At 36.6% G+C, this 72089-nt stretch overlaps 4 protein-coding genes across 7 annotated transcripts; all 4 read right to left on the bottom strand.

Annotated features, from left to right (window-relative positions):
* Positions 1 to 5880: 5880 nt before the first annotated feature.
* LOC132915313 (dynein beta chain, ciliary-like) lies at positions 5881 to 11488 on the bottom strand. The gene is made up of 4 exons (XM_060975116.1): positions 11428 to 11488; positions 10369 to 10774; positions 6744 to 7060; positions 5881 to 5989 (listed from the first exon to the last, which is right to left on the bottom strand). Exons 2-4 carry the CDS (start codon positions 10561 to 10563, stop codon positions 5881 to 5883), a joined length of 621 nt encoding a protein of 206 aa, XP_060831099.1. The 5' UTR covers positions 10564 to 10774; positions 11428 to 11488.
* Positions 11489 to 22583: 11095 nt separating this feature from the next.
* Positions 22584 to 24998, bottom strand: LOC132915267 (dynein beta chain, ciliary-like). 2 transcript variants are annotated; one of them, XR_009659813.1, is made up of 2 exons: positions 23168 to 23322; positions 22584 to 23072 (listed from the first exon to the last, which is right to left on the bottom strand). XR_009659813.1 is itself a non-coding variant. In XM_060975089.1 (2 exons), the coding sequence occupies exons 1-2, from the start codon at positions 24958 to 24960 to the stop codon at positions 22876 to 22878; spliced, it is 384 nt and encodes a 127-aa protein (XP_060831072.1). In that variant the 5' UTR covers positions 24961 to 24998; the 3' UTR covers positions 22584 to 22875. The 2 variants fall into 2 exon arrangements, 1 of the variants encoding a protein (XP_060831072.1); XM_060975089.1 differs by lacking the exon at positions 23168 to 23322 and adding an exon at positions 24774 to 24998.
* Positions 24999 to 27531: 2533 nt separating this feature from the next.
* LOC132915249 (dynein beta chain, ciliary-like) lies at positions 27532 to 37116 on the bottom strand. Of its 3 annotated transcripts, none has more exons than XM_060975053.1 (5): positions 36921 to 37116; positions 34440 to 34676; positions 29862 to 30083; positions 28884 to 29135; positions 27532 to 27791 (listed from the first exon to the last, which is right to left on the bottom strand). In XM_060975053.1, exons 1-5 carry the CDS (start codon positions 37071 to 37073, stop codon positions 27573 to 27575), a joined length of 1083 nt encoding a protein of 360 aa, XP_060831036.1. In that variant the 5' UTR covers positions 37074 to 37116; the 3' UTR covers positions 27532 to 27572. The 3 variants fall into 3 exon arrangements, with proteins under 3 accessions (XP_060831036.1, XP_060831038.1, XP_060831037.1); XM_060975055.1 differs by lacking the exon at positions 36921 to 37116 and adding an exon at positions 35538 to 35933 and having other exon boundaries at positions 27534 to 27791; XM_060975054.1 differs by lacking the exon at positions 27532 to 27791 and adding an exon at positions 28493 to 28807 and having other exon boundaries at positions 36921 to 37114.
* Positions 37117 to 37766: 650 nt separating this feature from the next.
* On the bottom strand, positions 37767 to 40271 carry LOC132915314 (dynein axonemal heavy chain 17-like). Its single transcript, XM_060975117.1, has 4 exons — positions 40252 to 40271; positions 39500 to 39719; positions 38062 to 38223; positions 37767 to 37934 (listed from the first exon to the last, which is right to left on the bottom strand). Exons 1-4 carry the CDS (start codon positions 40269 to 40271, stop codon positions 37767 to 37769), a joined length of 570 nt encoding a protein of 189 aa, XP_060831100.1.
* Positions 40272 to 72089: the final 31818 nt, after the last annotated feature.

Consider the following 72089-nt stretch of genomic DNA (forward strand, 5'->3'; position numbering starts at 1 on the left):
AGTAAAATAATTTGTACTAGATGCATTAAATAAATACTCTTAGTTTGAATACTCTTCGAATAAAACATTTTTTGCTTCTTACACGTTAAAATACTAAAAAATTGAGTATCATCTTTTTACACAAGTTTTATACGTACATACTACAATGAAACTTGTATAATATTTAAAAAAATGCAAATATGCTGTTCAAGGCCATTGAATAGGTAAGGATTTATGACACTGCTGAGCGAGACCTAAGAATCTAGGCCCGAAAACTCTTCGAGAGTCAACAGTGTCATAAACTACTCGGTAAAAGAAGCAAACTGTTATCCTTCACCCCCATCTTGAGCGATCAACAGCGGGGCAGTGAGGTGTATTCTTTCTAGTCCTTTTTTTATATGGGTTTTGCTCGTTTCAGCAGCCAGGTGGTTTAGATGTGTTGCCACTTTTTTCTTGTATTTTTTTTGCATATCTACCAATTTCTTCACTTAACTATTGGTATTTTTAGGTCTTTGCCGTATATCTTCGTTTCTGACATACTATGGGGCGCTGACTATTGTTCCGAGTATCGTCGATTGTAGCGGTTCTAATTTATTTATGTGACTCATTGCTGTTGTCCCCAATTGGGGTTAGGTTGGTCCGTATGTCCAAATTGGTTTTATTATCGTTTTGCATATTTTTAATTTATTTTCTATGCTAAGTTTAGAATTTCGACTAGTTAACCAGTACATTTGTCTCCTTTTTATCCGTATTTTGTCTATAATTGATTTAGTATGTTGCTTCCATGTAAGTAGTGAGTCTAAGTTGAATCTTAGTATTTAACTTGCTTTATTTGTGTAATGTGCGTGCTATTCAATTGGATATGAGGCGAATAGGCCGTGATAGTTGTAGTTGCTGGCTGTAGATGTCGTTGTATTTACTTTATTTATTTAATACTGCTGTATTTTCTTTTAATTTATCTATCGAGGAAGAAAAATATCGGACTACGGGCGCCGGGGATTCGAACCCGGATCCTGAACGTTCGTAACCAAAGGCGTTAACCACTGCTTTTTTTTGGTGTTTATTTAGCCAAGATAGTTTTTTTATACATTGATTGTAATTCATTTAAACTATGAATTAGCATAAGGTGTGTTAGGCATAGGTACCGATATGCGACGGTACGACGTAGCCATGCTATATTATGTGTCGTGGTTTTTACAGTTTTTTGTGTTTCTTTTTATTCTTGTTTTTGGATTTAAGCCGCCGGGGAGCGGAGCTTTCGTGTATTCTTGTTTGTGTTGTATTTTTTGTCCTGAAACTTGGCCGCAAAACAGGACGCTTCGGTAGTCTACTTTTACGTGCGCTGTGGGATTTTTGGGAGGGGGAGGGGGATGTTAAATTGGTTTATTTACAATGTTTACAGTATTTACAAAGTTACAGTATTTACATATTTACAGTATTTACACCTAGGTTACACGGTGGCAGGATTGGTTTTTGTCGAATTGGTGGTTTTCACTCATATTTTATTATGGGTTTTCTAATCCACCAATATTTTTTTGTGTTTTTTCTGTGTTTGTCTTTAGTGTCTTTTAGGGGGAGGGCCATGTTGTACCTCCACCTGGTGTCTGTGGTCTGTCCGTTTAAGTTTTCCTCGTAGAGTATAGTTTTGATGCCTATTTTTCTTTTTATGTTGTAAATTATCGGGATATTATTTTGGTGTTGGAGGTAGTTTTTTTCGTCTAAGTATAGGAACGATTCTGGGGGATGTAGCCTGTTGTCAGTGTGTTTTTGTAATATAGGTCACTTGGGAATAAGCCGCTGAAGATTAAGCTGTTTTCTTTTATTTTTGACGCTTGTGCGAAGTGGTTTCTTGCTAGTTTTAGGATGTGACAGTCTATGCGGTGAATGTTGGCTAGGTCGTAAATGTTTTGGTTTTTCCTGTATTTTTTGTATCCGCTGTGTTCGGATCTGTAGGCATTCAGGCAAGCTCTGATGCATTTTCTTTCGAAAACGCGAATTTTCTCCATTAGCGGGGCTGGTATGTTGTACCAGATTGGGCAGCCTTAGGATATAATTGGTCTGATTAGGGCTTGGTAGCATAGAATTTTTACATCGCTCTTGAGATGTTTGAAGTAGAATAGTCTTTTTGCTCTCCAGAATGCTTTATTGGCCTTGGAGAGTTGGATTTCGACGTGTTGTTTGTAGTTTAGTTTGTCATCTATATTTATACCTAGATACTTTACGCAGTTTTTGTGCGGTATGATTGCCCCTTCGGTTGCTTTTTCCTTTAATTGGAAATTTTTGCAGTGTTTTCTTTTTGCTGGAACGATATCACTAGATTTGGGTTTGAACAGTATGCTTTCGCATTTGTTTGCGTTGATTTTTAGTTTCCATGTGTGGTAGTAATCGTTGATTTTGTCAAAATGTTCTTGGAGATCTGTTTTTATTGTTTTAGTTTTGCGGCCTGTTACGTAGATGATTAGGTCATCTGCGAAGGCTATGGAGCGTTTATGGGTAGATTTATTCATGTCGAACAGATTTAATACGTCACTGTTGTAAATGTTGAAGAGTAGCGGGGAATTTACAGTTCCTTGTTGGAGTCCATTTTTTATGGCGAATTTTGTGTTTGATGTATGAGAACCTTCGGTCATTATGAATGTTCTGTTTGTGATCATGTCCCAGACTATTTTGATTAAGCGTCTCGGGAAGTTTTTTTTTATTAATTTGTAAATGAGGCCTGGGATTCAGACTGTGTCGAAGGCTTTTTCGAGATCTATTAAGCAGGCGGCTACTCGCTGTTTTGCGTTTATTGCCCAGCAGATGTCCGACGTGAGTTTGTTTGTCGCGTGTAATGTGGAGTGTTTATGTAGAAAGCCAAATTGGTTTTCTGGGATTATGTCATTTTTTATGCAGAAGGAAGTTTGGGGGTTGTTGATAACTGCTTCGAATACTTTACTTATGTTAGGGAGGAGACTTATAAGTCGTAGGTTTGCGGGTGTTGAGCCGTCTTTATTCTTTTTTGTGATGGCAATTAGTTTGGCTTTTTTCCACTTTCTGGGGAAATATGCGTTGTTTAGAGCATTGCTGAATAGTACTGTGTAGTACCATTTTATTTTGTTCGGTAGGCGCTTAAGTAAGATGTTTGGAATGCCGTCGAAGCCGGAGGATTTTTTATTATTTAGCTTGGAGAAGATTTTGTTTAGTTGGTTGTAGTTCGTAAAATAGTTTATTTCTGGTTCTGGTTGTTTGGGGTTATCTGAGGTGTTTTTATTTGAGAATGTGCAGACTGTTTTATTTAGCGTTATGTCTTGTTTTATTTCGTTTTTGCGTTTGTTCATTTCGGCGATGATGATTCTGTTTAATTGTTCTCGGCCCATGTGCTCGTTTTGTGTGTGTGTTTTGAAGAAGTGGGTGCCGATGATGTATAATTTTTCTGTTGTTGTAGTTATTATGAAGTTATCCTCGGTATCTTTGTTGGTGTTGTGTATCGCTATACCTGCTTCTTGGATGAGGGGAGCTTTCTCTGGGGGCAATTTGAGAGGTGGGATGGGGTTTTGTTCTTTTGGTCTGAAGATTTGATTCATCTGTGGGAACACGTTGACTGAGTCGTTTTTGGAGATGTTTTTTTTATTTTGTTTGTCCAGTAGTGGTTTATAGCGTTAACCACTGCGTTATCGTTGTCCGGTACTAGTTGATGTCGAGTGGCGGTATTTGTTGTCGAGTGCCTCCACAGATATTAGGTGCTTTTCGTTTTCGTATATATTGTAAGTATGGTTAAATTGACTGGGGTTTGCTTTTATTTGTGTATCTTGCAGTCATTTTTCTATATTTCTAATATGCTCTGGTAATAATATGATTGCTGTTCCTGAATTGAAAACTGTAATTGCATTGGATTTGATAGGGAACAGAGTTGACATAGCGCAAGCCATCTGATGTGCGCTGTATTTGGCAGCAAATGTGGAGTGTAACGCGCATCGAATCGTTTACATATCCCCAATAGCAGCGGAGATACGTTCGATTGAATATTTAACCTTGAATAATGATAACTGCAATTGCCTAGGATTTGACAGAGAACAGTATATATAGTATCACCGTATAGCTTATTACGTTATATAGTATTACATTATAACGTATTACAGTATATAGTATTACGTTATATAGTATTAGTAAGTGTGCCTGACTAGTACATCCGTGTCTTCCGCGAATGTCAGTATTTTGCTGTTGATAGTTGTTGGTATGTCGGCCGCGTATAGTGTGTATAATATTGGTTCTAAGACCAAGGAGTTCCTTGCGGTACCCCTGCCTTGATGTCTTTTGCTTCAGAATATACATCCTCTACTTTTAGTAGTAAAGTTCTGTTGCTTAGGTGTGACTTGAGTAAGTGGTAGATTTGTTCCGGGAAGTGTTTTCTGATTGTTTGTAAAAGGCTTTCATGGTTCGCTTTGTCCAATGCTTTCTCAATGCCTATGAAGGAGGCTGTATAGTATTGTTTGTTTTCTATTGCTAGTAAAAGTTCGTTGACGAGCCTCTGCATTTGCTCTATCATTTTTCTTTCGCTATTGTTGGTGTTAGGCGATCGTATATTAGTTTCGCTAATATTTTGGAAAACATAAGAAGTAGTGATATTGGTCTGTTAGATGCAGTTTAGTGTAGGTCTTTGCCTGGCTTAGGTAACATTATGATCTGTGCTAGTTTCCATAGATTAGGAAAGTATTGGATTCTTAAAATTGCATCGAATATTATTGTGATTGCTCTAGGGGAAAGGGTTTTCAAGATTTTACCATTGATTAGGTCGATTCCTGGTGCTTTATTGTCTTTTGTTTTCTCGATTATGATTCTAATATCTTGTGCTGTTAGGTTAGATATGTTAGGTTAGGTTAGGTATGTTAGGTTAGGTTAGGTATGTCAAGCTAGGTCAGGTATGTTAGATTAGGTTAGGTATGTTAGGTTAGGTTAGGCATGTTAGGCTAGGTCAGGTATGTTAGGTTAGGTTAGGTATGTTAGGTTAGATTGGGTATGTTAGGTTAGGTTAGGTTAGGCTTGTCAGTTGGAGTATTAATATTTTGCGCATTTTCGTCTGAATGACATTTTGTTTTGCTGTTGTTAGTATTATATGGAGTAAATGTGTTACAAATGTGGTTGCTGAATTCTGCAGCTTGCTCTTCGTTGCTTCTAGCCCATGTGCTGCCTGCTTTTCTGATTTCTGGGATTAGTTTTATTCTTCTTCTTGCTTCTTTATTTTGTTCCTCGCTTTCCATAGAGAGTAGTTGGCTCTCTCGTGCGCAGAGAGTGTTTCTATGAATTTTAAGAATTCGTTATTATTATGATCTTTTATTTTACTTCTTATTTCCTTTGCGAGTTTGTTTAGATGTTTTTCGTCTTCGTGTGTTTTACGTTTTCGAAAAAATTGTATGCATACACTTGAAACGACAATCGATTGGATTAGCACTTAGGTACCCTATGCGAGCCATATTACATTTTACATATTACATATTACATTTTTTAGCGTTACAATTTATAATTGGATTTAAGTCTCTGTAGAGCGGTGCTTTTTATTGTTTTTTCTTCCTATCTCTGTCCTAAAAATCTGGTTGCAAAGACAGGGAAGTTCAGTAGTCTGCTTTTGGTTTCGGTGGGTCTGTAGGATTTTGGGAAGGGGCGAGAATGGACGGACGGGGCGGGGGAGAGGGGGTGTCCTGTAGAATTATTTACAATATTTACAATGTTTCTATATTTACACTATTGACACGATGGGAGATATGAGCGTTGCCGCTTTGTGGTTCTTTCTCTTGTTATTTTTATTATGGTTTCGGTATCCACCAATATTTTTTTATGTCTTTTCTGTGATTGTCTTCTGTATCTTTTTGGGGAAGGGCCATGTTGTATCTCCACCTAGAGTCTACAGTCTGTCCTTTTAAGTTTTCATCGCAGAGTATTTCTTTTAATCCCTATTTTTCTTTTTAAGTGATAGATTATTGGGATATTATTTTGGTGACGAAAAAAAGTGCACTCAGCGCGGTATGAGCTTTGGCTAAAATAACCAGTTTTCTTATCAGTCTTAGATGTCCAAAAAACTAGAATATTTAAAGAAATATAAGAGTGTGCAAAAATGAGAATGATATAATGTATAGTAATGGTCGCGTAATACTAAAACATTGCAATTTCTTGATACTTAGATTATTTGATACTTAGATTATTTTCTTTTTTAAAAGCTGAATTGATTTTTTAGGATTACGTTTATTTTTTATAGGATGTTATTTATGACTATTTCGAATACTTTGCTTATGTTGGGTAGGATACTTAGAGGTCGCAGGTTTGAGGGTGAGTAGCAATCTTTATTTATTTTTTTTTTTTCTTTGATGGCTGTTAATTTAGCTTTTTTCCATTTTCTGGAGAAATACAGATGGTTGGCAATCTGCGACGCTCACCTTCGCAGTCAAGAGGCTATTTTAGAAGACTATAATCGTACACGATCTGGACAATGGTTGGATGTTAATGAAACTCTTAAACAAATGCTGAAACCGTTAATACGGCCGAAACAGGTTATGATGATTGTATGGTGTACATAGATAGCAATTGATGCATTCATTTGCCTGGTTTTAAAGAATGTGTTTGATGATAATAGCTTGTAATGGCTCAATAAAATGGACAGTAGAATAAAAAACGACAACGCAGAAATTCTGTAGGAATAACATGATTTAAGTAAGATATAATTGAGAAAATAAATTCCTAGGATTTGTAATGTAACATGAAGTATTAAATGAGTTAATATAACAGGAACATACCTAATCGCGTAAGTCATACGATCTAGTCGAAGACACCTCATGATGCATAATCTTTGCAGAGCGGTTTTATTTTTCCAATCTTGTGGGAAACTTTCTCGTTCCGGCGTATCTGATTCTACAAACTTCTTCCACCGTTTCGCAGCGCCTTCTATGTCTTTTTCTAAATTTTGGAAATCCTCCATTTGGCTCAAATATTTAATCCCTCCCCAATCGACGTCTGTTAAGAAGTCTACAGGGCTGGTTAACTCGGGAATATACGGAAATCTTAATAGGAAGTCAAGTTCTGATTGTGATATTTCTTTTGCTTCCATAAAAATCTGAAACGAATAGAATTATTCGATGTAACGCTAGTTGCAATAAAAATGCGAGTGTTGCAAGCTAGCCTCATATGATTTAGGTTATCCAAGGAAGATTTCTTTTGATAAACATTGCACTTCTGTGCAAAATTTTTGTAATTAATATACTACGTTATTTATCGCTATTTTAGCGTTTTTTTTCTTTTAATTATGCAATTATACCAATTATAATTATCACATCTAATAAAGTAGGGTAAAATAGTATACATATAACTGATAATGCAATAAATAAAAAAATCATATTAGCACCTATCCTATGGCACCAATCTGTTGTCAAGTGCAGGCTAACTGTCCAGAAGATACGATTTTTTGCCAATTAGGTAATTAAAAAACAAATACTTGGTGGAACAAAGACCCAATTGATGTGATAAAACAATAGATTCATGCGAAGATAAAAATTTAATGGAAGCATTTGGTAGAGAAATATGTAATTCGTTGAAAAGGTATTTCGATGAAATCAATAAATTAATAAATAAATTGATAAAATGATAAAAACAATACGTAATTTTTAATATTCACTAAAGTTTATTTAATTTAGATTCCATCAAATATATACTTTTGACGTATATATATATATATATATGTCGGGTTGACGTTAGGGGCGTATAATGAATCTTCACCAGTGTTGTTCATGGTTGTCGCACAGATATTTATTACACAAGTATGGCTGATACAAGATTGACAAACGGACGCGGTAGCTGGACGCTAATGACAATGGCCCTAAGTTCGATATAGCGAATCCACGGTCAACGGGATGACGAATATACTTTGCTTCAAAGTCTAAGTCGTACTCAACTTACTACTCGTGATACTAGGAACGCTTGATTGACTCTTAGCTAATCAGATTGCCAGAAAAGAATGACTTTCCGTCGCGACGACGCTGCAGAGGAAAACTATGACGGGGTGTGCCTAAGGGCACGAGATCATCGGATTCGTCAAAGAAAGCCTCCACTCGGAGGGTGAGGGAAATAGGCGCTGCTGTTAATTGGTCAATTTCTATGTTGGCGGTTAGAAAAGGATGCTAGCCGCCCTAGAGAGAGAGTTCCTAGCAGGCAACGTCGTACGTGACCAAATCAGGCTTTCCCATAACTTCCCGCAATAGGTGACAGATTTACAGGCTGATAGAATAAAGACTGTTTGTCAATCTGAAGGACTTTAGTTAACTAGGTCCTAAGATTTGTAACGGTTCCTCAGGCTATCTGAACATAAACTGTAAACGATGCATCGGCATCTGGCGATCATCTGGCCCAAAGAATGGGGTCTGTGTGTGGCGAGCTGCGGGGCTGTTGGAAAGTCTTATTATCAAGTGTTTGTACTGCCAATTCTTTAAAGGAAAGCTATGTTACTTTATATCTCTGTTAGGTGGAACGTTCATCCCGTGACCGTGGCTACGCTCGGCGACCGGTTGTCGCCTCGAGCCTAAACTCATTGTCTCAAGTTACGAATGACTGTGTCTGGGTTATTTCGTAAATGCTACAGTATTGAGGCTTTTCCAAATAATTCCAACGGGGGGGCCCGGTGTCCTTTCATCTCCGACATATATATATATATATATATATAATTTTCATATTATTAGTAATAATATAATTAAATTATAAATTTATTTATAATTTCAAAATAAATATATAACAAACAGTTATAATTTTACTAATACAATTTAAATAGTTTTTATTCAAATAATACAATAATAATATGCTGATTTTGGTGAAGCATGGAAAGAAAATGTAGAAATTGATAAAAAGACTTGACAGGTATCTAAGTGAAAAAAGTATGAGTCTGAATATGGATAAAAGCAAAATAATTAGATTTAAGATAGAAGGAGGAAGGATGACGAAGAAACAAGATAGGGGAAGTAAGAAAATTTATTTACTTATGGTGATAAACAGGATGATGACCAATGGAAGTCAAGGAGTACACATAGGGGAAAGAGTGAAAAAGCAGGTAATAGTTAAGAGATCAGTATACTGGATAGTAGAGGGAGTATTTGAAAAAGAATGAAAGAGGAGATTATGATTATTCAACAAGTTGGTGCGAGTAGTGTCAGCGTATATAGCAGAAATTTGGAATTAGAAAGAAAAAAGGAAGATGGTGGTAAGAGCTTCAGAGGGATCTAGTGAGAATACAAGCAGGGAACGCAAGTTGAAACTATGAACAGAAGTTAAGACAGGGAAAAGGTGGTAAGCTTGCAAGAGATGTTTTTTTTTTTTTAGTTTGTTTTGGTTTTTTACAATTTGTCCTGAAGGACATTTGGTAAAGTGTTATATCTTATTGGTAAAAAAAAAAAATAAAATAAACATAAATATAGCATGTGGGTGGCTACCCCCAGCGAGGTGCCATCTTCGTGTTTGCTAGGTTATATCTTTTATAACAAGAGAATGTTGGAAAGAGAGCAGGAGAAACGTTGGAGGAGCCAAAATAAGAGGAGGTTGAAAGAAGGAAAGGGAGGAGTTTATGATGACAAGAGGAATCGAGAGCCATATGTTGGTACTAGGAGAAGAGGAAGAGGCAGAAAGTTACAAGAAAATAGAAGAACTAATAGAGAAACCCAAAAAAGAGATATGACAAAGGAGAAAGGAATCAGGATATAACAAATGATATAGATGGTTAAAAGCAGAGGGTGTTCCAACGTATTTGGAACCTGGCTGAAGTTAAAGAAGAAACAAAAAGATTGGCTAGATTTAGATTAGGCAATGAAATGAAGAAAAGAAGATAATTAGAAGAAATAAACATGGGAACATCTTTGGGAGATGTGTGACAGGAGCACGGAGGAAGAGGAAGATAACAGATCAACATGGATAGATTTTAGGAGAAGAAAGTGTAGGGAGAAACATAGTTGCAGCATAAAAAAGGAAAAGGGGAGGAACAAAGAGATAAGAAGAGACTGAACAATATTAATTAGTGGTTAATCTGTTGTGTTAATGCCAAGTTGTATAAGTTTATTTAAATTAGAATGTATAGTAGAATAGTAATGTGTGATAGCTATATAGTTATCAGTTAATAGTTTAAGTTAATAACTTTAGATCCAGGCTATAGAAATAGGTATTAATGGATGTTCAGTAGTTAGTATTAAGGATATGTCGTAATGTAGCTAATGGAAGATGGTTGTTTTATACAAATCACTAACAGGAAGCGTATAAGTAATACAGTAATTACTAGGTATAAGATAGGAATAGTGACAAAACCAAGAAAAAGAAATCCCTTGGATCAAGCATCGGGGGGGGGTCCCCCACAGATTGAAAACAGATTGATTTAAATTATAAAATAATTACCTGAATGGTCATTTGACAGAGGAAGGTCAATTTATCGCCTTCAAATAATCCTCTGCTTGTATAAATGAAAACTAGATAAGTGATGCTATCCATTAAAAGAGCTACGCGCTTAGCCAAATCCTCCGAAGCTACTGCAAATCTAATTGCGTTTAGAAAGACAACGCTGAAAGCTTTCAAAGAAAACTGATAGAGCATATTGATCTTGTTCAAATCGTTTAAAACGAAATATAAGAGGCTGGCTCGAGCCGCAACAGGACGATAAATTTCTCGAGCCTCGTCTATCTTTACAGCAGTCACTCTAGCTTCAGCTACTTTTATTTCTATTTCCGCAGCAGTTTTTTTCGTGGTTTCGAGATTGATCACGAGATCGACGTCGCTTAAAATGTCTGGCCCAGCAGTCGATAACCTTTGAAAAGAAACACAATATTATGTCGTGATATTTACATATTGTAGACAGACACCATAACTGGCATAAGACAAATATTGAAAGTTAAGATATAACAGTTAACATTTTTAATTAAAAGATTTTGATTACGAATAAAATATTATAAATATTAAATATTAGTTAATAGTTTTCCGTAATCACAACAATTAAAAATTGATATTTTTAATCACTTTATTTTTTGAGATTTCTTCAAGATCTATTAATAACTGGCTAGCATTTAAATAAAAATTAAATTTTAATGACTTTTTTCCACAAAATGTTTAAAATACTTTTAGTTCACTTTGGATCTCTGGTTATAACATTATTATTAAAATCTATAAAGTATGTAATTTTAAGTGTAACGCGTAGAGAGAATAGTTTTAATAGAAAATGATATAGAGAATATCCTAAAAGGGTTGGACATTAAATCTGGTACTTGAAAACTTCATCATACTGATACATTAGACAAAATATTAGTAAATTGATAGCGATAAAATATTGAAATATATCAAATACTATTACTATTACTGATAACCATTAATTAATCAATCGAATAGTGTCCGGGATTTTGGGTGATCCTCAGTTTATGACACGGACAGCGCACCTACTCTTTTTGAGAAGTTGGAAATTCTCACCTCGCTAGTTGTAGGATTTACAATGCGGACCCCGTCAAGAGGCTAATTGGCATCCTAAGTGTATTAAACATTAACACCAGACGAGATACGCCCACGGCAGTTCGATAGTTATAGGATTGGATAGAAATAGATTCCCACCTCAGAGGAAACATAGACAGAAGAGTAGATCCTGGACGGAGTTAGAATATAAGCACCAGGCGCTTCAAGAGACGATAGTCTTCATTAGTCGTCAAGTAATCATCAAGCAAGACACATAACACAGACCGAACCATTTATACTCACCCCCTGCTTAAATTATCCAATCGCAACTTACGCGGATCCACCATGATCATTTCAAGCGGTACTTAATACTATGATGATGGAAAGTTGGCAACCTCTATTCGATATATGTGAGGCGACTTAGAAAAAGAATATGTCGCATTTAAAGAAACCCGTAACGAAGTAGTTTGGGCTTATATCTCGGGCTTATAATGAGGGTTGGCTAACTTCGTTTGTAAAATTAGCCGGAAACGAGGGTCATAATCTACTTCTTCGTTCCCTTTTGACTGCCGAAGAGTGCAGACGTGCCGGGTGCCCGGAGAGGTCTCTCCTTCGAAACCGAATGTGGAGAGAAAGTGTTCCCGAAATTGCGAAAAGCGGGGAAAACGAGGAAATGCAACGAGTGCCACCGCTCAGGATATCAAACAACGACGAAACATACGCCGTACACAAAAACATGGAAATCCAAGAATCTACAGAAACCGAAATGGATATTACTCGAATGAGCGACGATACAAACGCCAACAACGAAATGACACAACAAGACGGAAGCTGGAAGGTCGTAACTCCCAGCGAAAGAAGAAAACTAACAACAAACGTAAACACCAGGAGAACTGCAGAAACAGAAAGTAAGCAGTGGCTCCAGGAAATTCCCCTACAAAACTCCTTCAGCGCACTGCCACAAGAGAAAGAATCAGACACAACGGAAAAACCAACACACAACACGAAACCACCACCAATTTATATAGACGCACAGGTAATAGACCCCCTCCTCGAACTACTAAACAACACGGCAGGCAAAGAAAATTACAACATAAAGCAACTAAAATTAGACCAAATAAAAGTGCAAACGAACACCCCAGATACCTATAGAAAAGTGGTAAAGCTACTAAAGGAAAAAAACGCCGGATACCACACGTACCAATTGAAATCGGATAAAAGCTACAAGGTAGTAATCAGAGGATTACACCCAAGAACAAACACAAGCAATATATGCGACGAACTAGCCAAAATCGGACACCAGGTAAGAGCAATAAACAACATAACGAGATTTGATACCAAACAACCACTACCGCTGTTCCTAATAGAACTAGAACCGAACAAAAACAACAAGGAAATCTATGACATTAAACAAATCTTAAACACAATAATCACAGTTGAACCACCCAGACAAAAAAAAGACATACCTCAATGCATGCGGTGCCAACAATATGGGCACACAAAAAATTACTGCAACAGAAACCCGGTGTGCGTCAAATGCGCAGAAAAGCACCTGACAACTTACTGCCCATATACGGGAAAAATAAACGAGGTAAAGTGCTACAACTGCAACGGAAACCACCCAGCCAGCTACAAAGGCTGCCCAGCCAGAAAAATACTCCAACGTAAATTGTTTCCGCCGCTTAGAAGCAGGACATATAACTACCACCACACACAACAAGACAGGGCAGAAGCTGAGACACCAATAAAAGTACAGTACGTAACGAACAACAACCACAACAATATCAACACCACTGGCAGTCGAAGCTACGCGCAAGCAACCAAGGAAGTAACACCCGTAGCCAACCAAAACCACAACAATAACACCAACGACGCTACAGAAATAAAAGAACTATTAAAACAATCCATCAAAAGCACCGACATGTTAACAAGAACGATAAGCGAACTAAACGAAGCATTCAAACAGCAATCATTACAAATCACAGCTATGATACAACTGATAAAAACCATGCTAAGCAAAAAGTAAAAACGGACATACTAAAAATAGCTGCCTGGAACTCTAACGGCCTACAACAAAGGGCCATTGAAACCAAAGCATTCCTATACCACAACAACATAGACATACTACTCGTATCAGAGACGCATTTCACAACAAAAAGCTACACAAAAATACCGCACTATACCATATACGATACCAAGCACCCCTCAGGAAAAGCACACGGAGGAACCGCAGTGATAATAAGAAACGACATTAAACACCACCTACACAGCCAAGTTAGTAAAGAACACATACAAGCAACTACCGTTACCGTACAAACTAGCAGCAACCGTCTACAGCTGTCAGCAGTATATGCACCACCGCGACACAAAATTACAGCACAAATGTGGGAAGAATACTTCCAACAACTAGGCGACAAGTTTATCGCAGCATGAGACTACAACTCAAAGCACACAACATGGGGATCAAGAGTCACTACACCTCGAGGCAGAACCCTGGAAAAACACATCAGGAAAAACAATCTCAATATATTATCCACAGGAAGACCGACATACTGGCCGACAGACCTGAGCAAAATCCCTGACCTACTCGACTTTGCAGTCACAAAGGGATTAAACGGAAATAAAATAAACATAGCATCCAGCCTCGAGCTTAGCTCCGACCATACACCCATAATAATAACATACAGAAACAAGCCAATACTCTACAACAACTCAGAGACGCTATGCAACAAATCCACTAATTGGCAAACCTTCAAAGAAATAATTGAAAGCAAAATCAACTGCAATATCCCACTGAAAACGCCCCAACACATCGAACAAGCTGTAACAACACTTACAAAAACTATACAAGAGGCAGCACGGGCAACCACAAAACCAGCAACTACCACTAGACAAACAAAACAAATCCCATCAGACATCCTCGAAAAAATTAGAGATAAAAGAAAAGCGAAAGCAAAATGGCAAAAACATAGAACAAAAGAAAACAAAAAACACCTAAACAAACTCGCAAAGGAAATAAAAAACGAAATAAAAGAGCACAACAACAACGAATTCACAAAGTTCATAGAGTCACTATCTGCACACGAGAACTACAACTACTCACTATGGAAAGCCACAAAAAAAATAAAGAAGGCGATAAAACCAGCCCCAGCAATCAGAAAAGCAGACAACACATGGGCAAGAAGCAACGAAGAGCAAGCCGAAGAATTTTCCATCCACCTATGCAACACATTTACACCACACAACATCAATAACAGCAACCACAATAGCCATACGGACGACGATGCGATAGCCACTAGCACTGCAATCGACAAGCAATACACCATACCCAAAACAACAGCACAAGAAATAAGAAACATAATAGAAAAAACAAAAAATAACAAAGCACCAGGAATCGATCTAATCAATGGCAAAACATTGAAAAACCTCCCTCCAAAAGCGATACGGCTAATCACAATAATATTCAATGCAATACTAAGAATACAATATTATCCCACATTATGGAAACAGGCACAAATCATAATGTTACCCAAACCAGGCAAAGACCCACATGAAGCAACATCCTACAGACCAATATCACTACTCCCCGTGCTCTCCAAAATACTAGAAAAAGTAATATACGCCCGACTAAAACCAATAATAGAGAAGGAAAAACTAATACCAGACCATCAATTTGGATTCAGAAATAAACACTCCACCATAGAACAAATGCACAGGCTTGTCAACGAAATAATACACACAATAGAAAACAAACAATATTGTACAGCCCTATTCATGGGCATAGAGAAAGCTTTCGACAAAATAAACCACGAAAGCCTAATACAAACAATCAAGAAACAATTCCCGGAAAAAATATACCAAATAATAAAATCATACATAAGCAACAGAACCTTCACAGTAAAAATCAAGGACGCACACTCCGAAGCAAAAGACATCAAAGCAGGTGTTCCACAAGGAAGCGTCCTAGGACCCATACTATACACACTATACACGGCCAACATTCCAACAACTACCAATAGCAAAATACTGACATTCGCGGACGACACAGCCGTGCTAGTCAGGCACACTAACCCTGTAACAGCAGCCACAATACTACAAGAGCACATCACAAAAATAGAAAAGTGGCTACAGGACAAACAAATCAAAGTTAACCCTAACAAATGCAACCACATCACATTCACATTGAGAAAACAGATAACACCAAACATCTTCCTGAACGGCACGCAAATAACACAAACAAGGCAAGTCAAATACCTTGGACTTCACATAGATACACACTTCACATGGAAACAGCACATCAAATCAATAATAGACAAGATACAGATAGCAAGGAGACAAATGCACTGGCTAACAAGCCGAAAATCCAAACTAAGCACAGAAAACAAACTGAAAATATACAAAATAATCATAAAGCCAATCTGGACATACGGAATTCCACTATGGGGAACAGCAGCAGTGAGCCACATAAACAAAATAGAAACAATCCAAGCCAAAATCCTTAGAACAATGGTAAACGCACCGTGGTACGTTAGAAACGAGGACATAAGGAAAGACCTCGGAATACCAACGGTCAAGGAGGAGATTACCAGATTCGCAACAAGATACAGAACAAGAATAGAAACGCACCCGAACCAGCTGGCAGTTGAAACGTGCAACACAACAAACATCGCAAGAAGACTAAAAAGGAAACACCGAATAGACCTCATAAAAGATATAACTTAGAAAAAAAAACGAAGCTGGTACCCCGCTGGGGGTAACCGCCCACATGCTATATTACTTTTTATTTATATTTTTTTTCTTCGCCAACAAGATATAACACTTTACTAAATGTCCGCAAGGACAAATTGTAAAATAACCAAAATAAAAAAAAAAAAAAAAAAAATAATAATCTACTTCTTTGTCCCAAATTTTTATCGCCCTTTATAGTAATAAAAAAGTATTTATAAAATATAATAGTTATAGTACATAATATAGTATATAATATAATATATATAGTATTATAGTAATATAGTGTATAGTATATAATAGTTATAGCGATTACATATTACAGTAATTATAAAATAAAATAAAGAAAATAAATAGAACAATTAAAAAAAAAGATAAATGCAAATAAGTGTTCCAAATATAAAGTTATATATGCATCTATTACAAATAATTTAAATTTTGTTACTATTTCTAATTCATATTAATATATACTGCGTAATATCTCAAAGTTGGTATTAAATAGTCTCTGATTATTATCATAAAACCATTACACATATTCAATCGATTTCTCAACATTGGTATAAATCTAAGATGCATTTTATTGTTAGTTACATTTTACATCCTATATATATAAACAAATAATCATGCTTTCTAATTGTTAATTCAAACAATAAAACAGATAATTAAATTAAAAATTTTAGCGGCCCATGGCCGTAAAAAAGCCCGTAGAAAGGTCCAGGATTTAAGTGCATGTGCTGACCACTTAGCCTGTGAAACGAAGTCCGAGGCCAGAACGTCTTAAAAGAAAAAACGCTGACCAGGGCGTCGTGAAAGAATAAACCCTAGGACATACAAAAAAAGCGTAAGGCTCTTCGACAAGAAAAAATCGTTTCCCTACCCTGAAAGAAAACTTTCTCTTTCGGGGACCACGGTAACCTATATAAAGGGAAACGAGGGAAAACTCGGGACGCGCATTACTAAGATTGTCAAGTCTCATCATAATAAAAACATGTTGTTCAATCAATCTGTGGAGTATTTCTTTGGCACTCTACACGTCTTACCACCTCAAACTAAATGCTCGATTGTTGTAATATCCGATAAAACTGCTGTTTAGAGGACTTACCATCAACAACCTTTACATATGTTATCAAGGTCACTCTTCTGAGTGATCTTCAAAAAGTTTTAGCCGCCGATCTTGCCGCTCATCTGTGAAAATTTTTGCAAACGGGGCAAACATTTTGAGTCAATAATTTTGCTTCACATGAGTTAAGGTTAAAGATAGTATTAGAGTTAGGCTGTCGTTACGCCGAGGAGGTTCTGGGTCCTCTGACTTGCACAATGGACCAGGGCATAGCGTTGAGAGGGGAGATCCCACTCAATGCCCAAACTAGACCTGAGGAATGAGTTGATTTCAAATTTCCTCACATATAAAAAAAAAAAACATAGTATTAGAATTAGGTTAGGATTAGCAAGCAAAATCTAACCCATAGTTAGTCGTTAGACGAATATAAATGATTACATTAACTTACACATTAATATATAATTGTTCTAGAGAAAACTTCGAACTCATAATTTCGAAAAATGCGTTTGCGCTAAGTTGTTTCTGTTTTATTCGCCTCAGTCATATCGTTTTGTTTCGAAACTGTATGAGGTTAGGTATATAAAAATCTTCGTTTTCCGCCAGGATTACGATCGTTTCTCGCTTCGAACAGAGTGCATGTTACTCGAGACCATCCCCTCCGCAACATATCCGAAATTCAATAAAATTGGAGTTGTGATTCCTATTTGTGTATAATTACTGAAAAGATAGTTGCTGACATCTTTGACCCAGTAATGGACAATGTCAAATTTTCTATCATTACAACGGGCCATGTTTGTTGTTCAACAATATATTTCTTTGGACTTTATCAGACAAATGAATAGTTAAATGTGACTTATTTTAAATAAATTTAAATATGATTATATTAAATTTTTTAACGAATAACGAGCGACAGCTAGAACTTTTTAATGGTTACTCAGGACGATGACCTTGATAGTATATATGTATGAAAGTCAGAATCATTAAAGGTGGATCTCCTAAAGAGCAATTTTATCTAATATGAATTTATGTTACAATAATAATATATATAAGTAAGTACCTTCCTTTTTTTATTAGATCTCTCTTTATAACCGGATCTAAAATGGGGTCGATGGCTTCCATGATATTTTCAATTAAAACAATTCCTCCGTTCGCAATGGAAATTTCAATTAAGTATAAATAATTCGGTTGAGTAAGCCTCAGCACTTGTAAATCTTCGCCATATCGATTTTTTATCCATTTTAATCCCTGTAATTGTGGATCTATCATTAGAGGCCATCTTGTTGAATTCATTAAAATTGTTGCATTTTCCGAGGACATTTTGTCTGTTGGTAAACCTTAACAAACGATCAATATTTTGTTATAATGATTTATTATTAAAGTTAAATATGAAAGCACAATTAATTTTTAGATTTTAAACTTTTATGATGATTCGATCGTTATTAATAGTATATTGCGCTTTACGCGGTATAATGTTAATGTGCTGCATCAATCGATGTAGTTTTGTACTTTGTACATAAAAACTGTAATTAAAAATTATATTGTATATTATTAAATTATAAAATGTTATATTATCCGCGCATCTTAAAAACACATTAGTTTAAAAATCATTACAATTCGAGATTTATTAAATTATTTTGCTGTTGTTTACACTACAACAAATATTTAAATGATTCTCCATAGGTATGAATAGTCTGTGGGTTTTTATTCCAATTCATATTTTTGAGAATATAAATCAAAAGAAGGAATCTCGATAGAAAATTATTTTACCTATCACGTAACATTATAGAAGGCATTGTACTTTGGATGTTTTATATATTTCTTCATATTATGTGTATTGGAGCTAGAAGTGTGCTCCAATTAGTAGCTGTTAATAATAGATGGAAAACTGTAATCATAGATATATTTCTAATAGGACATGCGCGGCGAATTTAATGACTCCTGTGGGTCGTGCGTATCATAAATTTTTAGCAGACCCTCGAGGAGTTCTCCCGCATCCTTGTAAAGGTCCCTTTCTCGATGTCAAGGCAGCTTTTGCCTGCCATCGCAAATAAAAGAACACTGCTCCCGATCAGCTGTTCGGCGATGTGCAACTTGAAAGAGACATGTACAAAGGGTGTGTATTAAAAACTGTAGCAATTTAGCGCAGCGTAGCTTGGACTGAACTTGACTGAATTTGGATTGGCTTAACTTCAGTGCACCTCCAGCTTTACTTTAGAACCTCGAAGGAGTAAAGTTTCTTTACAGAAAGATTTAACATGTACATGTGACTTTTCAGCTAATAAGCCCACTTATCTCTGTGATCCTATTGAAAGTGGCAAAAAAGTAGGAGTAATCTCCCTTCACTTAAGGGATGTCTCCAGCAACCTCTTGGTTGTAAGCCAAATATTCTCATATTTTCATTTCAACGTAGAATGTGTAATACTATTAAGTTGCTCATGCTACTTTGCACATTTGTTGATTTTTTGTTGCTTAAATTGTTCACGAAAAGGAGATTTGAATCAGTACGGGAAGATATTCAACATTTTCATTAAAAAAATATATCGATGACTAATATCACGAAGAATGTGAGAAAGATTTTATAAAGAAAGCAGAATATGTTTTTATATACATTATTTGTCTATTTGAAACAAAAATAGCATTTTCCTATCATAGAAATAGACTGATCATGAGATATTTAAGGTGCTTCGGTCAGACGGGGGATTATATATATATATTCCATAGCATCACGTTCAAATGACAATAAATTATGACATTAACTAAGCTGTAGAACGTATGAATGTATTCACCTTCGTTGTTCCATTGTGCAATTTGTGCATCGTCTGTCAATAAAGCCAGTACATCCAATTCAGTAGTCCTCGGTATTTTTACTTCCAAATTTTCCAGAAACGGTAACCAATTTTCGTACATTAAGTCAGATCTATATTTTCGAGTGAAAGATCCCATGTATGATAAAAATGCTGTTACAATCAGCACATCCCCTGGTACCGTTACACACGAGTTCGTCATACTAAAAATTTAGATTCTTTAAAATAATCTTATTTCTAATGTAGAAAATAACAAATTTTATGTAAAGTAAATATTATATATATTATGTATAGTAAATATTCTTACATCATAGGCCATTGTACGCGTGTTAAAACGCTCTACTAGATTGCAAGAAAACATATCCATTTCATTTAAAAAAACGAAGTTAACCTTCATATGACTTCTACAGATTCACCTATGTGTAGCGGCACTCGACAGTAAACTTTCCAACGGTTTTTGTCCCGTGGCTTGCTACACAAAGACCCTATTCTTCGGATAAGATGATTGCCAGATACGAGAAATCTGCTTTTCTCACGTACGATGCTCTCGCTAGTAACTTTCCCCCAAGGGTAGCTAGCATCCTTTTCCAACCACCAACACAAAATTAGCTAATTAACAGCGACGTCCATTTCTCTCACTTTCTAATCCGAGGCTTCCCTCAACGAATCCGATGATCTCGCATCCTTAGACACACACAGCCCATCATAGTTTTCCTCTGCAGCATCATCGTGACAGAAAGTCAGTCGTTAGACATAAGTCCGAGTCAATGGTTGGTAGTTTGCAATAATAATTGATTCGAGTTTCTCGACATCTTAAGCAATCATCATCCGAACTTGCATCACGCATCAAAACGCATCCACCAGAAGTCGAACTTGTACATATAGAGTGTACGTATAGAATATATGTTAAGTTAGAGTATATATATTGTTAAATATACTCAAGTGTTTCTTCCGCACCTATCACGACCTATCCGCGTCAAATGAAAGAACAATTTGCATCAAATTATGTTTTTCCTATTATTTCTCTATCTTTTTTTCTATTACCAATAACAGCCCAGATATTCAAGTTGCCTCTGTTAGGTATACCCTGTTTTTAGTTCACCCTGTATAGTATCTATATTTATACATGTATATGACACATGCATATTTATGTATATTTTTGTAAATGCATATATGATATATACATAAATAATAACTATCGTTCTATATTTGCCAAAAAATATCATTAATTGTGAAAATTATCATTTTTACATTAATGTGACATATTTTAAAAATAATATATCACATACAAAATTACGAAATGAGAAATACTAAAATCTGACCTTTCTACCTCCTCAGTCCATCGAATTTTTTCGGATGCTAAACCGTTCACTAATCTATTTGCAAGGTCAATTGTTAAAGCAGTAGCGTCAGCTTCGTCTTGACATTTTTGTTTCTCAGCTAAAGCTGCATTCATCCTTTCTCCTAAAACGTCGAGTACTTTTTGCAATTCCTAAAGTAATGGAATTACAAGTAATTAATTAAAACGAATAATAATTACCCTAAAAAGTTATTTTACATATATTTTGCTACATAAAAGTATTATTAGTGGAACACCCCGTATATGAAAACCTACATTATTATCCGTTCCACTAACCAAACGTTGTACTGACTGAACAATTTTTCCTGCTTGTGTCCTTTAGGCTAACTGTCCACGAAACGTGACTTCATAGAAACATAATCATAGTTTATTAGACGTGACGATACGTCTATATCAATATTCAGTCTAGGAAGCGTACAATAAGATACATTTTTTCTCTTTATTGAAATGTCGAACGATGACGAAGTCGCTTTCATTCTATATTATTACATTCGACGACGTAAGGAAAAGAGATTTTGGATTCATCTGAATATCGAGAGAAATGTCAATTGTTCGTCATTGCAAGGGAATTGTCAGAAAATGAACATGTATTTTATATCGTACATTGCACAGCATGAGTAAAAATATATATCAAAATTTAGTGCAATTTGTTGGATCATTGATTCAAAAACAAAATACTAATATGTGCGAACGTATCAGTCCTAATGAAAGAATTTTAATAAGCTAATATAGTAAAACTTGAAATCAGTAAACAATAAATATATGATAATATACCTAATCTATAAGGAAATATAATAAGTATCATGCAAAGATCTTTGCCGTGATAACTGAGTTATTCTGTTAATAATTAATAAGGAACTATAGTATTGACCAGACCATTTCATCTTATTTGCTAATTCACACTATGACTTCTCTGTTATATTTTTTCTTGCATTTTCATAATTATGTAAGTAAGTATACTCTTCTATGGTTTGAACAAATGATACTGTTCCCGTGATTTTTCCGTTTATAAATGTAATGTACCCCTTGTTACTACAGATGACATGACCTGGTAGTTGTAAATTACGATTTTATATACACACATATATATATAAAAATAGAGGGAAAGATAATTAATTATAAATGAATATTTAATTAAATATAATTATTTATAACCTTCTTATAGAGAGAGAGATAGGTTATAAGAAGGTATATAAATAATTAAAACAATATTATATTTATATTATATTGTATTCTTTGTAATTGTTTTTATATTATCATATTGTATTATTATGTATATTATTATATATTCATTCTTGTACTACACCTTTTGAAACATGGAATAATAATTACAAGAAAAATCGTACAATTCAAAGAAATAATAAAGAAAATTATGATTAATATTGATATAAATGTATATATCCATCATTCTAAAGCAAACATGATAGATGTTATACATGTTCATTGAAATTATGTGCTTTTATAATATAACAAATTTCCTTATATATACATATACATCATGACGAGCAATGAAATGAATATTAATTTACCGCTAATCGTGTCCTCAAAGCATTCAAGTGATCCATGGCATATTTTAACTCGGCATTAGCTTGTGCAAGTGCAGCTCTTAATGGTTTCACTGTTTCATTAATATAATGGAAAACCATTATATTTCTCACCCAGCTGCAAAGACCTGCAGCGGATTGTGATTTTGAATAAATAATCTCTGGGTCAAAATCTAAAAGTATGATATAATTATTGTTTTGTTAACGTATATCTATATGTCGATTCATTATACTACTACATATACATAATATGTGATGTAATATTAACTATCCTAATATACGAGGATCAGCCAAATATAAACCAGACTTTGTTTTTAACTTTATATTTTAGCAAGATATTCCAGAAGGAATATTCTTCCTATATACGTTTCGTTTTTCTGTATACAATTTTTTCATCGCATTGTCAATTTTTTCATTCAAGTTTTGTAAAAATTGGAGGAGAATCGTACTGCTTTCTCGCGTATTGTGCCATCTACTGAGGAAACGATAAATAAAGCACTACATGGAGTGGAAGGTCATATATGCCACATGCAGTCCAGTTAATATTTAACAGACCCTCGTACGCATTAAGTATATAAATTAATTCGATGTAGTCTTAAAAAAAACATTTTATTTATATATCGTGTAAAGTAAGGACAATCAGTAGACGAATTTCTAGAATTTGCTTTAATTTAAAAATTTACTTTTCGATCGAATACTGGATTCTGGAAAATTTTACAATTTTGGATGAAATAGGATAATCAAGTGACCTGTAATTTGTGAAATTTATTTCTAAAATTTTATTTGTTTTACCATCAAGTTTATGACTGTTGTGGAAGAAAGCTTATTAATATGAACTAATAACTTATAGATTGTGAAGAATTTAGTAATAATATCGATTTAATTATGCAATAAGGCTCAGATGTGGCAAGATGTTCTACATTGAAAATTGCTTTGTTTATAACTTTTGCGACACGAGGCGGTTGTTGTCGAAGCTAAATCACCCCCTTTCGTTTCATTTTTACTATTTGAATTTATATTTAAATTATATAAACGTAAACAGCATTTATTTAAAACTATTGTGAAACGAGAAGGTATTTGTAAATTTAAAGGCATCGAATTAATTTATACACTAAATAACAATTACTTTTAAATTAAATTTTTTAGTCATATTCTATCAGTATGTTCTATAGAGGTTAATAAAAAACAGTGTTATATAAAAGTATTTAAATCCTCAGTAGAAATTCATAGCAAATATACAAAATGCAAAGCAATATTTATCGATCTCACATCATTAGACTTTTTCCTGTATGTACATTACATATATAGGGTACCATATTTCCAAGCTAAACATAATAAAGTAATATGAAAAATTGATGATTGATTATTCAATCTTATCTTACAGTAATACGAAAAATTCTTTGGAAGTGGTCGTAGCAATATGCATGTATACTAGTATATTCAAACCCTAGTATATTGAAATTAATTTATACACAGTAAAACCTTGTTTATCCGATCAGGTCGGTAATATACCGATCAGTTCTGGAAATAAAAATTTACTATATACCAAATCTCTCCAACTTTTCTCATTGTTTGCAACATCATGATTCAATTGAAACTATAAAATTTCACCTACTACCTTTTTGACATATAGTATTTATTTTGAATAAAAACAAGTAACTACATATATTAGCAGATATACTCATTATATGAAATCCGATTGAACATATTACTCAGCACTTACAGGCTCAGTATTCATTTGTTTGGATAAACGAAGTTCTATAGTATATTAATTTTATTGACTTCATTAATTTTACTAATTGTAAATTACTCAATTTTACAATTTTACTCGATTGTAAAATAGTAGTGTATTAAAATTTATAAATTCTGCCCACCTTTGTTGTTGATATAAGGTTGGATAGCCTTGACTACTTCAGGATGAATATTCCCTTTGTCGTAATTTCGAAGTTGCGAGAGGAATGTGTCAACGTGTCCCATCATAGCTTTGAACGCTTTCCAACTTCCATCTTTTGGAATTTGACCTCTGGGGGAAAATAAAACTAAAACAGCTTGTGTCACCATCGCTACTTGTTCCGGTGGTGTTCCAAAGGATTTTAGTTCTGTCAAGTTGTTCTGAAATTTAGATAATAATTTTGTGAAATATTCGGAATAAAATCTCATTATCGGGTTTTTTTTATTAAAATAGTTAGAATTATCAAAATCGAGATTTTCAAATGTAAATCATGTCTTTTTGGAACTACATATATGTGTATGTACAATCAGTTGTAAAAAGATTCCGACACTGTACAATTTTAATTTCTAATTTTAATTCTCTGTAAATGTACCAAGGATCAACAACAATGTATGTGTTACTGCACTATATAAAGTATAGACGTAAACATCCACTCTTCCTCGGTATTTCTTTTAATATTTCAACAACTATAAAAAATAACTCTAATAATTAACTTCATCTATATCGTGTAGTGTAACACAATGTAATATATTTTTGCTGGTTCTTGTACATTTACTAAAAATATAGCAATTAAAATTATAAGACGTCCGAATTTTTTTGTGGTCGACTACAATATACACATATTGTAGGATCGAGAATGATACAGCGTACGTCGATAACACTTTGGGATACTCTAAATCTAGAACGCTCCAAAGGGCGTCGTTAAAGCCGAGTTTACAGTGCTTCACGTTGGAAATGTCATCAGCAGCTTTGAAATTTTTTTTTTTTATTTTATTTGCGTTTAATTTACAATCAATTCTCGTAGAGAATTTTAAGTAAATTTATTTGGCGTGGTACCATGGCATGATTAATAATTTATAGTATCTTTGATTCTACTTGAATCTAGTGCTTAGGTGTATTGTGCTTAGGTGTATGCTTAGGTGCTTAGGTGTAATATCTTTTTAGCCTGCGGATCTGTTCCGACATGTCCAGTAGTTGAGTAATTAGAGGGTTTTGGTGGTTTTTAACTCTTGTGCTATGTCTATTGCTGAATTTGGACTGTGGGTATCTTTAGGTCGTGATGTATCGTTTCGTTGGTGACGTATCAAGGTGCATCTATTAGGAATCTTAAGATTTTCGATTGGAATCGTTGGAGAATTTCTATGTTGAAATTACTTGCTGTTAATATGGCTTTGTATAGCATTATTTTACTCTGCATGTCTGCCAATGCCAATGAGCACGCTTCGGCAGTCGAAAGAAAAATTAGCTTTGAAATAAAATGAAATTCTTTCATTCTTGTTTCATTCGTGTAAATTCGGCTTAAAATTACTGTTCTGTTTTCGATGTGAGGTGGATGTAATCAAGTAAGGATGTATTCAGTCTTCACAGAGTGGCGAGTGTAAACGTAATTATGATATTTCCTTATATTTTCTATCGTTTATGATTTGTTTGTAAGTCTCAGCTATTCCTCTCAATAAAACATCCCCACAATATATCTCGATGTTCTTTGTCGCCTCGATTTTGATAATTATGGACTATGAAAACCTTAAATTTTTCAAGATAAACCTAGATTTTTGGTAATATCAAATTGAATCTGATGTTAATAAATTCTATATTGGTTCGTATATATTTAATTATTTTGTCTTACCATGTTTCAATGTCATGAAGAGAAAATTAGAATATTTATGCAAATTTAATATGATAAATAGAAATATAAGTGCCAAAATTGAATCTGTCTTTCAAACAAATATATTACTTTATTTAATGTGTCAAGAGCAACTTCAGCTTGCCGAACAGCAGGCTCTGCTTTTGCTAAATCCTCGTCGCACCTCCTTTGTCTCTCTGCTACTGTTTCTTTTATTTCGGCTACCTTTGCCTCTTCCTCGGACACTGTACAAAAATTTTTTACTCAACACGTGACAATCTTCTATATATTTTTTAATTATATCGTTGCATGATGTAATATACATATTAATCTCAGTAAACTTTGGATAAGTACTAGAAGGATTGAAACCCAAACAGGACACTTATCCAATGGAGGCATCGATTTCAAGTGTCGATACGACTTGCGATTTTGGCAAACATACAGCGTATGCGAAGATCAAGGAGCTTTGGAAATCGGCTTGATAGAAAGAAACATATCAGAACAGCAATGAGATAATATTAATGCAACGGTGAAACTTTATTTTTCATTTTTATTGAACGACTTTTTATTTTTATTGAGTTACTTCTTATTATTATTAGAATGCGAATTTTGTTATTATTATAGTAATAACTATTTTTATTTCATTTCTGTTAAATTACTTTTTATTGAACCTCGACCAATGTAATTATGAGATCTTTCTGATTAGGATGAGATAAAAGACGATATAATTTGGTACATATTTGCTTATTTAAGGACGCTAACTTATTTTATTTTGCCCATTAAATGCGATCGGAAGTACATATATAGTGTTTACTCTTATTTTAAACAGAAAAATCTTACAATTTATAAAAAGTCAAATGTAAGAGTGTTTCATCACTGAATTAGTAGTATCTGAAAAACATTCGGATTCGGATCAAATTATGCTACTGAGTTTCACGAGGTATTAGAAGACACCTTGGAAGGAATTCTCCTTAGCGCTGGGGATAACAACCGGGTATTTACGGACACTTATCCAAAGTTTGTTGTGTATTATATATCTATAATAATTAGGTTATTAGTACGTATATAAAAATATAAATGTCAACAGTCTTCTAAGAATTATACTAATAATTTTTTAAATAATACTTTTATCAGAAAGCAAATAAAAATAATTTGGGACGCTTGATCGGATTTATGAAGCGAAACAATACCAATAGTTTTTTCCCCTTCGGCTTTAGTATTCTCTGCTCGGACTTCGGCAAGAATTTTATCTGCAATTTCATTCTTCTTTTTCAATTCGATTTCTTGGGCTGCGAACACCACTCGTAATTCGCTTACCTATCGATTAACGTTCATATAGTCTTGTGTTAATTTACTAAATCAATTAAGTATTTAAAATAAATAGTGGTTCAAACTTTGTGAAGATTGCTATGTCTCTTATCATTGAATATATGATAAATAGTGAAATTACAAACGTTCCAAATATCTTGGATCCTATTTTGGATAGATGTACTTGCATATATTAATACTTGCAAATAAAAAGTTATATACGTAACGAAATTATTAATATCTCAAATATAATTTAGCAAGATAAATAATTGACGATTTGTTTAAAGCTGGTCAGGTGTAAGACATTATTTTTTGAAAAAGTTTTATTAGTATTGTAATTTGCTTAAAATGAGGGGATAAGACGCTTAACTAAATAATTTAATAAATCTAACTGAGATCAATAATCTGGAACGAGAGCAAGATAAATTTAAATAATAGACCACATATGATACACGTCAGCTTTATTATTTCTGTGCTGAAACATTTGCTATTTTTAAAAGCCCAAATATTTTAAACATTAAACGTCGAACTTAAATAACATATTAAAGCTTCCAATATTGTCCGTTTAAATGACAATTAATGCATCATAATCTTGATCTTCATATTAAAAAATGAATTTACGCGCACGTAAACGGTAATAGAACAATTATCAATTATTGAACAATTAAGGAATTCTTCATTGGACTTCGAAAGAAATTTTTTATTTTGTTGGGATCAAAAGATTTTTAAAAATTTGGGACTTTCACAACCACATACTTATTGCCAAAATATATTTACGTTAAGAAGTAAACTATTTGTAATTAATCTATTTATTTATTTATTATTCATCTTTCCTAGCTAAGACTCTACGAACTAGTTAGGAGTTCTACAACCAGTTATAACTAAAATCTTTGATAGTTTGAACTTTTAAGAATTTTATATATTTCTATCATTCGTTATTTTATATATTTAATTTAATTAGTAATACTGCGAAAATGTTTTTCACGTTAATATGCAAAGTGTCTTCGAAATTCGTGAATTGTCAACTATATTAAAAAACCAAATGTTATTTAATATTCTACTTATATAATATAGTACTACTATAACAAATGAAGTTATTACTTGGCCAGCACAAGATTCTAGCTTTTCCAAGCCGTTTTTCAATCTCTCTATCATCGCTTTTACGTCGTAGGTTCTTTCCACAAGCAATTTCGAATACAAAGAAATTTGCTCCAAGAACGTTTTTGGAGTCGTATAGTTGTACCTTCTCTCGTTTTGTAAATAAAGCGAAGATATATCATTCACACTAGTATGCACGTATGACATGAACAAAGAGGCTGATGGCTTGTATTTTTTTGGAAGGTCTTCTAATTCCTGCAATCAGTAAGTATCACAATGATGAACTTAATAGATGAAAGTAGAATAATATCAGGAAGACAGATTAAGTTTATTCATAAGTAACAATTGAATGAAGCTACTATGGACCTTTTATTTTGTAAGTGGTGTAAGTCCATTTTTGGGAAAAATTAGGAAAACGACAAATTTACATATATTTTAGTGTGATTTTTCTTATTTATAAACAATTTATAATTTAGATTAAAAAATTTTTTAAATTTTAAATTTAAAAAAATATAAAATATTTAGATTCATAAAAATAATAATATTAATAAAATTAATAATGACCTATTTTGAAAGCAGTGTAGGTCTATTTCTTGTAATCTATAGGCTGTTCAAACGGCCATGGTATCAATAATGACAAACAAATGATAGTGAATGGAATTCTATCCTCTTTATTTGACATAGTATTGCGCGTGCGAACGTGAACAAGTTGTTTAAATGCGGTTCAGTAATGTACTTGTGAATTATTATTACATATAAAGTGTTACGAAATTAATAATAGTTTTATGTTTATACCTTTTCCAAAAATCACCTTCTATCATCTTTTCCAAAAAATAATACAGTACAAATATAGAGATACCCTTGATAAATTGATTTTATAAACATTTCAATGTAATAAATAAGCTAATAAAAGGTAAAACGTAATAGTTGTTTTCATTCACACTGATGTCTCAATATAAATAATGTGCTGAATTGTCTTACTTCTAAGAACCTGGAGGAAACTGATCTCAAGGCATCCTGTGGCCAGCTTTGAAACCAATTGATCGAAGTGTTGTTTACGATTGCTGGAAACTGTCTAGCCCTGTTTCGTAATGTTGCACCAACGGGAGAAAAGCAAAGAATGCATTTTAACAAATTTCGAACTCGATTTATGAAAAATTTCCAGCAATTTTCTTTGGTGTCCATCGTACCGGTTTGTTTTACCTACGATATAAGCCAAATATATAATAGCTATATTGAAATCCCTCAGTATTAAAGATATTATTTATATGAGTATCAATGCACAGTACAAAGTTTAGATTCAGAGTATAATTAAATCATAGCTCAAACTTTAGAAATATAAAATTATTGATACAGAACATTCTGACATAATATGATACAAACAACGAAATTGTACAATTGCGTCACACTGCGAGAAACTGGATGAACTCGACATAGAAAATGCTATCTGAAAATAATTTACACATCACCGACGCAAATATAATCGCAGGTGTGCAGAATAAGTCCAACGTTTTGTTGTAAACAATGAAGAAATTAGTCATAAGGAAGGCGCTGCAATTTTGAATCGTGTTCTTCGGTATTTGAAGTAACAAGAACACGTACCTAACCTAACAGAAAGTTTAATGATGGTGAAAAGTTGGCATGATGAAGCAAAATTGTAAATGTAAAATTGAAAAAATAATTCATTATGTTCTAAATAATTGTACTATAAATGAAAAAAATAATTATATTATCAAAGGAATTACATCTCTTAAAAGTAAGAAGCTTATTTTGGAATAGAAAATGCGTTTCTATTTATTTCCCTCCGAGTCTCCATTATCCACCTCGATCACGATTTATCCGGGCTGTGTGTTCATCGATTAAGCCGGTTAATCGAGTATTGTATATGACATGTAGTTATAGTATTTGTGTTGCTTTGTTCTATCAACGAAACTACTGCGCGGCGAACTAAAAGTTTTATAGTATTCAAATACTATAACTACTTTATTCGTATTTCTGATAAATATCGTCACATTCTCACTCTTATATGAGGTATGTATACTATGTTAGGTTATCTTTTATGAAGACTTTGTTGCCTCAAGGTTCTGGGGTAAATGCCTTGCGGCCCCTTATAGTTCGCTTATCAAAAGGCATCGCTGCTATCCACACTCCGTGGCGAGATCCTTCAGAAAGAGACTCCATTCTTTGGCAATGCTACATGGGGCCACTTGTTATCCACAAACTAATTCACGCATTCTCTAAACTGTAAACAGCCATATTCGGTGATATGGCTATGAGGAGTCGGTACAACAGACTCGGCAACTTCCAAACGCCGGTTACCGACTTTCCAGACATTAGTCTGCTTCCACTTGCGACTAGTCGCTCGCGATTACAAAATCTATTGTCGAATATGGTACAATTTCCACTCGCATTGTCTTGACTAACATTAAAACTATCGACAGTTACGACAAAGTTATTTCTACCAAAACTAGTCAAAATGACTGGTCTTTAGAAAATACGTAACAATAGAATATTTTTATATTTATTGAATTATTACATTCTCACAAAAAGAGTTCATGTTATGCAGTGCATTTTTGATATTATTCATTCAGTTGGGATCACGATCCCTAAACGAGGATTGGCACATTTATAAAATTGTAGAATCAGTCACTTTGACTGATGTCAGTATCATGATCGATCCGAAATTTTCCTGGTAATTGACACCATCATATCGAATGATACGCAGTAAAAATTCTAAAAACATGTGGGAAATTGTACAAAGCGAGGAGGTTGTTTAGTTCGGGTTCGGTAAACAGATTCTACGACTGTTTTACCCTTTGAGAAGTACCAATTATTTTGACCGGTATTGGTATAAGTAGCAATGATACAAAATTATTTTGAATTTGAATACATAAAAAAAAAAAAAAATAAGAAAATAAAATTAATTATATTATTCCTTTAGTTATCGCTACAAAAATCATTACATCATTTGCAAAAGAAAATGTAACATGAAGTAGAAATTTAAAAATAAAATTGTAGAACCAGACATTTTGTCTGGTATGGTAGATGTAGTATCAAGGGTCGCAGACAATTGCAAAGTATATGAAATACATACGTGCTGTAACCAGATCCAAAACAATCACGCGCGACTGAACGTCATTTTGTTGTTAGAAGTATGAGTGCTCATTAAGGACGTTTTAACGACGATTACGACGTTATACACTATCTTTGTACTTGTACTTAAAGTGATTTTAATATAATTAACTATCACAACTTTATCACGTGTCCCTTTATTAAACAAACTAACACGTTTAATATCCATCTCGGTTCCTTTAAAAGGAATAAAGCTAAGCTTTAGTCATAAATTAGGGTAAGGCGAAATAGCGGTGGACTATCTGCCATAATATCGTTGTGAAAATGCGTTTGTATATTTTATAATTATATATAATTATATAAACAAGTGACATTTCGGATGATATTTAATTCAATTTATGATAATTTATTTTTATTGGCTAATTATATATAATGTACAGGGTGTCCAAAAATTATTTTTCATGGCTTTGGCAGATATTTTTGCAGCTTCAAATCGACGGACATGTGATTGAAAAAGTTACCGCAAAATTGACCTTAATATCCAATTCCACGGTAAAATTTTTTTAATATATCATGTAGTATTCATTATGAGGCAGAAAACTCTCAAGGGGACCATTAGGCGTAACTCAACCGTTCTCTTCAAGAAAAGATATTAAATTTTCATTCATTGTACATATATATACGTCGGACATAAAAGTACACCGGGCCCTCCCATTGGAATTCTTTGGAAAATCCCCAATACTTTAATCTTTATAAGTTAACCTGATTATAATTGTCCGAGATAATGAGCTTGGGCTCGAGGCGACTAGTCGCCGAACGTAGCCGCGGTCACGGGATGAATGTTTTTACCTAATAGAGACATAGAATAATTGTATATCTCTTCTTAAAAAGAAATAGTTGTAGCGGCATTCGACTTTAAACATTCCAACAGTATATATATTATAAATATATATATATATATATATATATATATATATATAACGATATTATATATAAATATGTCGGAGATGATAGGACAACGGGGACCCCCGTTGGAATCACTCGGGAAAAACCCCAATGCTGTAGTGTTTACAAAACAACCCAAATACAGTCATTCGAAACTTGAGACAATGAGCTTAGGCTCGAGGTCGCCGAGGGTAACCGCGGTCACGGAATAAACGTTCCACCTGACAGAGATATGGAGTTACATAGCTCTCCTTTAAAGAATTGGCCGTACCGACACTTAACAGTAAACATTCCAACGGCCCCGTGGCTCGCCACACACAGACCCCATTCCTCGGACAAGATGATGGCCAAATGTCGATGCATCATTCACAGTATATGTTCAGCTAGCCTGAGGAACCGCTACAAATCTTAGGATTTAGTTAACTAAGATCCTTCAGATTTATTCTATCAGCCCGTAATCTGTCACCTATTGCGGGAAGATACGGGAGGTCTGCTTTCCTCACGAACGATGCTTCCCGTTAGGAACTCTCTCTCAAGGACGGCTAGCATCCTTTTCAATCTACTAACGTAGAAATTAACTAATTAACAGCAACGTCCATTTCCCTCACCCTCCGAGCGGAGGCTTTCCTCGACGAATCCAATGATTCCGTGCCCTTAGGCACACCCCATCATAGTCTTCCTCTGCAGCGTCATCGTGACGGAAAGTCATTCCCTTTCTTGTAGTCTAGCCAGTTACCTAGTGTGTTTGTACGATCGGTGAATAATCCACGTCTCAACAAAGAGTTAATCAAGCAATCCTTGTATCACGGGAAATAAGTCGAGTCCGACTTAAACTTTGAAGCAAAGTATATCCGTTATCCCGTGGATCCGTCATATCAAACCTAAGATCATTGTCATTAGCGTCTAATTACCGCGGCCACTTGTTAATCTTGCAACATCTATACCAGTGTTAGTAAACGTTACCTTGATTGTGCGACAACGATGAATAACCCAGGCGAAGATTCGTTACACGCCCCTAAGTCAAGTCCTAACGCCAACCCGACATATATATATGCAATGAATGAAACATGAGCATTTTTTCCAAGAGAATGATCGAATTGCGACTCATGGTTCCTCAAAGGTACTGCAAAGTCGCAATTCAACCAATTCGTCCCCCGTGACGAGTATTATACAATGCAATAAAGAGATCTGACCTTGAAATTCAAAGACAAAGAATTCTTGAACATCCTGTACCTAAGATAATTGAACTTTTTATGGGTTCAATTTACTCAGTTATACAAAAGTTAATACCAAAAATATTTGTTTGTCTTTTTATATGTTATGTATAATTCATAATCAACTATATGGAAAGAGCATAAATATAAAATTATATTTGTGCACAAAAGAGTGCGTCGTAACGAAATTTTGTAAGGTTGATTGCCAATGCACAATAGTTATAGTTATAAGTCATCACCGCGAAGAAAAAATAATTTGCATAACAAGAATAGATCGCGATTCCAATATTACATTGAAAGTGTTTTGTTTACAAATAAGAAAACGTACCTCAGTTCTTAAGGCGTTCACGATATTATCTACCTCATCATCGGCGAATAATTCGGAGATTTCGCCAATAGCGAGCATATCGCTTATAAGTACCAGAAATTTTTCATCGGCGATATGAGAATCAGTCATCATGAAAGTTATTCCGATTCCTTTCAATCCAGATTTCAAATATAAACCTGATGAATCGCCTCTTAAATCAGTCATCGAATAACCTGTTCGTAATTGTATCTGAAAAACCTAAAATATAAAGGATTTTGATTAATTTTTATGCAAAGAGATTGCTTACATGTTATGTATACGTGTTGATATTAATTTGAAACTAATTAAAAAGAATTTCATCTATGAAAGTTCACAGTTAATTTTTATTCTCCATCTATCTCACATTCTTCAAATAGCAGAAATTCACCCAAAATTTCACCTCAGGAGCATTAAAAAACTATTTGAACATCGTTTAGGATACCTTCGTTTCAATTCAAAAATAATAAAACTTGATCACTCCTTTGCACTTTTGTTATATAACGATTCCTTATTTAATGTTATTCCAGTACTATCAAATTCTAATTTTCACTTGACCTGATATTTTAAGGAACATGACGTAAATTATGTAGGTATAATTTCTTCAGTTACTTTTTATCATAGTAATGAATTTTTCTAATATGATCCTATTTTTATTAAAAATTCAAAGGATGTATTGTATACATATAGTTCTTTGATGAAAACTACGAAAATAAGGCAATAGTCAGAGAGAAAAAGGGCGATATTACTCGTAAATCAACTGATTTAACAATTAATATTCAATATATATACAATTTATATATTCCAATCTAAACTTAACTTATTGATGAGAGATGATATAAAAAAAAATAAAATGGATGGATTATGATTTAGGCTACAGTAACTACTAGGTAGCCAATAATTTTAGCGTGAAATAATTTTCAATGGATTTATTGCTACAGAAAATATTGCATTATCTCTTACCTGCCTGTTTGTCACATACTAATAATGATTAGAGGCAGCAGATATGTACGAGGGTGAGTCAAAAATTATCCGCACTGTCGCTGTAGAATTTATTATAAGCAATTTTCAGAAATGACATACTTCATTTTTCTACATAATCGCCCAGCTTTTCAATACACTTTATCCATCTGCTAAAGAGCTTTCGTATTCCCTCATTAAAAAATGTTTTCGACTGAGCCGCGAACCACGAATGCAGTGCCGTATTCGCCTCTTCGTCGATTGTTTCGGTACCACTTCGTATAAACTTCTCGAAACCTAAGTCTATCGCGGAGTATTGCATAAACAGAGCCATGACTGATTCACAAATGATTTGCCATATCATTCAATGCCACCTGTCCATTCGACAGAATCAGTTTACGTGCACTTTTGATGTTGTTATCAGTCGTGGATGTGGACGACCTTCCAGTTCCGTCTTCATGACTGACACCTGTGCTACGTTCTTTGAACTTCTGTATCCATTCAAACAAACTTGCTCGCGACAAACGCTTTCTTAATACTGTGCACAGAGTGTTCGATAAATATCGGCACTAGACACGCTCTCCAACCACAAAATACGAATCATTGCATGCTGCTCTTTTTTTCGTGCAAATCACAAATGGGGCATCCACAAATGAATTGACGTAACACGTTCAAACCTGAACAGCATTGACTTAAAAGATAGAGATGTTATACGAAAAGTGCAGATAGGACAGTATGGTCAACAGAAGTTCTAAATATAACTGGAATATAACTGGAGTGCGGATAAGTTTTGATTCGCTTTCCTCACACACGCGTAATTATTATTTTTTAATTTTAAATGTAACATGGAATATTGAATAACATGATAGTAACTATGCACGGTTTTAGTTTTTGAGTTATATACAAATGTATGTTTAATAATATATATAAATAATAATAAGTAGTAGTAATCTAATTTACGATACACTTACAAAATCGCATGAAATAAGAATTAAGTCATACTAGCGTTACCAGCAGCCTCACGGCAGCCGAATATTAATCTAATCTAACCTAAAACTCATTGATTTATCTTTTTCTACTTATATCGAAGATAATTAGCATCAATAAGTCAAGTTTAGATCGGGATATGTAAAATTATGACCATCCATGTGCCAGAATGTAATGTAATGAAAACTAGGTTTAATTGAAATTTTTTGTAAATATCTCGGAAACGAAGACTGAGCGGCGATTATGTACATAGAAAAACGTTGTTTAGAATTTTGATCTTGATAATATATTTTTAGCTCATTGAAACTTTCTAGACGTATAATTACCTTTATTGTTCTATTACTTTGTTAATTGTTCATTTTTTACATTTCTTTCATAATAGCTAAATGTTTCACTTTTCGTGTCTGAAAAGGTGGTGATTTTTATGGAAAATTCGCACAGGTACTCAACTCTTCTTAAAGATAAGGATTAGTTAGAATTGCATGATGTTAGGAATTTTACAAATTATAGCAAAAGTACCTCTAAGCCTGCGATGAAAGACGCAAGGCTAGAAAGAGATTGTTTTCCGCTTCCTCCAACACCAACAAGCAATGCGTTTCCTCTTGGCGACTCCAGAATGCGATTTATTTGACAAACCTGGTACATAGCATCTTCGAATAAAACCAGATTCATTGCCGCTACCTATTCGAAGGTAAAATATATAAATTTGATTAGAAAAAAGAAATAGTAACATATATAAGAAATTCGAATATTCCAATTAGAATAAATATAGCTTTTACTTGTTTTATCAATTAATTTTAATTCAAAAAACATATATTTGAACTGGAGATAAAAATGTGTTTTATTTACAAAGGTTCTTACTCACGAATTAGAAATTAATTTACATTAAAGTTTAATAGTACTGCTATAGGCAATATAAACTAAGTTCTTATGTTATCTATTTTTACAATCGAAGAGTACAAGCAAAAAAAAGTTGTGTGTAAAACAATGTTTCATGTACCAAAATATTGTATGTAAATATTGTTTATGTATAGCGTGAAATCTATATGTCAAAATTAGCAAGTATTTTGTAAGAACAGATGAAGGTTTATATTATCAATATGAAAAGATCTAAATTTAACCTATGTTGTAGCAAACAAAACAAAACACTGTCTTTCACATTTGAATGTGACATTATTTTGTTTATCACATTCTATACTGGAGGAACGTTGGTTTTGAGCTATAGTGAAAAGATTTATAGATTGTCATAATTTCGAATGTTTATTTTTACACTGACTATGATTTGTTTTATTGTAACATTTAACAAAACTATTAACTTGAATATCATTTATATTTTTTTATATGATATACTATATAATTTATATTTTAAATATAAATTGTTATTACTAGTTCGTTATATTTAACCAGAGCTTCATCCAGTAACTTTGTTAATTGTTGCCAATCTTTTATTGGCATATATTTTGGTTCACCGATTCCTTCCGCAAAATGACAATATATTATTGGTCCAGCAAATACAATATTTTCGTCCATTTCCTACGATAATAAATGATATTATTAAATTTATCATTATCAAAAATTAAATTAAGAATATACGTAACAAAGACCTATTTACTTCTCTTTTATTTATAATAATTAATACTAGTGACTTTTTCAAACTTACAGAAATATTTTTGCGAAGCGACTCCTTCAGCAATTGCTGAAAGGCTTTTTTATCTTCAGCATTGATTAATTTATCCGAATACGCTCTTGTTGCTTCGTGAACGTACAATCTGATCAAATGATTTGCAGTCGGAACAGTCTCACCGTGTGCAAACAGTATGCCCTTAAAATAAGAGTGAACTATTTTGTATCAAATAAATATAATATTAAATATTTTTTTAAGGGAGTTAATTATAACGTCACGTGATTTTCATCTCAATAAGTTGAATTTCATGGTAACTACTTCAGTTACTAACTGCGTTCGACATGTATACAAGTCAATACAAAATTTTATTTCGGCGCGGTTCACGTGTATAAAAAATTACCATTTGTCATAAAAACTCAAAATTTATATAATACTTTACTGTGTATATCGGCTATTTGGCGAATTCTTTTGTGTATTTTATTCTATTATCTTTTGGCAATTTTTCAGTTATTAATAACAATAACCTTTTCAGCGATCAATGAATTGTTAATTTTGTAATCCAACACAATTCCAATTTCCTCATGAAGATACAATTTACTGATGAGACAATATTTAGTAAATGTAGAATAATAAATATACGTAACGAATATTTCCAGGCACACGAAAATCCACACGCATTAAGAGATAGTTCGTGCAGGATGGTGCGCCATCACATTCTACCAACGTCGTACAAGAACACTTGATCAGCTGTTTTGGAAACAGGTAGTCGGTGGAGGAGAATCTGTGCATTGGCCTGTTCAGTACTAAGATTTAAATCTTTTCTACTTTTAGCACTGAGAATACACGAAGACACAATATAGTAAAATCTTAAGAAAACAGTCAGGTTCTGTTTACAAAGAAACGGAGGACGTATCGAATATCTGTTGTAAGTTGTTGTGTTTTTTGTGGACATTCGCGGCCGAGACAATCGCGGTGCTTTTGTTTTGAACGATCCCTACGACTTGTACGAGATAAGCTGCCGAGATATGTATCGTTCGGATTGAGGATCATCAGATCAGAAAGATCTACCTATATTAGATTTCGAAATTATGTTGGATGAGCTAAATAAGATAAAATATCATAATGACCGATTCAGCGGAAATATTAATGGTGCGTATAAATATAAACGTAACAGAATCCATTCTTTTTTTTATACATGGGAAAATCTTCATAGCCACCGCGTTTCGCATCCACCCACCCAGTTTACGACATAGTCAAGTGTATACATGTTCGAAGAGTCTTTAATTTTGATTTAGTCGGAGATAAAGCTTCCTATGGAAAAATATTACTGTACTAACGTCACCAGTTCGAAAACACTTTACACAAAAAGCATATTAATTTTAAAAGGCAAACTGCAGCAAAGAGCGATAAATTTCTATGGTTTTAATTAAGCTTTTGTCATTTTAATGACCTGCTTTGTTGAAATAAATCTTACTTGAAAGATGTTTGAGAGATCACGTAGATTAAATACGTAATGAAATTTCACTGCTGTTGGTAGGAATGTTGTTGAAATTTTGTGGTGACAGTACAATGCTGCATTTAATAACGATTCTGCAATTTTTGTCAGCGCTAAGTTAAATTTATTGATAGGATTCATCAGGTGTTGATCTAGCATTTGGCTGTAGATCAGTATTAAATTATCTTCGGTTGGAAAACTGAAATAAAAAGAAATTTTCAGTTGATAGAAAAAGATTTTTGTAATAATAATTTACATATAAGTTATATTTCCAGAAATTTTATATTCATATATTATGTCATATACAGGATGATGCATATAAATCGTGACAGCTGAATATTTGTTTTTCTTTATTATTATTATTTAATTTGTACTTTACAATTTGTCGCTGGACATTTGTTAAATTTTTCTAGCTTAATTGCTAAATAACACGTGGATGGCTACCCCGAGCAGGATACCATTTTCCAGTTTGTTTATTTTATTTTTTTAGCAAGGTCAGTGGAATGTTTTCTTTTCAGTCTCCTTTTTATATGGGTTTCGCTCGTGTCAGTAGCCAACCTATTTGGCTGTGTTGCCGTTATTTCCTTGTTTTTTTTTTTTTTGCGTACCTGCCGATTTCTTCTTTGACCGTTGGTATTTTTAGTTCTTTGCGTGTATCCTCGTTTCTGATATGGGGCGTTGACTATTGTTCTGAGTATCTTTGAGAAGCGACTCTGGTTTATTTACCTGACTCATTGCTGCTGTCCCCCATAATGGTATTCCATACGTCCAAATTGGTTTTATTATTGTTTTATAACCCTGTGATAGAGACACAAAAGGAATGAAATTTTACCGAATTAAATTTGCTAAAACAGTTGTGTGATGTAGCAGCTAAATAGATCTGGGATCCATATATCTTTAATCGTATCATATCTAATTTCATTCTTTGTATTACTATTATTGATATTTATGTTCTTTTTTAAATACATAGGACAAAGATAAGCTTTCAAAGATTAATGTCTTTTTATTTCATTTCATTGTGTATATTGCTATTATCATAATTTGTGTTCTTTTTTAAAATACATAGAACAGAGATGAATTTACAAAGATAAATCTTTTTAAAGATAAAGAGGAAAAAGGTAACTGTTCTATCATTCGAAAACTTCATTATCCGAACATTGTTGCCTCCTAATTAGTTCGGATAACTGAGATTCTGCTGTATATCTTTCCAACTGCAATATTATTGCAATGTTTTTTTATTTACGATGTTCAAAACTATTTCAGTTTTAACATGTTCCAAATGATAGCTTCTCACATGTGAACATTTCGTAATGCTGCGACAAGAAAATAATCGCATCGTACTCAACATTTCTGATATCACAGCAACACAACCTTCACGAATCCTAATTTTCTGTTGCCTGGATTAATCATACGTGACTATAATCGTTAAATAATTACATTTTGATGTGGACTATTTCGAGATTGTATCATACATCCAAAAGGCGTCCGTTTCATGCCAAGTTTATATCCGAATATCCTATGTCCACTGTGACCATTTCCAAAATGTTTGCAAGACTTAAATTTTGCATGTCCTAGCAACACCCATTTCTTAAATCTAACAAATACTCATAGAACTTAAATTTTGGATGTTCTAGGAACATCTCTCCCGAAAGTCCTACAAATATTCTTAAGATCAAATTTCGAATATTTTACTAATATCCATTTCGTAAATCTAAAGAATTAAATATCAGACGTTATAGGAACAACCATTTTTTAGGTCTTAAAAAGATGCACTAATTTATTTGTACGTTTATGTGAGAATGACATAATGCATGGTAATAGTCGTGTAGTACTAAAATATTTCTTTTTCTCGATACTTAGATTATAGATTATTAAAAATAGATTGTCAAGGAAAGTAAAAAATATTGTAAAAATAAAAAAAGCAAACACCACACGGAGTTCCCAAGCGGTCACCCATCTAAATACTACCCGTGCCCAGCGATGCTTAACTTTCGTGATCGGACGAGAACAAGTGCTTTTTTTTTGTTGTGTTTATTTAGCCAACATAAACTTTTTTATACATTGATTGTAATTCATTTAAACTATGAATTTGCATAAGGTGTGTTAAGCAAAGGTACTATTGCAAAACATTGCAATTTCTTGATGCTTAGAGTATAGATTATTAAAAATTGATTGTTAAGGAAGCCGAATTTATTTTTTAGATTTACGTTATCTTTGTGCAAAAGGAGACTAGGAGGTTATTTATGACTATTTCGCATATTATGCTTATGTTGGGTAGGAGATTTATATATCGCAGGTTTCAGGGTGAGAAGCGGTCTTTATTTTTTTTCTTTTGTGATGGCTGTTAAAATTATTAAACAGCACTGTGTAATATCATTTTATTCGGTTGGGTAAGCGTTTGAGCAAAATGTTCGAGAGCATGATGTCGTCGAAACCGGATGATTTTTTATTGTTTAATTTAGAGAAAATGATTTTTAATTGGTTATAATTTGTAAAGTAGTTTATTTAGTTTATTGTCTGGTTGTTTGGGTTGTCCAAGGTGTTTTCATTAAAGAATATAAAGATTGTCTTATTTAGCGATATGTCCCGCTCTATTTTATTTTTCAGTTTATTTGTTTCAGAGATAATAATTCTGTTTAATTATCCTCGACCCATAAGTTCGTTGTGTGTGGGTGTGTTTTGGAAAATTGATTGCCGATAACGTATAGTTTTTCCGTTGGTTTACATGTTATGAAATATCTAGACCCAATGTCTTTATTGATATTCTGTATCGCTATACCTGCTTCTTGGAGGAGGAGAGCTTTCTCTGGAGGCAGTTTGTAGGAAGGGATAGAGTTAGGTTCATGTAACCTAAAAATTTGATTTGTCAGTGGGAACATGCCAGTGAGTCTCTTTAGACATATTTTTTTATTTTGTTTGCCCATCTTCCCTTTTATCGTAAGAATAGTTGTATTTCAGATTGTTTATTTTTGTTAATGTGTAGCTTTTATCTCGTTGTTGCTCGTTGTAGCACGCTTTCGCAGTCAAGGCGCTATTTTAGAATGGTATTCCAATAGCTAAAACGATTCTCTTCAGCATTAGTAGCAGTATTTATAATTTCCTATACTGTGAGTTTCTTGTAAGGATAATTGACATATTATAACGGTCCGAGCGGTCGAGCACCACCCTTACCCAATATGATCGAAGCCTCGCATTCATCCACGTATCGTTCGCGCTCTTACCGCGAAGAATCCCCCGCACTTGGAGCGTATTCACGTAGTAAGCACCATCTTGCGGGCGTTTGACGATTTTCTTGAAAACCAATCAGCGTGCGTATTTAGGGTCCACCGTTTTGAGCCTTGTTATTTGATTCGATGAGTGTTGGGCTCGCTCGAGTATAATAACGGTGTCGGCAGTCGCGTTCGAGTAGTTCAATCGTGAACATGTAACAGAGAGTCAGTTTCCGTATCGCTAAACGTGGATTAAAGAACCGCTCTTCAAGCGCTCGAGCAGTCGAAATCGTTTCGTCAGTCGATACTTTTCTGAGCTGGCTTTTTCGGTGCGTCAATATCTTCAAGCATTCGTGGACATGGCTGCAATCGTTCATCCATTCATCGTGCAATCCATCAGTCTTCAGTTCTGAACAGTACCTCCACGCATACGCGAAGGTCAGTATCATTTTAATGAGCAAACGATTAGTAAACCGCCTCGTGCGAGTCTTTCAAATGCGAGCGGCATCGATACGCGTTCGCGGCCGAGCGTATCGTTAATCATTCGTATCGTCGTACGATAATTTAGTCGCATTCGTTCAATCGTACATCGCGTCGGGGCATTCGCTTTGGTTGCTTCGTATTGCATAATCGTCCGCAGTAAGTATTCGTAAATTTCGTCTTGATCGTCGAAGACAATTCGAAACTTTCTCATCGTTTATTCTTCGATACTTTGTTTTCGAGTTTTAACTTCAATTGTTCTTCACGCATTCAGTCATTACTCTCCCTCGTAAATCTGTTATTCAAAATTAATTCGTCGGGAAACAAGTTACAGAGCGCGCTATCGTCGATATCGGAAATACGCGCATGTTAGACGTATCGTTATTTCTTTAACCGTTTGAGTACCAAGCAGCGTGATCGCGCTGTTTAGATTTTGTTTCGCGAAAAGTCCCAGTACATTTGAACGCTACGGACGACTGACCGTATTTTGTATGTAATTGTTATCTTAATAATTTTTATTGAATAAAACTTGAAATATGTATAAACTAATAGTACGTACATACGAAAATATAGATTTATTTCATAAAAATAACAGATATGACGAGCGCTATCCTGCCGTTTGTTTCTCTTCGCAATCGATTAAGAGGCTATCGCGCCATTCGGGTGGTCTTTTCGACCCTGGATCTTTTCAAAGACCCCTGGGACTCAAACGGTTAAATTATGCTAATATTATCAGCAAATAATTATTTTTCTATTTACTCTATATGATTTTTGAAACATTAAAAGATTATTATTGCTCGACTACTTCAATATTGATTACGATGCATTTTAATTACGGTGAAAGTTTGTCACAACTTGTGTGAGAGACTGTAAAATTGATTCGAAATAGTATCTTACAGGGACCGATGAAACCGGTGAGTTAGATATTTATATAATTAATGGTTATTCTATTTTTGATTTTTCTTTGCGAATATGTTAACTGCTTGAGCAGCGCTGGGTCAAATTTATAGGAAAAATATTTTAAATACTATTTTAAGTAATTGTCGGTCTACGGTACGAATAAAATATTTTAAATATGTAACAAAAAATAAACTATCTTTATTTTTACAATGTGCTATATAAAATAAAGTATTTTATCTTTGTATTGTAAATAGCGTTTAAAATGTTTCTTAACAATGAAAATAGATTAAGCAGAAGGTTAATATCAGGATGCAAGAATCCAAAATATTTACAAATTAAATTCATGTTCTATTTAATCCTGCTGCGGTATTCGGGTTTCTTTGTTCTTAGTGCTCTCCTTTCTTTTTCTAAGAACTTCTGTATCCTTTAAACGTATAGACAAAATTTTATCCGACCGTTGAAACCCACGCATTTGACAAAAAGACGTGCGCGATGATAGAAAATTTACGGAACGCACTGATGCAAAATTATATTATAAGACGGTGATATAACCCGCGTAGGAAAGCTGCAAAAGAAATAGCAGAGAGTGTTATAAATACATAAATACATCGGAACATGTCAAAGAGAAAATAAGAGTTCGTAAAAATTTCACTAATGCCAAAATTTTTTTAGCGATAATAGAATGTTTCGGTTCATTGGAATGAAAGTTATTCCTCGGTACTTTAGTTAGAAGATAATCTAAGCAAAATGGAATCCTTGTACGCAAAGGTTACTTTCTTCTTCAAACTCTTACCGAATAATTTAGTTGAATGGAAGACCGCAGCAGAGTGAAGTATGGATATTCACAAGTAACGACGAGTATTCTTCAAAGTTTCCATCACTTGGATTACTCGTTTGTGGGCAAACACGCAATCCATTTCTTATTTTCTTTTTATTTGATTTGTACTTTACAATTTGTCCAGCTGGATAATTTTATTAAATTTTTCCCTCTTTATTTGTGGATGGCTGCTACCCCTCTCAACTCTATTAGTTCATCTCATGGAGTCAGTGCCCTCCTGATCCTGCAGCATTAGATCATTCCACTCAACGACCTCCGCGACATCAATCCGATCTACTCTATGCCCATACGACTCCACTATCAAGTACACAACTATTAATCGTTTATATCAAATATATCTTCCGACACGGCGCAATATCAAGCGTAACAAATCGTTGAAAATATAAATATTATAGAACTGTTGATTACAGTTTTATTCCACAGCAAACACCCCTATTATCCAACAAGAAATAAGGGGATCAACCTGTTCGTGGTGTCTCTCCGCGACTGGAAGGAAATACAGTTTTCTTTGAGCGTAATTGTATGTTTCGCAAGTGAAGTGCATGGTAAGAGTTCTGTTTCGAGATTGAAGACGCCTAAACAATAAAGCAATATCTTTTCAATCGGTTTTCTAAGAGCTTTTTCTATGTGTGAGAGTCTAACTGGATCTCTGAATGTAGAAATTTGATCGTAGGTGTTGGAATTTTTAGGTTTGACTCACTACCATTGACAAAGCATATCGGAGTTGGTTTTCTTTCTAGGTACATTGTTTTTGATATGGTTTGCCCAGGTGATATGGTCGTATTCTGTTATAACAAAATAAAATTATTATTATCTAGTTTTAACTTGTCCTTAGAAAGCTCGAATTTGAATTGTTGTAACGCGGGTAAACCTAACATCCCGTCTTCTTTCAGCGGAAAATCGTTATCTACTATATGGAAGTCTACCTTCTTGCCAAACAGATTTATAGTAACGCGTTTTGAAGTTTCGAATTTAGAGTATCCCATTGTGAATTTCGTTATAAGTACTGGGTTCTGTTCTTGATATCCATTTTCGCTGAAGTAGATTGATTCCTGCTCCTGATTCGACAAGAAATGTTCGTTTTGGTTGTCCAACTGGTCCAAGGAGCACTGTTGGGAGTTTTGTAGTCGCGTTGATTCTGATTCTTCTGTTTCTATATCGATGTTGTTGATCAAAGGTGCTCGTTGTTGTAGGTCTGATGTTCGAAAATTTGATCATTGGTTTGGCGTGTCCAAGGCGTTTGCGCTTGAAACATCGTAGTTGGGTTCGTTCTGCTAATGGTGCGGGTTCGATTTGTTGAGACGTCGTTCTTGGTTGCTGAGCGAAAGTATATTAAATCGGTTTGGGTGGTGTGGACATGGAGTTCGTTACTGATGGTGGTTTATACTGTGGTCGATCGTTCAGGCGAACGGTCCAGCGCTTGCGCGTTTTATCTTCACGAAAATATCTTCCGATGTCGGCGGCGCGATTTTCGGCTTCAATAACGTTGTACGGCGGATTGGCAATCCTACTTGTCAGACCAGAACTTGTCCTATTTCCGTTTTTAATACTCGAATAAAATCTGTTACTGAATCTTTTAGAATTCATGCCTATCCTTCATGGCACGTCTGGTTATTTCGTCTGGGTATTCGTTGGAAATACTATACTGTAATTTGTTAAAGGATTTTCCAAAGCGAATAATGTAGCTTTGTACGCTTTCGTTAAATCCTTGTCTAACTTCTCGTAATTGGTCTTGGTGTTCCCGAACCGAAAGCTTGAGTTGCTACGTTCTGTCGTGATGCTTGATATAAATTGCGTATTCTGATATATGTACGTTACGGTTGTGTAAAACGTTGAGGGAAAGCTCTGTCTTCAAATAGCTGAGCTGGTATCTGAGGTATTGGAGGAGGTCCTCGAAGGGCTGATTGGTCTTTAGCGGTATGAGTTGTTTCGTCCGCGGTTATCAGGGAATTGGCTTCTGATACATCTCTCTCATATATTTTTGCTAAACTCTTCCCTATAAGTGCGATCTCTGAGGCGAGTTTTTTCTTTTCTTCGTTTGCTGCGCGTTGAGTTTCGTCAATAAGTAGTGTGAATATATCGCTTTGTGGCGTGAAAGTTCCGTTTTGTTTCTGCATTGCATCTAATATAGCCCTAACTGTTGGGTCTATCCCGCTACTAGTTGAAGCGGCGCTAACAGTCTCGATTTTATCCTTTCGTGACGTTGCCATTATTATACTGCTTGTACTATTTGTGCTTGAATCGCTAGAGAAGCTGTCTCTTCTCGTGCTGTATTCGTTAAAGGATCTAGAATTTCCTCGCCTTGATCGTTTAACCAGTAGGAAAGGTTCCGTTGCGGTGTTCCTTTGTCGAAACGTCAAAAGTGTTTTCTCTGTTGGAGTGGTCCGTTAATCCTCGATCTTCGAGGTTGATCGTAGCTCGAAATGCGTTGTTTCGTTTACTTGAATCTGATGGATCCTGGCACGGATCGCCAAAATGTCACGTAAAATAAAAAAGAGAAATCAAAGATTAAAAAAAATAAAGAAATAAAAAGAGACTTTATTTCTTAGAACTTGGTTTACACTAATTGCAATTTACTTCTGAACTTCAACCGTGACTTTCCAAAACTGAAGCTCTTACAACTTGACCTTAGGCGGAATCCGATTCTTTTTCTTTGTCACCCTTCAATATCTCCACTATCCACGCATTTGTTAGGCGTCCACGACCTTTGCCACGCATGCCTTTTTCCAAATATTCGACGGAACGACCATACGGATATCTACAGCTCATTAAGCCTGTCGGCACTAGAGCTTGGGTGATACCGTTGGGAAGTTTTGTTGTCGAGTGCCGCTAAACCGTATTCAAGTTTTCCGACCCTTTCCGCTTGACGGCACTTGTGCTTTATCACCGACATTGTCTGTATGTCGGCGATCTTTCCGCGTTACTATAATTCAGACTAAGGAAACCGTTCTACAGTGTCACCTGACTAGTAGAGTCGTGTCGTCCGTGAATGTTAGTATTTTGCTGTTGTTAGTTATACGCAATCCAGTGAAACTAAATAGTTTTGCGGTGGATAGGTCGTGATAGGTGCGGAAGAAACACTCGGATATAATTAACAATTACTCACGATTACTATTGGCGGTTCGCGATTACAAGTTCGACTTCTATGCGATGCGTACGATGCGCAATACAATTTCGGATTATGATTGCTCCAGATATGTTGAGGCACTCTAGTCACCTATCATTGCTAACTACCAACTATAGACTATCGATTCGCGACTGACTTCTAACGACTGTCTACGGATACGAGATCATTGGATTCGTCGAGGAAAATTTTCGTTAGAAAAGTGAGGGAAATTGGTGTTGATTGGTTGATTTCTAGGTTGATGGTTGAAGAAGGATGCTAACCGCCCTTGAGAGGAAGTTGCTGGCGAGAAGCATCGTGTGTGAGAAAAGCCGATTTCTCGTATCTTCCCGTAGCAGGTGATAGATTTAGGGACTATTAAGACAAAGACTATTTGTTCGTTTGAAGAACATTAGCTAAACAAATCCTAGGATTTATAGCGAGTCTTTCGGTTAGCTGAAAATATACTGTGAAGATGTATCGACATCTGCCAATCATCTTATCCAAAGAATAGGGTCTTTGTGTTGAGAGCAACGGAATAGAAATCGTTGGAAAATTTAATGTCGAACGCCGCTACAGTTGTAAAATTAAAATAGTCGTGGAAGTTAGAGATCCGAACACAGCGGATACAAAAAATTTATAAAAAATAAAATATTTTACGATCTAGCCAACATTCACCGCATAGACTGTCACATCCTAAAACTAGCAAGAAATCACTTCGCACAAGCGTCAAAAATAAAAGAAAACAGCCTAATCTTCAGCGGCTTATACCCAAATGAATTATATTACAAAAATACAATGACAACAGGCTACATCCCCCCAGAAGCGTTCCTATACATAGACGAAAAGAACTACCTCCAAGACCAAAATAATATCCCGATAATTTTCCACATAAAAAGAAATATAGAGATAAAGACAATACTCTACGAGGAAAACTTAAACGGACAGACCGCAGACACCAGGTGGAGTTACAACATGGCCCTCCCTCTAAAAGACACTACAGACAATCACAGAAAAAACACAAGAAAATATTGGTGGATACCAAATCCATAATAAAATAAGAAAGAAAACCATTAAATCGGCAAAAGTCAATTCTGCCTCCGTGTGACCTAGGTGTAAATATTGTAAATATTGTAAATATTGTAAATAAACCTATTTAACATCCCCCTCCCTCTCCCTCTCAACCTGCCCCACCACAAAATCCCACAGCACACAAAAAGTAGACTACCGAAGCGTCCTGTTTTGCGGCCAAGTTTTCAGGACGAAAATAACAACCAAAAACAAGAACACACAAAAGCACCGCTTCCCAGCGGCTTAAATCCAAAATATTTTTATCCAAGATATTCTCCAAAAATATTTTTAATTTCATATTCAAGTCGTGTCATTTATCTTTAGTAATGTTTAACGTTTTTAACTTTACCTATATCTTTTTATACTTTTAATACATACATTTAATTTGGTGTTTTGTGTAAACAATATGTGAAATCGTTAAACAAAATCATTACCGCAAAATGTAATTGACCACTTGAATAATTTCTAGACTCCTTTATTTTTCAAGTATTAGTGAATATTAATCCTCGTTACTTGAAAAAATGTACGGTGGACAACGTGTAGGTGGACAGACAAGCGTATAGCTCATTCTGGTGCGCGCGGTTGATTAAGTGTTAATAAGCTATGGTCGTATACATGAAGAAAGTATCTTTTTAGCATTAAACGATTGTCACCATACGTTGTATCATTCTCTCATACATACTTACTTATATATTGCATTGTTTATATTTTCCGATAATGTTACATGTATTCGATATTCGGAATTAGAGAATGTAAAAGAATTATACATACGTATGTTGTTTGAAAGAATGCGAAAATACATGTGCCGAAAATTATGGCGCAAACCGAAGGGCGATAATTCCCTGCGCGCGGTGAAAATGAAATCGAAAATGTAAAATGATGTGTTTTCGCGAGAATCAATTATGAAATTCCATTTACACAACTTCACAATTCATTTTCTTGAAAACGAAGCCAGGCAAGATTTTACATATCTTTTTTATCCTCCTACATAATTCTATGTCGTAAAAAATTTTTATTCAACAATATTAAATTACAAAATCGATTACTTCAACTAACGCTCATACCGAACTGAATGCGTTCTTTGTCGTCAGAATACTGTGAATCTCATCAGCAGGTCGGACCTCACTGGCCAAAAATACCAGGCGTAAGAATTGTTAGTGAGTTTGTCAATTTATACAGTAATATTCAATAACGAAAAGTGATAAATAATGCTCACTATAAAAACAATCCAGAAAATAAGTGAAGGAAAGAAGATGGATAGAGCGAAAGAAGCAAGTAAAAGAAAAGTACAGCAAAAATGGATCATGACCTTTCTTAGCAACACAAGCTTTGGCACCCAAAGGACGTGAAAACTCAACCGTTCTCCAATCCTGGTGAACAGGAATAAAAGGGCAGAAAGTTGCCAGTAGAGTGTAAGCAAAGAGAAAAGCACAACAGAAGTCGCGGAACGCGAAAAAAACGAAATCATAAATTCAATGATAGCCTTTATCAGCAATACAAACGAAAAATGGGTTTAGCGTATTGCAATCGCAAGAGTCCGGCCTATCTCGGACACAGCAAAACCCTTAAATAATAACAATAATAGAATCCAGAATAATAAGGAAAACAGAAGGAAAACCTAGGAAATAAAGCAAGTAGGCATACGGCCTCTCATGATGGAATGTCACAAGTCCGAAAGAAAATAATAAATGGACCGAGAGGTGGTATACCATCATCAACGAAACCCTCAATGTACCAGGCGTATCCCAGCGAAATGGGCAACGCAAGGGGAACATCTCCAACGACAACGCTACCGAGAAGCGAGACACAAGCCGGACAGGCCACTAGTCTCTACAAGGAAGAACGCTGACACCAGAGGACCCACAAATACAGTCAAACCGCTTCCAATATACATCATCCACCAGGTCTCGAAGTAGACTATGAAATTCAGTGAGAAATTCTAAACACAAAGTCATTCCATGATGAACGAATATACGGACATAAACACGTGCTATTCCTACAAAGTATACCAGACTTTAACAAAACGAAAGAAATCATAATTGCAGTTAAGGCAGCCTTTACGCATATACATCTAAATCGGAGAAGTACCACACTGCCTCACGAAAGGTTCTATACAAGAGCTGCTCCGAGACACAGATAGTCGCAGAGTTGCAAACACTACAGATGTCGGACGTCCAATTGACAAACGATTGGCGTTTTTCGACAAAAAGATCAATAGAGAACAATGTATTGCTCGTAATTTACATAATCCAAGTATCCCCACAAAGCAATATTAGTAACCTACTAAAAATGAATCGTCTAAATTACGTTAGGGTAAAATGGGAAAAAATCAGAAAAAGTGACATGAGCCGGACGGACCAAGCGAGTGCAAAATCAAAAAAGAAGACGCGGTAAACAAAGACAAAGTGCACTGCATGAACTGTAGAAACTACGGATATTTTGCTTTGTATAAAGGATGCCTAATACTCGTTGAACTCGTTGAAGTTGTCGGACATCCTAAGACAAGGAACACGCCGAAACCAAGTATTCGAAAACCATACCCTAGCTGAACGTAATAAAATTATCGAAGACTTTAAAAAAAGCATATTCAAAGCCCTAAATGAACAACAAACACAATTAAACGAACTGTAACAATCATTAAAAACGCATGAAGAAAGGATTGACTCTTGCCCAAAAGGAATCTCATGTCTAGCCATATACGTTGGAGACACACAATTATAATTCCTTAATTTACGGGCAAATAACACATTCAAAACCATAGACCACGATTGCGACTATAACGCTCTGGTATTCCAGATAAACAAAAATACATTTGACTTCCTAACCTTAGAAACACAGAGTGACGGACCCAGGTACAAGTACAAAGAAACAAACTAGAAAAAATTACAAAATCAGCTCGAAAAGAACTGCGACCTAAATGTCTACAACAATGTCAACCTAACAAAGAGGCAAGTCGACTCATTTATAGAGGAAATAGAAAAACGTATATAAAGCGCCCTTCAAGAGTCCGTACTAAAAATAAAACAAAAGTCGACTTTCCAGCCCTATAACTAGAATAAATAAAATAAATTACGAGACAGAAGCTGGATATCGTACAAAATAAACAATCTAAATTAAAACTATTTCTACGATAAAAGACAAGATTTGGAATAATTAAGGTACCTTTTGCAGAAAATATAGTTGTGTCTAAAACAAGAATTCGCACTCTGTAAATCAACACAGAGCAAACAAAATAAACATATCTCTAAAAAAGACTCTGCTAGTATGTCCTACAGAGCAATCAAATTTTTACATCAAAAGAACCAAACTCTATGCCATCTCTCAAACTGCCTTCAGACGCGAACGAGTCCATTCAGCGCGGTACGAGCGTTAGCTGAAATTAGTGATTTTCTTATTTGCTTTTAATGTACAAAAGCGAATATTTGTAAAAATATAAATGTGTGCAAAAATGAGTGGTATATGGTATTAGTCGCGTAATACTAAAGCATTTCAATTTCGTCATGTTTAGATTATTGGTTATTAAAAAAAAATTATTAAGAAAGTAAAAAAGATTGGAAAAATTAAAATGTCAACACCACGCGGAGCTCCCAAGCGGTCACCCGATTTAGTACTTTCTTTATCTTAACTTTCGTTATCGGACGAGAACGAGTGCTTTTTTAATTCTTAATTGCAACCTTTATTGCCCAAGAAAATACAGATTACATATGTTATATACTCAATAAACGAGGAAATTCAGTTGAGAAGTGGCTCTGGCAAAAGTATCGTTAAACGTGACGGCATGACATACTTATAAAATATTTGGAATAGGATTTACGTGTTTTTTACATTACGGTAATTGATTGTATTAAAGCTGCTCATAAGCGGTACTTTTATAGAATACTGGCCTTTTTTCTTCTTTTGCCATGAGAGCTTGGTGATAAAAGTGAACAAATCGGTAGTTTATTTTTAGTTTCTGTGAGGTTGACTCTTTGTGAAAAGAGGTTGAAGTGGACAGGGTAGGGAAGGGATGGAGAAAGAATGTCATTTAAATATGTTACAATATTTGCATTTATCTTACAATTGGAGAGATTGAACGCTGGTGACGTTTCGGGGTTCTCCTTTCCTTTTTGATTTCGGTATCCAATAATACTTTTTTATGTTTTTCCTGTGATTGTCTTTTGTGTTTTTTTGCGGAAGAGCTGTATTGTATCTCCACCTAGTATCTACGGACTGTACATTTAGCCTGTCTTGAGCGTATTTTTTTGGTACAATTCGTTTGGAAATAGACAATTGAAAATTAAGCTATTTTCTTTTATCTTTGCAGCGTTGGGGAAGTGATTTCTTATCAGTTTTAAGATGTCACAGTCAATGCGGTGTATGTTGGCTAAATGGTAGATTTATTTTTTTTTTTTTTTATTTGGTAGACTATTTACAATCAATTCTCATAGAGAATTAGAAGTAAATTATTTTGGTGTGATACTGTAACTTGGATCATAAGAGTTTATAGTATGTTTGATTCTACTTGATTATAATGCTTCAATTTAAAGGGTATTGTCTTTTTAGTCTGCGGATCTGAGGCGTCGTGTCAAGTAATTGGGTAACCAACGCGTTTTGGTGGTTGTTAACTCTTATATCATATCTATTTCTGAACCTAGATATATCTTCTCTGACTGTGGGTATCTGCTCCAGCTATGAATCTATTGCCCAGGTCTTTGAGGAATTTATCGAAGTTTTCTTTGGAAATAAAATGTCTAGAACAATATGCTGCTGATGCGGTGATTGGACCATGCCAATCTTCTATCGCTACGTTTGTGGCTTGGAGGTAGTCTTTCTGGAATGATGGAAGTTGATAGTGTTTTATGCTGGTTTTGATGATATTTCCGATGCCGCCGTGGGCCTTTCCACTGGCATGCTGGGTATGGTAAATGTTATCAGGTCTGTAACCATTTATTTTCAGGTAATTTTTATCGGTGAAGTGAGTTTCAGATATCAGCATTATGCCAATTTCTTATTGTTTTGGGAAGAGTTCTAGTTCGTATTTATGCTGAGCTAGAGCTTAGCGTTCCAAAGAGCTATGCGTATTGGTTTTATTTTACGTCGGAGCGTGTTAATTGGTCTACTATGATTGCAAGCAATGATAGCAAGTTATTAATTTGCTCCGTTTGTTTCACGATTAATTTTTCAAGCCTATTGAAGTTATCCGTGTTTCGTGAACTAGGTACATTAATTTGTGATTGAGCACTATTTGTGATTGAAGGAGTTGTGAATTTTTGTGGATTAAGCGCTTGGTTGGTCAGGTCCTTAACTCTGGATTCGGGGTACTTACTTTTATACAAGGTCTTGTAGGCTGTGCAACCTTTACAGTTCGCAGAATGCTCTCCTTGACAGAGGATGCACTTCGCAGGAGTTTCTGAAGATTTAGTGCACTGATCTGTAGGTTGAATATCCGCATATTTAACGCAGCTGTGATTGTGGTTGCAATATTTTGGCGCTTGTCCGTACCTTTGGCACCATTTACATTGAACTACCTCATTTTTTATAAAAGGTGGTTCAATTTATATTACCGAATTCATTAAACGATCGATATTATATGTGTTACGATCGTTCGCGGAGAGAAGCGGTCGCGAGGGAAACGCGTCAGCGAGGGGCGTAAATTCTGATCGATCCTGTTTACGCGAGCGGTAGGGCAGAAAAATGTTTGACACATACATTTTTGAGAAGTGATCGGTGTAGACATTCGAAAAGTTTACAGTTCTACATTACATATATTGTTCCTAGTTCTAGGGCTACGATTCCTAATATTTGTAGTCATTCAATTAATTCTTGCGATCGCCTTGGAGAGTTACACATTGTCTTTAAGTGCAGTATATGTACTGAGCGTCACAGCGAACGTTACTTTGTGCTTCAAAATATATTCTGAGTTTAACAAAGAGTTAGCCCGTGGACCGTGGATTCGTCATATCGAACCTAAGGTCATTGTCATTAGCGTCTAGTTACCGCGAGCGCGTTCTTACAGGTGAGTTGAAGATCATGTCGAAGGACAGAGATAGTGCTCCACGACATACGACCATGGTGCCGAGTAGTGTCGAGGTATCGCACTCTCTCTCAGATAATGCAGAAAGTAGGGAGAATACAATTAGTATTCATACATGCAGATATTTATACTAAATACATAAATGTACAATAATAGTGTTCTCGACTAACTTTATTTTAGGAAATCAAAAATTATTGACCTTTTCTTGCAATTTTTATAATTTTATAATTTTCGACGTATAGAATGCGAAAATAAAAGTTTTAAGGCGGGGAATCTACTGGTTTAAAAGTTATGACTATGTAAAACTGAGCATACTTTGGCTATTTTACGACCATTTTTACACGTTACTTGGACGTCATATTGCTTCTATGCATCATTCAGTTGGTCCGTACAGATGACCAATGTACTGAAATTTGTGGGAAATTACTTAGTTTATATAAGTTCGCAAGTATTTACTAACATAACAGCTGATCTCATGATGGGCGAAAAGTAAAAAATGGCTCAAACCCAATTCAATCAAAGTTCAAAATCACATCATGAAAAATGCCGCCACCTAAGTGTATTCATGTATTCACCACCAATGATTCCATTTACTGAACTATAAACTATTTATTGTATTATAAATAGAAGTCGATATAGCGAACATATAAGTTGTAAAACACCTTGAAAATGCTCAGTTTTACAATCATAAACTTCTAACTAACAAGTTCCTTACATTAAAATTTCGAGGTTTTATTAATATAAAAATTAGAATTTTCTTTTAATTGGCATTATTTAACGAATAGAAAACAGGATAACTAAGTATAATGAAAGAAAATGTAAGCTACGATTTTTATGATTTGAAATATATATATATATATATATATATATATATATATATATATATATATATATATATATATGTAATACAGTTTCATTTTACTAACAATAAGGGGAATAAAACAGAGAACAATTAGTTAAATTCGGCAAAAGTTAACTTTATTCAGATAAGATACGTAACTCAAATTAATGTTTAATTAACAGTTAAAATAAAATAAAAGTCAAAAATATACAGAAAAAATGTATTTGATTAGTTTAATAATATGTTTCTATTTGCATATTATCACACATTTTAATATTACGTTTTAATGTTTTAATATTTGTTAAAAATTATTATTATTTGTACATAATTACATATATATACATGTGCATGCATTAAGCAGAAGCTATACGAACTACAGCTTTAACTTCTTCCCAGCAAATTATGCATTTCAGAAAAGCAGGGGCGCAATAATTACATGTTGCGAGATGTCCGCAAGGTAGAAATGTAATTGTTGCTTCTCGTCTCATGCAAACTTTGCACAATCGAGCATCCTCCAATTCCTGATTTTCTTCTATTTTAGTTTCCTTTTTTTTTTTTTTTTTAGGTTTCAATACTCTTCGAGTAACTATTTCGATAAAATTATTCCTATAATGAAATCGCGATATTTGAGGGAACAAAATTCAGAATCTTCAGAACACGAAGAATCACTGCCTACTCCTTCGACATTGTCAGATGATTCAAACTCATCGGTTGATCCAACTTCGTCGGTTGGTTCAACTTCGTCGGTTGATTCAACATCGGCGAATGATTTAGCCGAATTTCAAGTAATTGTGGTTGATTTAACATCCCCTGCATCTTCAGCCAGGGTGGGTGATTTAACATCACCGATGCCGTCAACATTGTCAACGCCACCAACATTCCCAATACAAATGCCCCCGGATCATCCAATTCCGCCGGTTCCATCCACGTCGCGTGGCATTCAAAAAAATTATGATGATTTTCGTTTTGAAGCAACAAGACGTGCGAGTTTTCTAAACTGGCCTGTATCTTTCATTGACCCTGCCAGTCTTGCAGCTGCGGGACTGTACTATACGGAAATAGTCCGTTGTTTTGAATGTCAATTGGTGATAAGTCACTGGTCAGAGGGTCATACTTCCATGCAAATTCACGAGGCATATTCACCAGAGTGCGGAATGGTGCCCAATGATAATTGCGGCAATGTGCCAATGAAAAGACGTAGCCGCTTGGGACCAAGAAGAGTTAGCAAACACGCAAATTTGAAATATCTTACTTACGAATCCAGATTAGGCACATTCGCAACATGGCCTAATACATATATAACAAGTGAAGAATTAGCCGATGCAGGTATCTACTACAACGGAATAAGTGATATGGCTGTCTGTCACCATTGTGGAATTGGTATAGACAATTGGAGTCCAGGAGAAGATCCGTGAAATTGACATGCAATATCGTTTCCTGGTTGTTGTTATATAAACAAAGTACGGGGTTTCGATTATGTCAGTAATGTAACAGGCCAAGACCTCTATGAAACTCCTACAGAAGTAAGTAGAAAAACACACCCTGAATCATATGTATAATTAATAATTCAAGTATATACTTATGTACATTATATTTATTACAGGCACCAATAGAAGCTACAGTTGGGAATCATGAGAGATCCGATGATGAAAATGATACTAACGAGATGACTCTCGTTGAGAAATGTGATAAATAATAAAAATAAAAACACAGATAGATCATACTGTTGCGACCGTTCGCGGAGAGACGCGGTCGCGAGGAAACGCGTCAGCGAGAGTCGTAAATTCTCGCTACGATTCGGCTAATCGACGCCGCGAAATGGTCGCTCCCCGCGTTTCGTTTAGGATAACCGGGGTGATTTACTGAATGCAACTTATTCTACGATTGTAGAATAAATATATATTTGTATCACAATAACACTTACAGATTATATAAGGTGTCGGTTTAAATAGTATCGGAAGTTACCACTAGAATGTTCGAGTTATATCTTATACAATGTGACTGATTTGGACGCGACCGTACAGAGAGTTTTCGACTGCGACTGATCGGTTAGAATGTTAGATTGCGACTTTACGATGCTTCTCAGTGAGTTCGTTGGACTGAGCGATCGTGGTAGACGTGTTGATTGAATTGACGACGAAGACGAACTGACTTGATCGTGACGATGCTGTGTCGGAGGTGAGCTAAGGAAGGGTGTGTCTAACGCACGGAATCATCTGATTTGTTGATGACAGTTTTTGGTTGGAGAAGTGAGGGTAATAGAAATTGTTTCTATTGGTTAGTAAGACTATCGATGGACTAGGAAGGGTATTAGCCACCCTCGATGGAAAGTTGGGAGTAGGAGGCATCGCACGTGTGAACACTTAGCGTTCACGTGTTTTCCAGACGTTAACCAGAAACCTTAGAAAACGCTTTCGTGGAAAAGTCCTTGTTTGCGATGAAAGACTTTCGCCAGAGTTTTCTGAGATTTATAGTCAGGCTGCGAGTGTTTTCAAGAGTATGCGATAAGGATGTGCGGGCATCTGGCTGCCATCCGTCCGCGATGTGAGGTCCGGCTCAGGTAGAGAGTCGGTCGACGTAACATCCTCCCCCCGTTGAGAGGGTACCGATCAAAATGATGTGATTGATTTGATGAGGTGGATCTCGCATTAGATCGCGTTGCTGCTGATCAGGTCGGAGTCATCTGGTGTCGATCTGCTCGGTAGTGGTACCATCCGCTTGATGCTAGCTGGAGACAGTTGGATGGAGCATCCCTGTCGAAGAGCGATGACTCTGGATTTTGTGGCGGTTGCGATCCCTTTGCTCGTTGACATAAAATGGTTTGCAGTGGTTGATTCCGAGGCTGATGAATGGATGCTGTTCCATTCGGAGAGTCCAGATTATATCTGGAAAAATAACAGAGTTATGATACTTTGACAAGTATGTTGTTTATGTCCTGTTCGGGAGTCCTTGGTGTCTCGACCGTCGTGATCCTTGTGGTTGTACGGAAACTTGCGGTTGTGATTATTGACCCAGGAAGTGTCCTTGGATGATCGTGGACCGTCTCGGTCCTGGAATGTAGTGGACCAGCTTGATCCAAGAGGTAGCGTTGAACGGAATTCCAGTGTTGCTTGATACTGATTCGTCTGACACGATGCGGGGTTCGGTAGTTGATTGTGAGGATGGGCTCCCCCCGATGAGCCGCCCGACTCGAGTTCTCCCAGTGATGTTCCTTGGTAGTTAACGAGCGTTGGATGTCGTGACTGTGACTTGCCTTGGTATTGGCGGGTGTGTTGGCGTTTTGAGTTTTGTTGAATCTGATTGATTCGATAGTAGTATAAACTAAGTGGCACTTGGATCCAAAAAGCTTGCTGCCGTAGAAATGTTGGCTGGTTCGATGATGGCGTCGTCGTCAGGGCGAATTCGATTGTACGGCCGAAGGACCGTTGCGTTGAAGGTGCGTGGCCAGCCTTGGATTTGGTATCGTTGTGATCCTCGGTATTGCCAGGATCTTTGCCGTTGAAGTTCACGATCCATGAAGTGTCGTGATATAGCTCGGTCCCTGAATTATCGTGGAACACCTCGGCCCAGGAGGTGTCGTCATACATTTCACCGTTTTCATCGCGGCAAATGCGATTGACATGTAGCTGATTTGGAGAAGCTGGAAGGCGATCTACAAATGACTGGGTGGCCGGGCTCCCCCCGCTGTCCCACCCGTAGCGCGTCTTCTTGATGATATTTGATGGCTGTGCCGGCGTGGCCCCACGATCTATAAAAGACAACATAAGTGACGACTTACCGTCCTTTTGGTTCAACTCCTTCCACCTGATTGGATACAGTGAGTTAGAATGAACAGTTGCAGACATCTGTAGCCACTCTGCGTTATTGCGTTGATGATTAATCAGTTCTGTATCCTTCTGGAGTTGTCTGTTTGGCATCGTAGTATTGTGGGGTAGAGCGCCCGATGGTTCAGTATAACCCGGGGTATGCCTAAATCTCAGTGTCTGAGGGCAGTGATTAGGCAGGAAATGCGATGATGCGGCCTTACTAGTGAGTTCATTAGAGGTAGGCCAGATGAACCATTTTGATTGCTTCAAAGGTTCTTCGTATTCTGATGGTTTGGGCATTGGAGACCGTCCTGGTTTCGTTGGAGCCAAGGTCGACGCCAGATTGAACGTGGTGCACAAAGAGTTGCCCGATGTAGCGATGTAGGCAATAAGATGGTGATCATTCCGATTCGGATCACTCGCGCGTGTGGACTCTTTCGGCCGTGGCGAAGGCGGAGTCTTTAGGTTATTTTCTGGAGATTGAGTTTCCGGCATGATATTTGTTTCATGTGTTACAAATGCCGTGATGCAGGATAGGTTGTTAGCCGTCGAAGTGATGATCGAGGAGAACCTGTTCCTGGATAAATCGAACGTCGTGGATTCCGGAGAGTTTGTCGTTGATTTCGACTTCGGATAGACCACGGTGTCATTGACGAAGTTTAACACGTTGTTCTCTACTTTATGAATTGCCGTGATAGGGCATGAGACATTCTGTGACGGATTCGTAGAGATCAATGGCGGAGCCGAATTGTCGTCTGATGAGATTCTCTCTTCGTCGCGATCCCGCCGATCGTGAAGGATTGTCTGATTCAATGCGTCTGGTGGCGTTGAATCAGAGTGTTGTGGTGCTGACGATGCGAACGTGGTTGTCGTCAGGTCGCGTGTCGGTGACGCGGTGCGAGTGTCGTGCGTTGAGTTCCGTGTATCATGCAACGGAATCGTCACTGGATTTGATAAGATATTCTCCATCGGCGGAGTATGACCATAGTTGTCCTGGGCGGGATTCAGTTTTTTCCGGTCCGGAGGATCGTGAGAGGTTGTCCTCAATTCGCGTGTAGGCGAAGAGTTGCGAGTGTTAGAGATTGTCTGATTCAAGGAGTTTGCTAGCGTTGAATCAGACTGTTCCGATAATAATGTCGCGTACTTGGTCGTCGTCGAGTCGCGTGTTGGTGATGAGAGAGAGGCAAGTCGTTTCATTGCCATTGTCTTAGATGATCCGCGTGAAGGCAGTTTTTCGTTGAAGGGGAGTGCGACGATAGATCGCCCTTCGTTGATGCGTTGGACGTGACTTTGAATGTGTTCCTCGTATTGTTGATTCGCCTCTGATGTGGGTTTTGTTCGTGGTTTATCGTCGAGTTCCCCAAGGCGAGTGATGTCCGCTTCGAGATCTGCTGTGGAGGTGTGAAAGACCCTTGCGGTTAATGGGAAGAATGAGCTCCCCCCGTTGACCCTTCTGAATTGTGTTTTCTGCAGGCGTCGGTCGGGGCCTGTTGGTAGCGTATCGTTTGGATGTTTCAAGTTATTTCTACTTTTGCCAGGGAGTGTCGTCGCGGGTGCCCCGTTGCTGGAAATGGTTCGATTCGTAATCTGAGCGTCGGATCTATGTAGAAGAGTATGATGACGTTGTCCGCATATGCGACAGGACCCGGCGGAACACTGTGGGAGTGTATGTCCTGTCGTCAGACAGTTAGTGCATGCCGCTATTTCTTCGGCGGTCCTGATGCGCTCTTCGATGGTTTTCGTTCTATAGGTTCTACAAGTCCAGATCTTGTGCGGTCCGCTACACATTGGACAAATTGATGACGATCGTGTTGTGACAAACGCCTGCCCGCGTGGCTGGCGCGTCGTCCTTGAGGGTTCGCTGATTAGACTCCGATCGTTCAAGAAATTGAGGAATTCCGTGAATGTGGGGAACGGTGTGTGTTGTGTTTTATCCTTCCAGATGAGATCGGTATCCCGGTCTAATCTAAAGGTGCATAGATATAATAGCACGGAGTCTGCCGTCAAATGTCCGAGCGATTCTAATGCCTTGTAATGCCATTCTAGTTTGGTCGCGTAGGATTGCAAGTCTAGGTGTGCTGTGCGCGATGCGAGGCCTGTGTTGAATATCTCTTGCAGGTGTCTCTGCACGATCTTCTCTGGCCTGTTATACCTTTTCTCTAGTATTGCCCACGCGGCGGAATAATTGGTTGCTACGTTATTCAAAGATGGTATGGTTAGCGCCGCTGGGCCCGTTAAGCAGGATCGAAGATATGTCAAACGTTTGCAGTCGTCGATTCGTGGGTTGTCGTGAACCGTGTTACGAAATTGATTCGCGAAACCTGGCCAGTCCTCGTAAGCACCCGAAAACGTGGGTAACTGAATTTTTGGCAACTCGATGGGTTCCGGCGAGGAAATGTTCGAAGTCGGACCTCGGATCGTCGGCTCTGATTGTTTCGTTGCGGTGTCAATGATGGCCGACGCGTCCCCGAAGATAGTATAGAATGTCCGTTGTAAATTTACGCGATCCTGCTGTGTCGGGCCTTCTTCCCTATCGTCTAGGTCACACTGATTCTTTTTGAATGATGCGAATTCTATCTCTAACTCTTTCAAACTACGTTGGATGGTGTGGATAGGGGCCCCTTCCTCATAACTGTCGAGTATTGCGCGAACTGCCTCTAATTCTTTTCTGAACCCCTCTCGTTTTAGTATCAACTGTTTTGTGCGCTCTTCCAGATTGGGAGCCATGACTGATTTCGATATTTTGAAAGAGCTTACCTTAGAGTTGCGGTATGAGACCGAAGTTGTTCCGGCTGCAAGATATCGCTTGTCATTGTGCAGCGGAATGTGGTTGATGTGCGCTTCGCGAGGAAGGTGATCCTTCCCGAAGGTGACACATTGGTAGTGAAGTCGAAATGGTTGTACTTGCGATGTTGATGATTGTCCCGCTGCGGCGGGGAGGTTGCGTGGTTGCGTTCCTCGACCAACGGGTTGTATCTCTTCGAAGGTGATGCACCTGACTTCGCTGGAGTGGTAACGCTTCCGCCAATTATGTTGGATTCACGTGGCACTGTATGGTCACTGATAAGTCCACGTTTTCACTGACACGTGATCCGGCTCGAAGGACCAAATGTTGCGACCGTTCGCGGAGAGACGCGGTCGCGAGGAAACGCGTCAGCGAGAGTCGTAAATTCTCGCTACGATTCGGCTAATCGACGCCGCGAAATGGTCGCTCCCCGCGTTTCGTTTAGGATAACCGGGGTGATTTACTGAATGCAACTTATTCTACGATTGTAGAATAAATATATATTTGTATCACAATAACACTTACAGATTATATAAGGTGTCGGTTTAAATAGTATCGGAAGTTACCACTAGAATGTTCGAGTTATATCTTATACAATGTGACTGATTTGGACGCGACCGTACAGAGAGTTTTCGACTGCGACTGATCGGTTAGAATGTTAGATTGCGACTTTACGATGCTTCTCAGTGAGTTCGTTGGACTGAGCGATCGTGGTAGACGTGTTGATTGAATTGACGACGAAGACGAACTGACTTGATCGTGACGATGCTGTGTCGGAGGTGAGCTAAGGAAGGGTGTGTCTAACGCACGGAATCATCTGATTTGTTGATGACAGTTTTTGGTTGGAGAAGTGAGGGTAATAGAAATTGTTTCTATTGGTTAGTAAGACTATCGATGGACTAGGAAGGGTATTAGCCACCCTCGATGGAAAGTTGGGAGTAGGAGGCATCGCACGTGTGAACACTTAGCGTTCACGTGTTTTCCAGACGTTAACCAGAAACCTTAGAAAACGCTTTCGTGGAAAAGTCCTTGTTTGCGATGAAAGACTTTCGCCAGAGTTTTCTGAGATTTATAGTCAGGCTGCGAGTGTTTTCAAGAGTATGCGATAAGGATGTGCGGGCATCTGGCTGCCATCCGTCCGCGATGTGAGGTCCGGCTCAGGTAGAGAGTCGGTCGACGTAACATCCTCCCCCCGTTGAGAGGGTACCGATCAAAATGATGTGATTGATTTGATGAGGTGGATCTCGCATTAGATCGCGTTGCTGCTGATCAGGTCGGAGTCATCTGGTGTCGATCTGCTCGGTAGTGGTACCATCCGCTTGATGCTAGCTGGAGACAGTTGGATGGAGCATCCCTGTCGAAGAGCGATGACTCTGGATTTTGTGGCGGTTGCGATCCCTTTGCTCGTTGACATAAAATGGTTTGCAGTGGTTGATTCCGAGGCTGATGAATGGATGCTGTTCCATTCGGAGAGTCCAGATTATATCTGGAAAAATAACAGAGTTATGATACTTTGACAAGTATGTTGTTTATGTCCTGTTCGGGAGTCCTTGGTGTCTCGACCGTCGTGATCCTTGTGGTTGTACGGAAACTTGCGGTTGTGATTATTGACCCAGGAAGTGTCCTTGGATGATCGTGGACCGTCTCGGTCCTGGAATGTAGTGGACCAGCTTGATCCAAGAGGTAGCGTTGAACGGAATTCCAGTGTTGCTTGATACTGATTCGTCTGACACGATGCGGGGTTCGGTAGTTGATTGTGAGGATGGGCTCCCCCCGATGAGCCGCCCGACTCGAGTTCTCCCAGTGATGTTCCTTGGTAGTTAACGAGCGTTGGATGTCGTGACTGTGACTTGCCTTGGTATTGGCGGGTGTGTTGGCGTTTTGAGTTTTGTTGAATCTGATTGATTCGATAGTAGTATAAACTAAGTGGCACTTGGATCCAAAAAGCTTGCTGCCGTAGAAATGTTGGCTGGTTCGATGATGGCGTCGTCGTCAGGGCGAATTCGATTGTACGGCCGAAGGACCGTTGCGTTGAAGGTGCGTGGCCAGCCTTGGATTTGGTATCGTTGTGATCCTCGGTATTGCCAGGATCTTTGCCGTTGAAGTTCACGATCCATGAAGTGTCGTGATATAGCTCGGTCCCTGAATTATCGTGGAACACCTCGGCCCAGGAGGTGTCGTCATACATTTCACCGTTTTCATCGCGGCAAATGCGATTGACATGTAGCTGATTTGGAGAAGCTGGAAGGCGATCTACAAATGACTGGGTGGCCGGGCTCCCCCCGCTGTCCCACCCGTAGCGCGTCTTCTTGATGATATTTGATGGCTGTGCCGGCGTGGCCCCACGATCTATAAAAGACAACATAAGTGACGACTTACCGTCCTTTTGGTTCAACTCCTTCCACCTGATTGGATACAGTGAGTTAGAATGAACAGTTGCAGACATCTGTAGCCACTCTGCGTTATTGCGTTGATGATTAATCAGTTCTGTATCCTTCTGGAGTTGTCCGTTTGGCATCGTAGTATTGTGGGGTAGAGCGCCCGATGGTTCAGTATAACCCGGGGTATGCCTAAATCTCAGTGTCTGAGGGCAGTGATTAGGCAGGAAATGCGATGATGCGGCCTTACTAGTGAGTTCATTAGAGGTAGGCCAGATGAACCATTTTGATTGCTTCAAAGGTTCTTCGTATTCTGATGGTTTGGGCATTGGAGACCGTCCTGGTTTCGTTGGAGCCAAGGTCGACGCCAGATTGAACGTGGTGCACAAAGAGTTGCCCGATGTAGCGATGTAGGCAATAAGATGGTGATCATTCCGATTCGGATCACTCGCGCGTGTGGACTCTTTCGGCCGTGGCGAAGGCGGAGTCTTTAGGTTATTTTCTGGAGATTGAGTTTCCGGCATGATATTTGTTTCATGTGTTACAAATGCCGTGATGCAGGATAGGTTGTTAGCCGTCGAAGTGATGATCGAGGAGAACCTGTTCCTGGATAAATCGAACGTCGTGGATTCCGGAGAGTTTGTCGTTGATTTCGACTTCGGATAGACCACGGTGTCATTGACGAAGTTTAACACGTTGTTCTCTACTTTATGAATTGCCGTGATAGGGCATGAGACATTCTGTGACGGATTCGTAGAGATCAATGGCGGAGCCGAATTGTCGTCTGATGAGATTCTCTCTTCGTCGCGATCCCGCCGATCGTGAAGGATTGTCTGATTCAATGCGTCTGGTGGCGTTGAATCAGAGTGTTGTGGTGCTGACGATGCGAACGTGGTTGTCGTCAGGTCGCGTGTCGGTGACGCAGTGCGAGTGTCGTGCGTTGAGTTCCGTGTATCATGCAACGGAATCGTCACTGGATTTGATAAGATATTCTCCATCGGCGGAGTATGACCATAGTTGTCCTGGGCGGGATTCAGTTTTTTCCGGTCCGGAGGATCGTGAGAGGTTGTCCTCAATTCGCGTGTAGGCGAAGAGTTGCGAGTGTTAGAGATTGTCTGATTCAAGGAGTTTGCTAGCGTTGAATCAGACTGTTCCGATAATAATGTCGCGTACTTGGTCGTCGTCGAGTCGCGTGTTGGTGATGAGAGAGAGGCAAGTCGTTTCATTGCCATTGTCTTAGATGATCCGCGTGAAGGCAGTTTTTCGTTGAAGGGGAGTGCGACGATAGATCGCCCTTCGTTGATGCGTTGGACGTGACTTTGAATGTGTTCCTCGTATTGTTGATTCGCCTCTGATGTGGGTTTTGTTCGTGGTTTATCGTCGAGTTCCCCAAGGCGAGTGATGTCCGCTTCGAGATCTGCTGTGGAGGTGTGAAAGACCCTTGCGGTTAATGGGAAGAATGAGCTCCCCCCGTTGACCCTTCTGAATTGTGTTTTCTGCAGGCGTCGGTCGGGGCCTGTTGGTAGCGTATCGTTTGGATGTTTCAAGTTATTTCTACTTTTGCCAGGGAGTGTCGTCGCGGGTGCCCCGTTGCTGGAAATGGTTCGATTCGTAATCTGAGCGTCGGATCTATGTAGAAGAGTATGATGACGTTGTCCGCATATGCGACAGGACCCGGCGGAACACTGTGGGAGTGTATGTCCTGTCGTCAGACAGTTAGTGCATGCCGCTATTTCTTCGGCGGTCCTGATGCGCTCTTCGATGGTTTTCGTTCTATAGGTTCTACAAGTCCAGATCTTGTGCGGTCCGCTACACATTGGACAAATTGATGACGATCGTGTTGTGACAAACGCCTGCCCGCGTGGCTGGCGCGTCGTCCTTGAGGGTTCGCTGATTAGACTCCGATCGTTCAAGAAATTGAGGAATTCCGTGAATGTGGGGAACGGTGTGTGTTGTGTTTTATCCTTCCAGATGAGATCGGTATCCCGGTCTAATCTAAAGGTGCATAGATATAATAGCACGGAGTCTGCCGTCAAATGTCCGAGCGATTCTAATGCCTTGTAATGCCATTCTAGTTTGGTCGCGTAGGATTGCAAGTCTAGGTGTGCTGTGCGCGATGCGAGGCCTGTGTTGAATATCTCTTGCAGGTGTCTCTGCACGATCTTCTCTGGCCTGTTATACCTTTTCTCTAGTATTGCCCACGCGGCGGAATAATTGGTTGCTACGTTATTCAAAGATGGTATGGTTAGCGCCGCTGGGCCCGTTAAGCAGGATCGAAGATATGTCAAACGTTTGCAGTCGTCGATTCGTGGGTTGTCGTGAACCGTGTTACGAAATTGATTCGCGAAACCTGGCCAGTCCTCGTAAGCACCCGAAAACGTGGGTAACTGAATTTTTGGCAACTCGATGGGTTCCGGCGAGGAAATGTTCGAAGTCGGACCTCGGATCGTCGGCTCTGATTGTTTCGTTGCGGTGTCAATGATGGCCGACGCGTCCCCGAAGATAGTATAGAATGTCCGTTGTAAATTTACGCGATCCTGCTGTGTCGGGCCTTCTTCCCTATCGTCTAGGTCACACTGATTCTTTTTGAATGATGCGAATTCTATCTCTAACTCTTTCAAACTACGTTGGATGGTGTGGATAGGGGCCCCTTCCTCATAACTGTCGAGTATTGCGCGAACTGCCTCTAATTCTTTTCTGAACCCCTCTCGTTTTAGTATCAACTGTTTTGTGCGCTCTTCCAGATTGGGAGCCATGACTGATTTCGATATTTTGAAAGAGCTTACCTTAGAGTTGCGGTATGAGACCGAAGTTGTTCCGGCTGCAAGATATCGCTTGTCACTGTGCAGCGGAATGTGGTTGATGTGCGCTTCGCGAGGAAGGTGATCCTTCCCGAAGGTGACACATTGGTAGTGAAGTCGAAATGGTTGTACTTGCGATGTTGATGATTGTCCCGCTGCGGCGGGGAGGTTGCGTGGTTGCGTTCCTCGACCAACGGGTTGTATCTCTTCGAAGGTGATGCACCTGACTTCGCTGGAGTGGTAACGCTTCCGCCAATTATGTTGGATTCACGTGGCACTGTATGGTCACTGATAAGTCCACGTTTTCACTGACACGTGATCCGGCTCGAAGGACCAAATGTTGCGACCGTTCGCGGAGAGACGCGGTCGCGAGGAAACGCGTCAGCGAGAGTCGTAAATTCTCGCTACGATTCGGCTAATCGACGCCGCGAAATGGTCGCTCCCCGCGTTTCGTTTAGGATAACCGGGGTGATTTACTGAATGCAACTTATTCTACGATTGTAGAATAAATATATATTTGTATCACAATAACACTTACAGATTATATAAGGTGTCGGTTTAAATAGTATCGGAAGTTACCACTAGAATGTTCGAGTTATATCTTATACAATGTGACTGATTTGGACGCGACCGTACAGAGAGTTTTCGACTGCGACTGATCGGTTAGAATGTTAGATTGCGACTTTACGATGCTTCTCAGTGAGTTCGTTGGACTGAGCGATCGTGGTAGACGTGTTGATTGAATTGACGACGAAGACGAACTGACTTGATCGTGACGATGCTGTGTCGGAGGTGAGCTAAGGAAGGGTGTGTCTAACGCACGGAATCATCTGATTTGTTGATGACAGTTTTTGGTTGGAGAAGTGAGGGTAATAGAAATTGTTTCTATTGGTTAGTAAGACTATCGATGGACTAGGAAGGGTATTAGCCACCCTCGATGGAAAGTTGGGAGTAGGAGGCATCGCACGTGTGAACACTTAGCGTTCACGTGTTTTCCAGACGTTAACCAGAAACCTTAGAAAACGCTTTCGTGGAAAAGTCCTTGTTTGCGATGAAAGACTTTCGCCAGAGTTTTCTGAGATTTATAGTCAGGCTGCGAGTGTTTTCAAGAGTATGCGATAAGGATGTGCGGGCATCTGGCTGCCATCCGTCCGCGATGTGAGGTCCGGCTCAGGTAGAGAGTCGGTCGACGTAACACATACATTCTTTTATTTGTATGAAATCCGTATACATATAATAAATTTGTATTATATATTATATTTAAATATACTGTTTACTATTTTAGCTGCTCTGGAACAAGAAAATCAGGAATTGGAGGATGCTCGATTGTGCAAAGTTTGCATGAGACGAGAAGCAACAATTACATTTCTACCTTGCGGACATCTCGCAACATGTAATTATTGCGCCCCTGCTTCTCTGAAATGCATAATTTGCCGGGAAGAAGTTAAAGCTGTAGTTCGTATAGCTTCTGCTTAATGCATGCACATGTATATATATGTAATTATGTACAAATAATAATAATTTTTAACAAATATTAAAACATTAAAACGTAATATTAAAATGTGTGATAATATGCAAATAGAAACATATTATTAAACTAATCAAATACATTTTTTCTGTATATTTTTGACTTTTCTTTTATTTTAACTGTTACTTAATTAAACATTAATTTGAATCATGTATCTTCTACGGTATTTCTACGGTATTTAATTTTAATTCTTATTGTATATTTTACTCGATAAATGTCACGTTATCGTAAATTAAAATGAAATGCTCTAGAATTAAGTAATTCGATGATGTGAACTGAAGATCAAGTATACTGTGAAGGAAAATGAACAATTACTTTTACAAATAACTTTCTATTCTCATCCTTCAAGATGCGAGAAAGCTATAAAGACAAAGCGCTGTACATTTCTCGGAACATCGTTTTATTATACGTTAAAAATTCCCTGTCCTGCTATCGCTTCATATAAACGACTATACATTCCGTGTTTTAGCAACTCCTAATAGCAAGCATAGCAGTAAGCAAGCATAAGTCGGACATATTACGCAAGACTATAGCAAAGGAGAGCAATGCTTTTGCTTTTATCCATAAATAAAAATGAGTGTTATGCATATGGACAGAAGTAAGTTTTCCAGGTTTGAAGAGCCAGTTAAAAGAGCTTTCGTAATTCATGCAAAAAGTCCGTATGGGCTCTTGCGTATACAGTGCACTACCAGCATCAAAGGCTGCACTTGCGTGAGAGAATTCGTACGCAGGTGCACTCCTGCCATATATCCATACTGTTTAATCACAGTTTGAGAAACTACATTGCTTCTTTAATTTTATTTTACTCTTATATAATAAACGCATATGTAAAACAGCTAACAGAGGAATATTTATAGAAACTTTTTACGAATATGTTCTATGTATTATATAAAGTATCTTAAAAATCATAATGACATATGATTATCACGATTATAAATCAATCAGAAAATATATATAGAAAGTATAGGATATTCATTGCAAACATATAAATATTTAGAAAAAAAAAAATAGTATACAGCATGAATAGACATCTTAAAATTTAAGAAGAAGAAACTAAGATTTAAGTCTTAAATATATGATAAAAGTTAAAGATGATTCTATTAAATATTCAGGTTTATCGATATAATGGATAATTGACTGCTTAAATACATTTTTGATACTGATATACATATATACTTGCATTAAATATCCCATAGTTCCTATGTATATTTTCAGATTTATATCAAATTTTATCATATGGTAGCTGAATCTCATTACAGTGCTAATAAAATTTCAAAATATTTCATACAGGTCACATAGATTTCCATAAATATGAAAATATTTATGGAAAATCTATATATTCCTTGTCATAATTTATGAAACGGAATCTATATATATTCCATATTTATAAAAGAACTCCTTAATGAGGCTTAATTCAAAGGGTTGTGCGTATCAATACGCAATTGTTAATTTATCATCTATACAAATTTTCCTATACATTCTAAATCCTTAATTTTCATAAATATCTTATTTTGGCCTTGATGATCTGGATCAACCATTTTCATGTTCTCTATTAGTACAGTTTAATAATTAGAGGTATCGTTTACTATGATTCCTATAGTCACTAGTCTACATATAAATCTAAAGTACTTATTGAAAAAGCAATAACAGTTTTTACTATTTATTATATAAATTGATACATATAATTACTATTTAAATATTACTGTTTACATCAATACCTAGTCTTTGAATCAGCTTAGAAGTAACCTTACTTAATCTAACTTCAAATTCAAAGAAAGAATTAACGTGTCGCGTAACAAAATACTTCTATGAAATTTTATCGCTGCATACTAGCTTCTGAAAACCAAGTTAGTTGTCATAATATTCTATCATAACTACATACTTATGATAATTATAAAAAATAAGTCGTTACAGTTCGATTTAAGTAAATTATTTATTTGGCAAATTTTTAATTAAAAAGTCGGTATATCCAGATTAAATTCTGCTTAAAATATAATTAAATTTTTAAAAAAGTTAAAAATTATGGTAGAGAAATATATAAAAACGAGTATAGAATGATCTCTTCGCGAAAGCGCGTCTTCCGCGTCGACACAGTGTTTAACTGTTTGAGATCGGTGACCTTCGTTAACGAGGACACGCAAAGACTCGTCTCGTTGTTAAGAAAGGCCCTTCGCAAGGGTGTGGTAAAAATTCCGGAAAACTCCTGGAAGGCAGCGATGCGCACGGTCAATGAATCTGCCGCACATGACCTATTGTAATAGAAATAGTAAGTAGCTCAGAAGCTGCCACGGGTGGAACAAATTTCTGTTACAACTAGTTATTTTTGATATCTACGTTATTAGCACCATACTAATTATTATTTATTGGAGGAAATAAAAGTTATATCGTCAACAGAAATTTATATACATAACATTTCTATTGTTATTACATAAGCAAGCGATCTAAAAGTATTTTATAAAACTGATATAACATATAACTGATAAAAACATTAGTATGCATCAAGCATGTTTCAAGCGGTTTCTTATTGAAACGCATAACCAAACTCATTTGAGTTAATTTAAATTCGTTTGAAAGTAAGTTTCAGTTCGAGTTGAAGCAGATTATTTTAATTTCATAATTTCAAAGTACAAGAGTAGTGAAGAAAGGAAAATAGAGACTGAAAAGAACAGCAGTTTCGCTTTGAGCATGGCTTCTGCTTGAAAAACTTTACAGAAGAATTTCCCAGTTTCATCGTCATTGTTTCGCAAATGGATTAAAGTTTGTTTTTCTTATATCATCGTGTGTTTGTTTTAAAATGAATCTGTTGAAACATCTTG

The sequence above is a fragment of the Bombus pascuorum genome, chromosome 16 (genome assembly GCF_905332965.1).
Source record: "Bombus pascuorum chromosome 16, iyBomPasc1.1, whole genome shotgun sequence".
In the NCBI taxonomy this organism is placed as follows: Eukaryota; Metazoa; Arthropoda; class Insecta; order Hymenoptera; family Apidae; genus Bombus; species Bombus pascuorum.

Coding starts and splice junctions, on each gene's coding strand:
- LOC132915314 (XM_060975117.1), bottom strand. CDS start 40,271: ATGGGGGACAGCAGCAATGA. Junction 39,720..40,251: donor ATGGGGGACAGCAGCAATGA/GTCAGGTAAATA, acceptor TTTTTATTTCAG/TTTTCCAACCGAAGATAATT. Junction 37,935..38,061: donor CGCTTCGCAAAAATATTTCT/GTAAGTTTGAAA, acceptor TTATTATCGTAG/GAAATGGACGAAAATATTGT.
- LOC132915267 (XM_060975089.1), bottom strand. CDS start 24,960: ATGGTGACACAAGCTGTTTTAGTTTTATTTTCCCCCAGAGGTCAAATT. Junction 23,073..24,773: donor ACCTTATATCAACAACAAAG/GTGGGCAGAATT, acceptor TCATACTTTTAG/ATTTTGACCCAGAGATTATT.
- LOC132915249 (XM_060975053.1), bottom strand. CDS start 37,073: ATGAATCTGGTTTTATTCGAAGATGCTATGTACCAGGTTTGTCAAATA. Junction 30,084..34,439: donor TGAACGCCTTAAGAACTGAG/GTACGTTTTCTT, acceptor CTTATATCGTAG/GTAAAACAAACCGGTACGAT. Junction 27,792..28,883: donor TAGAATCTTGTGCTGGCCAA/GTAATAACTTCA, acceptor GTTAATCGATAG/GTAAGCGAATTACGAGTGGT.
- LOC132915313 (XM_060975116.1), bottom strand. CDS start 10,563: ATGCTCTATCAGTTTTCTTTGAAAGCTTTCAGCGTTGTCTTTCTAAAC. Junction 7,061..10,368: donor TCTGTCAAATGACCATTCAG/GTAATTATTTTA, acceptor TATTCGTTTCAG/ATTTTTATGGAAGCAAAAGA. Junction 5,990..6,743: donor CGTATGACTTACGCGATTAG/GTATGTTCCTGT, acceptor TGGTTATTTTAG/CCAAAGCTCATACCGCGCTG.